General features: G+C 37.6%; 2 protein-coding genes and 1 non-coding gene across 3 annotated transcripts; 1 reads left to right on the top strand and 2 right to left on the bottom strand.

Moving 5' to 3' along the window:
• Positions 1-31,830: 31,830 nt before the first annotated feature.
• Positions 31,831-31,936, bottom strand: LOC122013136. The gene has a single exon (XR_006120476.1). It is a non-coding gene; the product is annotated as a small nucleolar RNA R71 (small nucleolar RNA).
• A 19,033-nt stretch (positions 31,937-50,969) lies between these two features.
• On the bottom strand, positions 50,970-60,597 carry LOC122011074 (glycerol-3-phosphate acyltransferase 1-like). Its single transcript, XM_042567510.1, has 5 exons — positions 60,238-60,597; positions 59,480-60,161; positions 52,199-52,286; positions 51,294-51,354; positions 50,970-51,224 (listed from the first exon to the last, which is right to left on the bottom strand). The coding sequence occupies exons 1-5, from the start codon at positions 60,595-60,597 to the stop codon at positions 50,970-50,972; spliced, it is 1,446 nt and encodes a 481-aa protein (XP_042423444.1).
• Positions 60,598-60,788: 191 nt separating this feature from the next.
• LOC122011073 (pyruvate dehydrogenase (acetyl-transferring) kinase, mitochondrial-like) lies at positions 60,789-62,014 on the top strand. Its single transcript, XM_042567509.1, has 2 exons — positions 60,789-60,954; positions 61,745-62,014. Exons 1-2 carry the CDS (start codon positions 60,832-60,834, stop codon positions 62,012-62,014), a joined length of 393 nt encoding a protein of 130 aa, XP_042423443.1. The 5' UTR covers positions 60,789-60,831.
• Positions 62,015-72,089: the final 10,075 nt, after the last annotated feature.

The raw sequence follows: 72,089 nt of genomic DNA, 5'->3' as shown, positions 1-72,089 counted from the left end.
GTGCTTTGAGTGTAGGGAGCATGGGCACTACAAGAGTAAGTGTCCCAAATTGGCCAAGAAGAAGGGCCAAGTGGTACCCAAGGGCAAGGAGAAGCCCAAGGAGATTGGTCCCACAAAACGCAAGAGCAAGGAGCACATTGTGTGCTTCTCATGCAATCAAAATGGGCATTACCGAAGTCAATGCCCTAAAGGGAAGAAGCCAATCAAAGTCAGAGGAGGAAGCACAAGTCAAGGGGGAGCTTTTAAGAGCAAACCCAAGGTAACCTTTAATAGTGCAATTCCTCTTAGTCATGATAAAATGCATGTTCAAAATAATCCTTATCATTTTAATGTAAATTATCATGAAAGTAGAAAGCATGATAGCGCTAAGGGAAAATACATTCCTCCTCATGCTAGAACTACCACACCTAAGGTTAGGAAGGTAGATAACAATTTAGGCAATAACACCAAGGACTTTAGATATATACCTAAGAATAGAAATGCTCAAGAATTTAAGGAAAAACCAAAACCTAGAGATTTATGGAGTGAAAATCAAGGCTTGAGGACAAGACTTGATAATTTAGAAAGGACTCTAGTAAGAATGAAAAACATGCTTAGGGGTCAAAATGAGCATCACCTAGGAAAAGCTAGACAAGAGCCATCCAATGGCTATAGAGGTTTGGGATACAAACCTAAAGTTAAGAAGGATGTGACTTCTTTTCATAGGGTTCCATATAGTCAAGGACACTAGGGAAGGAATTCCTAAAGGTTCTTTTGGCAAGACCAATGTGACTAGGACTTCTAAGAAGTCTAACAAAGTCACAAAGAAGGTCACAAGGGAGGTCATCCCTAAAGTTGATCTAGTAAAGGTGACTAATGCTCCAAAAAGGCCAAATAAAATCACAAAGAAGGTTACAAGGGAAGTTATCCCTAGGAGTGACCTAGTAGAAGTGACCAAGGCCTCTAAGAAGCCTAGAAAGGTCCTTAAGAAGGTATCTAGGAAAGTTATCCCTAGTGAGTACTTAGAGCATCCAAGGAGCACCAATAGGTTTTGGGTTCTTAGGAGCATATTCTCTACACCCTAAATGGGTTTAGAGAGTGTCAACTCCAATTGGAAGGGTAGTTAACCCAATCTTGTTAAAGTTGACACTTGAGAGCATTTTCAAGGTTATTGTTAACCTTTGAAAATGAAAAGAATTATGGGGTTACTCTTTGAAAGAGTAATATATATGCCAAAACTTGAAGAGTTGAACTTAATCTAAATTGGCACACTTAAGAAAAGTATAAGAAAAATCAAGTTAGAATTTTGATACTTTCTTAAGGAATTAAAAGAAAACTCATGCTTTAATCAAATGTGATTAAGCCTTGAAGAGCAAAAAGGTGCCAAGTTTTGAGGATTTGAAATTAGGTTAACATTGTCACACTTAAAGAAAAATCATAAGAGATACTAAGTTGAGATTTTAGTGTTCTCTTAATGAGCTAAGGGACAATTTAAACCTTAATAAAATTAATTACTCCTTGGAAGAGTAAGTTGTGCCAAAATTTGAGGAATCACACTTAATGTAAGTTGGTACACTTGGAAAAAGGATACGAAATGGCTAGTTGAGATCTTAGTATGTTCTTAAGGAACTAAGAGCAAATCTAAATCTTAAGTCTCAACGTTTAATCCTTAAGAGGAGTAATTTGTGTCAAACAAAAATTTGAGAATTGAATTTTTAATCTCAATTGACACAAATAGAAAAGGGTAAAAGAAATGTCAAGTTGGGTTTTGGCATTTCTTCAAGAAATGGACAATTTAGGATTAAATTTTAAGGTTTAGCATAGGATTAAGGATGCTTAGATAGCCTATCTAGGCATATTTTATTTATGCTAAAATGTCATGTTTGATTGCCTATCATATGTCATGACATCATGTGTTGCATTCATTTTTATTATGAAAAACATAAAAATACCATGTTATGTCATACATACATCATGTAGCTATAGTTTATTTTTCTTTTGAAAATTGCTTATTTTGATGTATGCCACATAACATCATGCATTATTTTAATTTCCTTACTAATTAAGGACAAAAGATATTTATTAAGAATGGTAAATATCCCAACAAGTGGGATTATACCAAGTGACATCCTAGGTGGATGATCATAAGTCTCCTAATGCCTAGATAGTTATGCATGATCCCTTAATTTAGGGCAAAACCAAACATACATCTCACAAAGAACCATAAGGTGACTTGTATGTATTTTAGTACACATTAGATACAAGTGAGATGTTAGGATGGTGAACAAAACTCAAGATGTTGATTTAGTGCATCTTGTTGAGTTTTAGGTTCATCAAAACACATAGTTATGTGTTTTCCAATCATTGGGAAAGGTAATGTACAAGTCATGTGCATTGAGCCCAAAGAACATGGTTGGATATTGGTTTTGAAAATGATTTTAAAATGCTTTTGGAAAACCTTGGTGAAGACTATCTTTTGATAGTAATCATCATTGGAAAGTTAGACACGAATTAGGAGAAAACATCGAAGTTTTCTGGACTTTTCAAGTTTGTGTCAATCTTTGAAAATATGTAGTATTTTCATAGAAAACTTTTTTCCTTGATAGAGTATACCCTAAAGAGTATCTACATGAATTTTCATGATTTTTGTAATTTTTTAGAATTTTGGGGAGTTTCTGAATTTCGCTGAAATTGAATTTCAGGAAATCAGAAACCCAATCGATCAGCCAATCGATTGGGATGGTTTCGATCGATCAGTCAATCAATTGGGAAGTCCATTCCCGTGAACAGAAGGTCAGTGAATCAATAAGCCGATCGATTGATCCAGGATGGATCGATCAGTCGATCGATTCAGAGGGAATCTCTGTAAGCAGTAGCTTGCGGAATCGATCAATGGATCGATTGAAGTGATTTCAATCGATTGAGTCCCAACTTCAATCGATTGGGAAGTCTGATTTTGGCTGGAAAAGCCTGATTTCTGCACTTCAAATCACTTCGAGTCCCAATAATGATTCTTAACCCTTTGGAATACATTTGTATACATTTAGGGGGAGTTTTTCTTGATGAAAATAAGTATGGATTGGTTAAGATAAATCAAGGTGAAGTTTAGGATGGGGTTAGTTTCAATTTTGAATTTTGGAACCTCAAGACTTCAAGTTTTGGTTTTCAAGGGTCATTAACTATTCCTAACCCTTTGGAATACACTTGTATACATTTAGGGGGAGCTTTCATGGTGAAAGCAAGTATGGATTGGTTAAGGAAGACTTAGGTGAAGTTTAGGTTGGTGTTTAGTTTCATTATTGAATTTTGAACTTCTAAACTTCAAGTTTTGGTTTTCATAATTATTTAGAAACTCCAAGTCATTATTGGTGCAATGACAGAAGTTTGACCATGTTTTTAGGGGGAGTTACTCCTTGATTGCATGAAAATTTACTTTCAAGGACCTTGGAAGGGGGTTAAACCTTCGTGATGGATAATACTCAGGGTCGAGTATTGGGAACAATGGAAGATTGGTTATCTTCATTGCTAGGATGATAAATGCTCTTGGATGAGCATTGTGGAGTAGGTTACTGCTCAAGGGGGAGCATTAGATTAATAAAGGGGATCGGACCTTCATTGGTAAAGCAAAAAATGCTCTTGGATAAGCATTGAGAAGACGATCACTGCTTAAGGGGGAGCATTGAATACAATGAATGTGAGTTTCATTGGGAAGTTGATGCATGCTCTAGGATGAGTATTGTGAAGTGAAGTAGAGCTCAAGGGGGAACTTTGGCGGCAATGAAGAATATGATATTTTCATTGTGGGGTTGTTAATAACATATGAGGTTGTAAACAACGTAGAGTTAACTCTTATGGAGAAGAGTTTGTTTTCAGTTTTTGATGTGTGACAAAGGGGGAGAAGGGAAGGTTAAGTTAGATCTTCATCCCAAGAAGGGGGAGTTTGCCCTCTAGGAAAGGGAGAGAATGAAGGAAACCTTCATGCAAGCCTTGGTATAAAGAAGAGGTTAAGGCTATAGGATTTAGCCTTGGTATAAAAAAGAGGTTAAGGCTATGGGATTTAGTTTTGTGATAAAGAAGAGGTTAAGACTATGGAATTTAGACTTGGTATAAAGAAGAGGTTAAGGCTATGAGATTTAGCCTTGTGATAAAGAAGAGGTTAAGGCTATGAGATTTAGCCTTGGTATGAAGAAGAGGTTAAGGCTATGAGATTTAGCCTAACTTAGAGGTATTGCCAAACATCAAAAAGGGGGAGATTGTTGGGGCAATTTTCCTAGGTCAAGTTTGACCAGTTTGACCAATTTGACTAAGCTTGAGTTGAGTCAAGCTTGAGTCGAGATTTGAGTTTTGATGTTTGACAATATAAGGAGATTGCTGGATCAATCATCCGGTTATGGAGATGGTCAAAGGGTTGACCAGGTTGATTATGGAGATGGTCAAAAGGTTGACCAAGTTGATGAGAATACAAGTCAAGTAGGTCAAGGTTGACAGGAGACTTAATTGGGAAAGTCCTAATTGGATGTTAGGTATTTGGAAAGTCCTAGTGAGGAGCTAGGCAGGAGAAAGTCCTGGTGAGGAGCCAGGCAGCTGAAAAGTCCAAGTGTGATTTTGGCAAAAGAGAAAGTCATGGTAAGGAGCAAGGCAGTTGGAAAGTCTAAGTGTGATCTTGGCAAAGGAGAAAGTCCTGGTGAGGAGCCAGAAGGAGAAAGTCTTGGTGTGATCTTGGCAAAGGAGAAAGTCCTGGTGAGGAGCCAGGCAATTGAAAAGTCCAAGTGTGATCTTGGCAAAGGGTGTAAGTCCAAGCATGTGGTCTTGGCAAGGTAAGTCCAAGTGTGACTTGACGAGGAGAACTCAACAACTAGGATGAAGCCGAAGGAAACTCCTGAAGGAAAGGCGTGAAGGATGGGGAGATATACGAGAGACGCAAGGCTGATGGAGGAGGCTAGAAAGCTGGTTCGAGGTTGGTCGGGTGTGGCCAAATGCTAGTCATGGAGACCCAACAGGTCATGGTTGACCAGGAGTTGGGTTGGAGAGTTTGGACTTGAGTTTGAGTCAAGTCCAGGCTAGTCAATCGATCGGGTGATCTATTGAACTAGGGTCCAATCGATCAGTTGATCGATTGGGGTGTGCTGCGATTGTGGGAAGGCCCAATCGATCGGTCGATCGATTGGGATGTGAAATCATGAGCACAGAAACTTTCTCAATCGATCGAGCGATCGATTGGGAGCTGTCGATCGATCGGTCGATTAATTAGGCAGCAGAAGCTCTCGCGCAGACGTGAAAGCACAGAAAGGTGCTGAATCGATCGGGCGATCGATTCAGGCAGTCCCAATCGATCAGTCGATTGATTGGGAAGTGACCGTTGCGCAGGATGCAAGTGATGGACGGCTGTGATGGAGCGGTGCTGACGTGGCAATCGATTGGGGATGAGTTGGATCGATTGGGAGCATTGTTTAATGCATGAGCGAAGCGTTTTCTCTGCAGATCTTTGCGATTTCTTCATGTGATTTTCTGCGATCTTCACTAGTGATTTCCTCCGTGTTTCTTGCCAATTCTTGAGGGTTCTTCGAGTGCATCTCCAAGATTCAAGAGGCAAGAAGAGTGTGTTTTCACTTGTATTTTTGTATTTCTCTTCTTGTGTGAGTTGTATTTGTGTGTTTGGGTTTGTATAAGGCTTCTCCGCCTCCGGCTGCGATCGAGAAGGAGTATTTCATAGTGGAGGAGTGAGTCGGTGTGTGGATCCTTGGATTAGTCACCTCTTATTGAGGTGGATACCAAGTAAATCCTACTTGTTAGCATTGTATAGTTTGTCTTCAAGTTGTATTCCACTACAAATCATCAAGATGAAGCAAATGACGCAAGCACACGACTGTAACACCCACTAAGCTTTTAAGATAAATATGAGAAGGAAAGCAAAAACCAATTTTGCTACCTCTTCCCCCTTAACATAAAAGGGAGCATGTAAAGAGAAGATTTTATTTTTCTCTCATTTCTCTCATTCTCTCCTCTCCACCACCGAGAGCCTCAGCCCCCTCTCCTCCATTTTCGGCCCCCAAAACAAGGTTCCTCCTAGGATACAAGGAAGGCTACCAAGGGAAATCAAAGGAGGAGAACAAGAAGAAGAGACCCTTTCTTCCATCACCACACTTTAGAACCACAAGCGAAAAGGAAGTAAGTATCCCCTCACCTGTGGTACAAGTGGTTTTAATGTGTTTTTGGATTTTATGAGGATTTTAAAACCTAGAAACAAAGTTGTGAAAATTCGGCCAAAGAAAGGACTTGTTGATCCTAGGAATGTTTAATATAAGCCTTGATTCATGATAATTTTTCTATGCTTTGTAAGAAGGTTTTCTCTCATATTTTTATATATATGTGATGCTGGATTAGAGATGTACCTAACCCTAGAGTTTCGGCCAAAAAGGTTTTATAAGGGCTAGGGAATTTATTTGTTTACCTAACTTGCACAAAACCCTCTAAATAAATGGTTAAGGATCCATTATTGTTTTCATACTTGAAGGTTACTTGGAACCAAAAGTACCCCACTCACAAGTTTCGGCCAAGGAAGGGTTTAGGGTTAGGAAGACTTTGAATTTAAACTCACCATGTTTATATGATAGAATATAGAGTTTCTTAAAGAGTTGCATGCTTGTATGTTGATAGAAACTCATGAACATCACTTTTAATGTTTCGGCCATGGTAAGGTGGATGGTTTAGAATAGCTTAAACAGATTTTTAACATGCTCAAAACCTCCATGACAATAAGATATGAAAGTTGTTTGATGCTCCCATGCTTAATTAGAGTATAGGAAAATTGGTTGCATGATATATGATAATTATGACCACAAGGGTCCTAGCTTGTTTGTGAACCAAACTTATATGTATAGTTCCTTTGATGTTTTTGCCATAAAACTTGTTTAGGTTTTCCATACTTTAGGCCACCTAAAACCTAGTTTAAAGACTTGGAAGGTTTCGGCCAAACATATGCTATGAGATAAACAAAGGAAAAACCTAGGAAACCTAAGACACAATTTAAATGTATGCTTATAGTGCTTGACTTTTATACATGTTATGAAATGTGTTATGACTTTCTATGCTTTTATGCCATTTGAACAAATTCCATGCTTGATGAGGTTCGGCCATGTAGGGTTTAAAGACCTATAAACCTTAAAATTTAGACCTCATGTGTTAAAGATGCTTCTTATGAAATTGAGATAACATGTTGATTGTGTTCACATGCTTATATATTTAACTATGATTCAAATGGACACCTTAAAGTCTCGGCCATGAAGGGATACATGCCTTAGAAACCCTAGAACTTACATTGAACATGCTCATGTCACTCTCCATGGAATATGAAATGTAGAAAGCTAAAAAGTCACATGCTATATGTTGTTAGTGACCTAAATTGATGCTAAGGGAAGTTTCGGCCATGACCACTTGTATGATGCCATTTATAAATTTATACATGATGTTAGAGTAAGTTCACATGCTTGTATGCTTGCTTGAAAACCTAAATGAGTACTTGTAAGTTTCGGCCATGACATAATTTTAAGAGCTTAAAGGATTTAGGAACTAACTCAATTGTGCTTACCATATTCCTTGAAACAAATGCTATAAATATGGTTAAGGTTTCCATGCTTTATGTCATTTAGAACCTTGTTTCACACTTGTTAAGGTTCGGCCAAATGAGGTTTAAGGACTTGGAGAACTTAGAGTCCAAGTAAATCTTGTTTATAATACTTCCTATGAAAATGATATGTGGATGAATTAGGTTCTACATGCTTGGATGTTGTTTAAAACCTGAATTGGCACCTAAGAGGGTTTCGGCCAAGATAAGAACCCAAAGGATTAGGAAGCTTAGTACCCAAATTAATCATGTTGCATTGTTCCTTATGATTGGATGAGCACATGATACACTTTTATGTTTAGACATGTATGCTTGTGAGCTATACAAGATGAGAATTTCTACGATATGTTATGAGTTCAAAATATGCATGCTTTATGTTATGATATGTGGGTAAATTTTACATGCTTTGATGATATGATATGAGTTGAAAATATGCATGCTTATGTTATGATATGTGGTTAAATTATGCATGCTTTGATGCTATGTTTAGTGCTTAAAATATGCATGCTTTCATGATATGCTATGTGGTTAAATTATGCATGCTTGGTGATATGCTTTATGCTTAAGATATGCATGTTTTTATGATGTATGCCTAAGTGATGCATACTTTTATGGTATGATGTATGCCTAAGTGATGCATACCTTTATGACATGATGTATGCCTAAGTGATGTATACCTTTATGATATGATGTATGCCTAAGTGATGCATACTTTTATGGTATGATGTATGCCTAAGTGATGCATACTTTTATGATAGGATGTGTGCCTAAGTTATGCATGCTTTTATGATGTATGATATGTATAAGTATGACATGTACTTTACTTTATATGGCTTGTATCAAGGGTGGGCTCCATAAGCGCCCCGGGGTCGATGGAATAAGACTCGGGCCTCGTTAGGGATGGGCTCCTAAGTGCCCCTAGGTCGATGGAGTAAGACTCGGGCCTAGTATGTTGCCTTGTAGGGTTCAAGACTTGCTACCTTGGACTTACATTGGTTACGCGCAATATGTAAGTGGTACATAGCCGGGATCCCCTTTAAGTTGAGATTATATTCAAGTATATATGTAAGAAGAAATGGTTTTAAAGATCATGAGACATACACATGTTTTACGGATACATGTTTTTTTCAAAATCATATTGCATATACCTTATGATGATTTATGATATGCCATGGTTAGATATGATTATGTTATGTTCCATGATATGTCCATGTGTAGGATATGCCATGACTCCTTATGACGATATGCCATGATTAGATACGATTATGTTATGCTTCATGCTATGCTTTACGCTATGATATGCCATGACTAGTTATGATTTCTTCATGTTGCATGATATGCTTAAAAGAGTATGTTACATTATGTCATGACTAGTTGAAATGATGCCATGTTGAGACATTCTTTGATTATACTATGATTTTCAGTTTTAGTGAGTAGGAAAGAAACTTACTGAGCCATGAGTGCTCACAGCTTACTGTCCTTGTACCACAGATAAAGGAAAAAGCTGGATGAGCTAGAGGAGCAGCAGGAGAGGCAAGGATATGTGTGTGGCAGTGGCTAGGCAACCAAATAAGAACCTGCTTTAAAAAAAAAACTTTTAAAGAACTATGCTTTGGTATCATGAATTGTAGTACCGTATGTGTGACTTGATGTTATGTTTCTACAAATTTTGATATCATGTTATTAAGGCCATGGTAGTGTAGTTCGGATTTGATGAAAGGGAAAACAAAAGAAAAGTTTTTATTAAACTAAGAGAATTATTTTAAGTCTTCCGCTGTTTTAAAAAAAAAGAGAAAAATTTGTACATAGAGTATCGTAGCCCCGTCCCTTAGGGTTAGCAGGGAGGGCGGGCGTTACAGGTTGGTATCAGAGCCAGGTTTTTGCCAGCTCACTACACACACATCAAGCCTCCGACCTGCCGCTCCAAGTAAGAATGTTTATGCTTAATTTTCTTGTTATATGCTTATGCTTAGTTTCATGTTATATGACTTATGCTTTATTTTTCTTCCTTGTTATATTGCCTATGCTTTATTTTCTTTGCTATGTTGCTTATGCTTTATTTCCTTATGTTATATTGTTTGTCACTCTATTCTTTATTTTTCCTTATGTTGCTTATGCTTTAGTTTCATGTTTTGCATGCTTATGTTTGATGCTTTATTCTATGCTTTTAGTTATAATTTAGATTAGGATTACATATTAGTAGGTTAGGAATAATACTAGAACAAATAGATAGAAACAAAACAGTACGTTAGATTGGCTAAAAACGATAACCACTTATACTAGTCTATTTGTCATTATTTAGATAAACATGGTTAGGACACGCAATGGCCGAACCGAGGGGACAGTGACTCCACCAGACCTGACACAGGTAGTCACAGACCTCCAGCGTCAGATCACAGAATAGCAGCAGCTGATCACTACCTTAATGGGTCAGCAAGGCAACCCAGTTACCCCACCGGCAAATCAGAATACACTACCGGTTATACCTACAGTCGCGCCAGTGCCCCCGGCAGCCCCTACTCCGATGGTCCGACAAGAGGCCTATCTGATTTAGTGGCAAAGACTTAAGCCGAAAGCCTTCTCGGGAAACTGCGAACCATGGGATGCGTAAGCCTGGCTCAAGACCGTGGAGAGCATAATGGAACTACTGGACTGGCCTGAACACGAGAAGGTCAAATACGCGTCGTTCTGCCTTACCGGAGATGTCCGGATGTGGTGGGACCGAGTAAAGGCGAAAAGAAAAATAAACCAGATGCAATGGACGGATTTTGAGACAGAGTTCTTAGAAGAATTCTTCCATATGCAAGTGACCAACAAGCACTATGACGAGTTCACTGAGTTCCGGCAAGGTGATCTGTCAGTTAACGAAGCCGTCAAGAAGTTTAACCGCCTAGCACGTCTGTGCCCAGAACTGACCAGTACTGAAAAAGAAAGGGTCCGGTTAATGTTAAAGATGCTCCGACCCGAGATAGCTCTGAACGTAGCCGGCGGAGTTAATAGACCACAGACTGCAGAGGAGCTAGTCAGCAGTGCCCTGATTACCGAGCACTACCAGAAAGCAATGAACGAGGGCAAGAACCAAGCACTGACCGGACGACAAAAATCACACAATACCAGAACCGGCTGGAAAGGAAACTCAGGTGGAAAGAGGAAACAGTGGAACAACACAAAAGGTGGTCCGACCAATAAGCAAACCAAGTACCCTCAGTGTGCCACATGTGGAAAGATGCATTCTGGAGTATGTCTCCTAAGCACCAGAAAGTGCTACAACTGCGGAAAGGAAGGACATTTGGCAAGAAATTGCCCTACTCAGTCTCAGGCACTACCTCCGCAGAACAACCAGAATAGGAGTACCCCTGCACAGCTTCACCAGATGCATACTGCCATAGAAGGGACTTCAATCAGCCAAGGAAGATTGGAGGCCCCTCCCACTATGACCAATGCCAGAGTCTACTCTCTCGCTCAGGATGACGTGGCGAACGCCTCTGCCATCATCTCAGGTCAGCTACCTAATTTCAATCAATATGCTAAAGTTTTACTTAATGCTGGAAACGAACCAATATGGGAATCCATCGAGGAACCGAGACGTGTTTCGTATCCTTGGGTCGAAACTATGTCCGGGCGACTTTCTACCCTCACCATAACACCGACGTTATTTGAGAGTATACTGGAAAAGCAAACCAGTGACCAAAACCTCCAGAGAATCAAACAAGAGACTTTGGAAGGAAGAATGACGGGTTCCAGATCGCGGACAACGGATATTATACCTCGTGGATCGGTTATGCATTCCAGGAGGACCCAAAGTTACTGAAGGAAAATCTGGAAGAAGCTCATATAACACCCTATGTAATACACCGGGCTCCACTAAGATGTACCAGGGACCGAAAAGAAATTTTGGTGGTCCGGTATGAAAGAGAAGTGGCTCGGATGTCGTACTTGCGACCGCCAAAGGGTAAAAGTGAACACCGAGAGGCGGATTACTCTGACTGTCAAATTCCGAATGGAAATGGGAAGAAATCTCTATGGATTTCATTTCGGGTCTTCCCAGGACGACAAACGGATATGACGCTATATGGGTAATTGTAGACAGATTGACGAAGTCCACACACTTTTTGGCGATCAAAATGACTTATTCAACTGAACAACTAGCTCAGTTATATGTTAAGGAAATCATTCGGCTACATGGTATTCCTAAGACCATTATTTCTGATAGAGACGGTCGTTTTGTTTCACACTTTTGGGAGTGGGTTCAGAAGACCCTCGGCACGAAGTTGTTATTTAGTACAGCTTTCCACCCTCAGACCGATGGGCAAACTGAAAGAGTGAACCAAATATTAGAAGATATGTTAAGAGCTTGTGCCCTGGACTTCAAGGGAAGCTGGTGCCGATATTTATACCTGGCAGAATTCGCCTACAATAATAGTTACCAAACTACTATTAGAATGACACCTTACGAAGCTCTGTATGGGAGGAAGTGTAGATCCCCTATATGCTGGTATGAAAGTGGTGAAAAGAAGGAAATGGGGCTCCGAACGGAACTTATTGATGACACCACCCGAGCTATACAGAAGATCCGCCAATGAAAAGAAACTGCTCAGAGTCGGCAGAAGAATGGCGCAGGCCGCTAGAATTCAACATCGGAGATTTGGTATTCCTTAAGGTATCCCCCATGAAAGGGATAATGAGATTCGGAAAGAGGAGCAAGTTAAGCCCACGATACGTAGGACCGTACCGGATTTTAGAAAGAGTGGGCCAAGTCGCATACAGACTAGAACTACCTCCAGACATGGCAGCTATTCACAATGTGTTCCATGTATCGATGCTCAAGAAGTGTACTCTCAGCACAGATCAAGTAATTGAGCCACAGTCGGTACAGGTTCAAGAGAACCTAAGTTACGAAAGTAGACCTATTCAGATCTTGGACCGAGAAGTCAAGAGGTTAAGGAACAAAGAAATACCCTTAGTAAAGGTTCTATGGCGGAATCAACGATTTGAAGAAGCCACCTGGGAACGCAAGGACGATATGAAACAAAAGTACCCGGAGCTATTTTAAAGTTCGAGGATGAAATTTTTATGAGGTACGGGGTACTGTAACACCCACTAAGCTTTTAAGATAAATATGAGAATGATGAATTTGTCTTAGAAAAATATTAGTAGAATGTTGAACCAAAAAGAAATAAAAAGAAATTAAAATAGGGAGTGGTCAAGGATTGAACCTTGAACCTCTCATGATGTAAATGATAGGATTAATGGGTAATAACCAGTTGGGATAGGAATGATATATTGATAGCAAAGGAGGGAAACTCATGATAAGGATGAGAGTAAAAGCTAGCCAAAAGAAAGCAAGAAAAGAGCAAGAGAAAGGCAACTTGCCTTCCTTCTTTTCTCTCCCTCTTCCTCTCCCTTTGCCGTGACTTAAAGAGGACAATTAAGGGGATTCATTCCCCCTTGTTTCATCATGAATAATGAGAACAAATAAATAAATAAAATAAAATAAAATAAAAAAAGGGGCTAAGGGAGAAGGAAAGCAAAAACCAATTTTGCTACCTCTTCCCCCTTAACATAAAAGGGAGCATGTAAAGAGAAGATTTTATTTTTCTCTCATTTCTCTCATTCTCTCCTCTCCACCACCGAGAGCCTCAGCCCCCTCTCCTCCATTTTCGGCCCCCAAAACAAGGTTCCTCCTAGGATACAAGGAAGGCTACCAAGGGAAATCAAAGGAGGAGAACAAGAAGAAGAGACCCTTTCTTCCATCACCACACTTTAGAACCACAAGCGAAAAGGAAGTAAGTATCCCCTCACCTGTGGTACAAGTGGTTTTAATGTGTTTTTGGATTTTATGAGGATTTTAAAACCTAGAAACAAAGTTGTGAAAATTCGGCCAAAGAAAGGACTTGTTGATCCTAGGAATGTTTAATATAAGCCTTGATTCATGATAATTTTTCTATGCTTTGTAAGAAGGTTTTCTCTCATATTTTTATATATATGTGATGCTGGATTAGAGATGTACCTAACCCTAGAGTTTCGGCCAAAAAGGTTTTATAAGGGCTAGGGAATTTATTTGTTTACCTAACTTGCACAAAACCCTCTAAATAAATGGTTAAGGATCCATTATTGTTTTCATACTTGAAGGTTACTTGGAACCAAAAGTACCCCACTCACAAGTTTCGGCCAAGGAAGGGTTTAGGGTTAGGAAGACTTTGAATTTAAACTCACCATGTTTATATGATAGAATATAGAGTTTCTTAAAGAGTTGCATGCTTGTATGTTGATAGAAACTCATGAACATCACTTTTAATGTTTCGGCCATGGTAAGGTGGATGGTTTAGAATAGCTTAAACAGATTTTTTTAACATGCTCAAAACCTCCATGACAATAAGATATGAAAGTTGTTTGATGCTCCCATGCTTAATTAGAGTATAGGAAAATTGGTTGCATGATATATGATAATTATGACCACAAGGGTCCTAGCTTGTTTGTGAACCAAACTTATATGTATAGTTCCTTTGATGTTTTTGCCATAAAACTTGTTTAGGTTTTCCATACTTTAGGCCACCTAAAACCTAGTTTAAAGACTTGGAAGGTTTCGGCCAAACATATGCTATGAAATAAAGAAAGGAAAAACCTAGGAAACCTAAGACACAATTTAAATGTATGCTTATAGTGCTTGACTTTTATACATGTTATGAAATGTGTTATGAATTTCTATGCTTTTATACCATTTGAACAAATTCCATGCTTGATGAGGTTCGGCCATGTAGGGTTTAAAGACCTAGAAACCTTAAAATTTAGACCTCATGTGTTAAAGATGCTTCTTATGAAATTGAGATAACATGTTGATTGTGTTCACATGCTTATATATTTAACTATGATTCAAATGGACACCTTAAAGTCTCGGCCATGAAGGGATACATGCCTTAGAAACCCTAGAACTTACATTGAACATGCTCATGTCACTCTCCATGGAATATGAAATGTAGAAAGCTAAAAATTCACATGCTATATGTTGTTAGTGACCTAAATTGATGCTAAGGGAAGTTTCGGCCATGACCACTTGTATGATGCCATTTATAAATTTATACATGATGTTAGAGTAAGTTCACATGCTTGTATGCTTGCTTGAAAACCTAAATGAGTACTTGTAAGTTTCGGCCATGACATAATTTTAAGGGCTTAAAGGATTTAGGAACTAACTCAATTGTGCTTACCATATTCCTTGAAACAAATGCTATAAATATGGTTAAGGTTTCCATGCTTTATGTCATTTAGAACCTTGTTTCACACTTGTTAAGGTTCGGCCAAATGAGGTTTAAGGACTTGGAGAACTTAGAGTCCAAGTAAATCTTGTTTATAATACTTCCTATGAAAATGATATGTGGATGAATTAGGTTCTACATGCTTGGATGTTGTTTAAAACCTGAATTGGCACCTAAGAGGGTTTCGGCCAAGATAAGAACCCAAAGGATTAGGAAGCTTAGTACCCAAATTAATCATGTTACATTGTTCCTTATGATTGGATGAGCACATGATACACTTTTATGCTTAGACATGTATGCTTGTGAGCTATACAAGATGAGAATTTCTACGATATGTTATGAGTTCAAAATATGCATGCTTTATGTTATGATATGTGGGTAAATTTTACATGCTTTGATGATATGATATGAGCTGAAAATATGCATGCTTATGTTATGATATGTGGTTAAATTATGCATGCTTTGATGCTATTTTAGTGCTTAAAATATGCATGCTTTCATGATATGCTATGTGGTTAAATTATGCATGCTTGGTGATATGCTTTATGCTTAAGATATGCATGTTTTTATGATCTATGCCTAAGTGATGCATATTGTTATGATATGATGTATGCCTAAGTGATGCATACTTTTATGGTATGATGTATGCCTAAGTGATGCATACCTTTATGACATGATGTATGCCTAAGTGATGCATACCTTTATGATATGATGTATGCCTAAGTGATGCATACTTTTATGACATGATGTATGCCTAAGTGATGGATACTTTTATGATAGGATGTGTGCCTAAGTGATGCATGCTTTTATGATGTATGATATGTATAAGTATGACATGTACTTTATTTTATATGGCTTGTACCAAGGGTGGGCTCCATAAGCGCCCCGGGGTCGATGGAATAAGACTCAGGCCTCGTTAGGGATGGGCTCCTAAGTGCCCCTATGTCGATGGAGTAAGACTCGGGCCTAGTATGTTACCTTGTAGGGTTCAAGACTTGCTACCTTGGACCTACATAGGTTGCGCGCAATATGTAAGTGGTACATAGCCGGGATCCCCTTTAAGTTGAGATTATGTTCAAGTATATATGTAAGAAGAAATGGTTTTAACGATCATGAGACATACACATGTTTTTCGGATACATGTTTTTTTCAAAATCATATTGCATATACCTTATGATGATTTATGATATGCCATGGTTAGATATGATTATGTTATGTTCCATGATATGTCCATGTGTAGGATATGCCATGACTCCTTATGACGATATGCCATGATTAGATACGATTATGTTATGCTTCATGCTATGCTTTACGCTATGATATGCCATGACTAGTTATGATTTCTTCATGTTGCATGATATGCTTAAAAGAGTATGTTACATTATGTCATGACTAGTTGAAATGATGCCATGTTGAGACATTCTTTGATTATACTATGATTTTCAGTTTTAGTGAGTAGGAAAGAAACTTACTGAGCCATGAGTGCTCACAGCTTACTGTCCTTGTACCACAGATAATGGAAAAGCTGGATGAGCTAGAGGAGTAGCAGGAGAGGCAAGGAGATGTGTGTGGCAGTGGCTAGGCAACCAAATAAGAACTTGCTTTAAAAAAAAAATACTTTTAAAGAACTATGCTTTGGTATCATGAATTGTAGTACCGTATGTGTGACTTGATGTTATGTTTCTACAAATTTTGATATCATGTTATTAATGCCATGGTAGTGTAGTTCGGATTTGATGAAAGGGAAAACAAAAGAAAAGTTTTTATTAAACTAAGAGAATTATTTTAAGTCTTCCGCTGTTTTAAAAAAAAGAGAAAAATTTGTACATAGAGTATCGTAGCCCCATCCCTTAGGGTTAGCAGGGAGGGCGGGCGTTACAACGACGAACCGCTATTCACCCCCCCTATAGCGGGCACAAAGGTCCCAAAGTGTATATATGTAGTATAACATGTATGTGTGAGCAAACCTGGCAAACCTAGCCAACATATATCCGTAATAATGGGGCGTTGGAGAATGTCTAGTGTTAGATTATGTTGTGTAATGGAAGGTATACGACAACCCTCCCTTAGAAGGTTCTATTGCGTGTATATGTTATGGTAGTGAAATATTCTCTAACAAGTAGTTGTTTTTCTTTGATAGGCTATTACGATTCTCTGGTATTGTTGTGTAACGACCCGACCCTTTGGCCTCTTAGGCGGCCCTTGTGACGGCCCAACTAGCGGCCCTTATGTCGTCGGCCCATTTGGCGACCTCTCATGTCATCGACCGACGACCCTTGGCTGTGACGTTACTCACTAGGACTTTCCACCCCTGGTAGTGGATTTTTGCCTCCCCCAGGATTCGAACTCTAAACCTCCAGGTTTAAGTACTAGAGTTTATGAATCCTGGTAACCAAGTGAGATGAGCATCTCACTTGGTTACCAGGATTCATAAACTCTAGTACTTAAGCCTGGAGGTTTAGAGTTCGAATCTTAGGGGAGGCAAAAATCCACTGACCAGGGGTGGAAAGTCCTAGTGAGTAACGGCACGGCCAAGGGTCGTCGGTCGACGACATGAGAGGTCGCCAAATGGGCCGACGACATAAGGGCCGACGGTCGACGACCCGAGGGTCGCCAAATGGGCCAAGAGGGTCGGGTCGTTACAATAAAATGACGCCTTTTTATTGTAACGACTCGGCCCTCTTGGCCCATTTGGCGGCCCATTTGGCGACCCTCGGGTCGTCGACCGTCGGCCCTTATGTCGTCGGCCCATTTGGCGACCTCTAATGTCGTCGACCGACGACCCTTGGCCGTGCCGTTACTCACTAGGACTTTCCATCCCTGGCAGTGGATTTTTGCCTCCCCTAGGATTCGAACTCTAAACCTCCAGCTTAAGTATTAGAGTTTATAAATCCTGGTAACCAAGTGAGATCATCTCACTTGGTTACCAGGATTCATAAACTCTAATACTTAAGCCTGGAGTTTTAGAGTTCGAATCCTGGGGGAGGCAAAAATCCACCACGGCCAAGGGTCGTCGGTCGACGACATTAGAGGTCGCCAAATGGGCCGACGACATAAGGGCCGACGGTCGACGACCCGAGGGTCGCCAAATGGGCCGCCAAATGGGCCAAGAGGGATGGGTCGTTACATGTTGTCCCCTGGAGGAATTCCAACCAGCCCTGTACCCAACCGGCTATATGCTGGGAGATTTGCACATGAGACATGGGGAGCTAGGCCCCGAAGGTCTGATCGTCGTTGGGGCCGACCGGCTGTATGCTAGGTGACTTTCATATGAGAAGTGGGGAGTTTTGCTCCGATGATCTGATCATTGCTAGGGTTGACCGGTTGTTTGCTGGGTGCCTTGACCCTGAGAAGTGGGGGCTCCAAAGGTCCAATTGGCATTGAGGCCGATCGATTATTGTTAGATTTTAAGGGATGTTCTAAGGTAATCACCTTATGATTTTATTATTTATTTGATAAATATAAATTTTCTATTTGAGTACATATTATATATTTGAATTGTCTTAAACTCATTTACTGAATATCCACAATACAATTCACAGCATAAAAGAATTTATGATTGGATTATAACTTGTGATTATCTCTACATATGCAATTATGAACGTATTAGAATTTCCCTATTCGTCAAATTGATGCATTAGAACATCATCAATTCTGTAAAACCAACACAGATTATACTCCTTAGTTCGACCAAACAACTATTTCTCACGAGTTGGAAAACTTTGGATGTCGAGAGTTAAACGTAGATGTTAGTTATGACAACTAGTGTAGGATCGAAAAGAATTTAGATGTGTCCACAATAGTATGATATTGTCCACTTTGAGCCTAAAGCCTCATGGTTTTGCTCTCGGGCTCTACCCAAAAGGCCTTATTCCAATGGAGATATCTTTTCTCTTATAAACCCATGGTCTTTCCCATGTGTTTTTTAATGTAGGACTATGTTTGCAACCTTACAACTCCAACAATCCCCCCACAAACAAAGGACCACAGGCTTCCCACATCCGGTCCTCAACCCACCAGGTATTCCTGCCCCTCGGTCCACCCGACCTGCTAGGACTTCCTGCCTGGTGTTTGGTTCTTTTGATCCGAACATAGAAGCCCCCATTTTCTTTGTTTGAGGTCAATATTGTACTCACATGGCTCAACCAGACCATAGCTCTTGTGCACAGTCGGCAGTTAAACATTCTGGCAGTCTGGGCTCTGATACCAATTGTAGGATCGAAAAGAATTTAGATATCTCCACAATGGTATGATATTGTCCACTTTGGGCCTAAGCCTTCATGATTTTTCTCTTAGGCTAGACAAAAGGCCTCATTCCAATGGAGATATCTTTTCTCTTATAAACCCATGGTTTTTTCCATGTGTTTTTAATGTGGGACTATGTTTGCAACCTTGTAACTCTAACAACTAGTTCATTGGAGTGACTTGCTGTAAGGCTACATATAATGCTCTACATATATGGATATGTTTGTGAAGTTCTTACTGTAACTCGAGTACAAGTTTCCTTTGATTTGAGGGTATACAAGTCATCTTAGTCATAGAGACTTATACTTTGACATCTTAATCAAACATCCCTTGGAGGTGTGGATCGGAGATGATTGGATACAAGTCAAAGTGTCCGAAGGTATTTGGATAGCCCAGAGAGGATTCACTGCTCATTGCGAGGAGACGTATACCCTATAACCACTCGTTAGGATTATTACTCAATGTATTTGGCCAAAGCATCACATGTTAAGAGTATGCAACTCTTGTATACATGTACGAGTAATTTGAATTCACAGAATGAGGAAGTATTACTTAGGCTAGGTGTGACGTAGTCAGCCTATACAGACACATAGACCATGTTCTGAACTAGGTGGGTATAAGACGAGTGAAAGGAAAAAGGTACGACTAACTGTAGTTGTTGAAGGGTTCATAATTAGTTCTGAGATCAACTATAATTTTTCAGTTAATTACGGATTATAATGTATTACTAGGTCTCACTCAAGATTATTCCATAATTAAGTAGTTAATTATGGACAACTAAGATAAATCAAGAATCTATTGGGTTAGACACACTAAATGATTTTCAGATTAAGAGATAAATATTTGGTTGGATCATACATAAAACAAATATGAAAATATTTATCGGAATAGACGTGGATGAGCCACATCTCTTATGAAAGAGTTGGACCCTATTTGGTATAGTCATGAACCAATTTGGTTTAGCCATAAACCAACTTGATTTAGTTGTGAACCAAACCAAGGGATTAATGAGCCAATTTTTAGTTAAGGTATAATGGGTTGAACTTGAGCTTTCTAATATAACTCATTAAAGATGACTATATATTGATATGGTTAAGAGAGAATTAATACATAATTTATTATTGGCTTGATTATGTTTTGGAAAACTAAACCCACCTCTCCCTCTCTCTTGTCGTCGACCACAACAAGAGCGTCTCCTCTTGTTGCCATGAGCCACCCAAAGGAAGAAGATCTTTCTTTTGCTTCTTCTTCCTCTTTTTGATCATTCTCCTTTGCTCATGGCTAATACCTTCCGAAGGTGAAGCTTGTTCTCTTGGAGTTGTCTTGAAGTGCTTGGCATGGATACGAATAGAGGTAAAGTTTGAAAACATTGTAAAAGGTTGATGCCCTTATCGTTATAGGTTATCTATAAGGTATAACTAGAATATTTGTTATCTAAGTGATTGTATCTTGTAAACGTGTGGTGTATATGATATAATAAATTAGTTTATTTATTGTTAAGTCTTCCGTTGTGCATGTTTATGAAATGTGTTTTTAGCGAACACGACATCGGGCATATTCCTACAGTTGTATGCTGGGAGACTTTCATATGAGAAGTGGAGAGTTGAGTCCCAAAGGTCTGACTAGTGCTAGGGCCAACCAACTGTATAATGGGTACCTTGATCCTGAGAAGTGAGGACTTGAGCCCAGAAGGTCCAACTAGCATTGGGGGTCGACCGACTGTATGTTGGGTGCCTTAATCCTGAGAAGTGGGGAGCTCAACCCCATAAGTCTGACCGACTCTAGGGCCGACTAGCTGTATGCACCCTGACTTTGACTGCCACCTCATCTTGATTTTGACTACCACCTCACCTTGACTTTGAATGTTATGTTATCTTGACTATCAACCCCACATTACTTTTTGGGGGCACTCACAACACGCTGTATCACAAGCCTCCCTTTAAAGTCTAGTTGAAGGAGGTTCATGACCAACTGATTGGACCTGAGTCTTATTACTGTTGGATCATTCGAACAACTGTTGAATTCACTCATCATCCCTTGTTGTTACAATCAACCTTATCTTCCTAAAAAAAAAACTTGTCAAACATTTGAAATGCAAGATAAGGTGATGGTGATGCATGTAAGGGCATATCGGCAAAATGATTTGGTTGTTTTTGTCCATCATAAATATCGTTTCATGGGCAAGCACCACGTGTCCCACCAATTCCTCATTCTCCAATGTAACATCTGATGCACGCCTTTTCATATGAACCAACGGTCCTCTGATCTAATGGTCACAACTAATCGAGTTGTTTTAATTGGACGGCTAGGCTTTAAAAATCCTAAGCATCTTAGATCATAATCCATTCATGCCTTGTCTTCTTCGACTTTCTTCTCCAACGATTTCTCTTGACTATGCTCCCTTTCTCACGAACTTCGTTAGTGACTACTTTTTTCGATCTTCTTTCATTTCTTCTTTACCCATCCATGACCTAAGAAACCTTTACCCCTAGTACACCTCTGTTCATTCTAATTTCGACAATTGTGACCTTGAAAGAATTTGTCTATCCCTGGAAATCCCTAAAAACTTGCGTATTCTCATCCCTGGTCCACAAGATCATCCCCATTGTCCTCCCTAGGCTATGTCACCTTCTTTAAGGGTCATCTTTAGGCTGGTTTGTGATTCCCTATCCCTTCCTTTCTATTTTAAATAAGTGAATACTTCCATATTCCACTCCATCAACTTGCTCCCAATGCCTTCCAATTGATGTATGGAATGACAATCCTATTCTGTCTGTATAGCATCCCCTTGACCCCTCATACCTTTCATTATTTTTGTTGTCCTAAAAATTTAGAGCCTTGGGTTTTTTTTTTGTTTCAATGTTGTCCCAAGCTTGTTTTCTTCAAGAAACTACCTTCATCTAATAAGGGATAGAAATCTCATTTCTTCTTTATCCAAGTGCCTGACCCTATGTCATTCCCGACCAGTTGGCAAGCGGATCTTTCTCCTCTCCCTGAGTTAGGAGACTATCATCATGATCCTTCCTTTGTTTCTGCTTCAGAGAAGCTGGTTAGCTTGTAGTTCAATATCCCTCAGTTGTTGTAGGAGGGCCTCCTTTATAGGTTCAGACTGAGTCTAGTCCGAGCCATGCCTCCTTTATTTTGTACAGTGGACGTCATATTCAAGGTGTTAGCTTCTAAGGCTCTACGAGTGGAAGAGACTGATGTGCGTTAGCTTCTTGATATATATTTTACGCTTTTGCACTCCTATTATTATTTTAGCATATTTATTCTTTTGGTTTGGAGATAAGATATAATGCATTTTGTGATGATATGAACACTTTTGGAGTGGAAATGGAGCGGAAATGTGCTAAGGAGGAGCATGTGAAGAAAATAGCAGAGTAGGGTTGTGCTTCTTGGCACGACCGTGCCACTTCGGCCAAACGTAACCAGAAGTGGTATCCCCTGGGTCAAGTTGACCAGGTTGACTAAGCTTGAGTTGGCTCAAGCTTGAGTCTTGATGTTTGAGTTTCGATGTTTGACAATATGTGGAGATTGCAGAAGCAATCGTTCGATTGGGGAGTTTGTTGGTGTAATTCCCCTTTGGTCAAGGGATGACCAATTTGATATAAACGAGAGTCAAGTAGGTTAAGGTTGACCGGATACTTGACTGGTAAAGTCCTAAATGGAGGTTAGGTAAAGGCAAGTCCCGGTGATTGAAGCCAAGAAATTGGAAATCCTAGTGAGTGAATCAGGTGAAAGACCTAATGATTGAAGCTAGGCAGTTGAGAAATCCTGATGAGTGAAGCCAGGTGAAACACCTAGTGAGTGAAGTAGGTGAAAGTCCTGGTGAGTGAAGTTAGGTAGTGGGAAAAACCTAGTGAGTGAAGCTAGATGAAAGTCCTAGTGAGTGAAGTTAGGCAGATGGAAAATCTTGGTGAGTGAAGCCAGGTGAATGACCTAGTGAGTGAAGCTAGGCAGGTGAAAGCCCTGGTGAGTGAAGCTAGGTAGATGGAAAGTCCTGGTGAGTGAAGTCAAGTAGATGAAAATCCCTAGTAAGTGAAGGTAGGTAGATGGAAAGACCTAGTGAGTGAAGCTAGGCACGTGGAAATCTAGGTGGGTAAAGGTTGACTGGACACTTGGTGTTGGGAAGTCCAAGTAGGTCATAGGAGTGACTGGATACTTGGCACAAGAAAATCTAGATAGGTCAAGAGTGGTCGGACATTTGGTGGAAGGAAGTCCAAGTGGGCGATGGAGGAATGAACACTTGGAATGAGATGATAAGTCCAAGTGGGTCAAGGTTGACCAAACACTTGGCAGGAGGAGAAAAGGTCAAGTAGGTCAAAGGATTGACTGAACACTTGGTGAAGAAGTCCCAGCAGGTCAAGGTTGACCGGATGCTAGGTACGAGGAGTTCCAATAGGTCACGGTTGACCGGGTGTTGGATTTGGGGACCCTTGAGCTTGAGTTAAGCAAGTCAAGGGCAGCGGTCAATCGATCAGCAGATCAATTGGACCAAAGCCCAATCGATCAGCTGATCGATTAGGAGAATGCTGCTATAAACAACAACCCAATCGATCAATCGATCGATTGCGGGTGTTTATCGCGCAAACAGAAGTCTCCCCAATTGATCAGCTGATCGATTGGGCACCACCAATCGATCAGCCAATCAATTGGGGGTTGGAAATCACGTGTGACGCGAGAAAGCTGAATCGATCAGCTGATCGATTCAAGCTTTTCCAGTGAAGAGCACAGAGGCGCTCTGAATCGATCAGCCAATCGATTCAAGTCTACCCAATTGATTGGACAATCGATTGGGATACGACCGTTGCATAGGATGCAAGTTTTGGATGACCGAGATCGCTAGGATCTGACATGGTAATCGATTGAGAGGAGCTCCAATCGATTGGAAGCCCTAGAAGTGCAGATATAAAGGTGATGAAGCATTCAAACGTTGTAACCCTTCTTCTGAAGCTCACGCGATTTTCTTCGACACTCACCGCCAGTTCTTGGAAGATCTTAGGGACAAGTGTTGTTGCACTTCCAAGGTTCAAGAGGTGTTCTTCAACAACAAGGTCAAGCAAGGAGAGGTTTCTCTTTTGTATTCTTGTATTTTCATCTTGCATGTGTTGTATCTTGTTATGTGAGTCTTGTATGAGGTTTCTCCACCTCCGCCAGTAGTTACCGAGAAGGAGTATTTTTCATAGTAGAGAGCGTGTGTCTTGTGTGGATCCTTGGATTAGTCACCTCTTCTTGAGGTGAATACCAAGTAAATCCTTTATGTTAGCATTGTGAGAGTTGCTTGAATGTTTTCTGCTACAATAGCATCATCAAAGCAAGCAACCGAAGCGCGACGAGCTATTCACCCCCCCCCCCCCCCTCCTAGCTACAAATTGACCCTAACAAGTGGTATCAGAGAGAGGTCGCTCTTCATCAGAATCATCGCCGGAAAGGGCAACAAGCTAGAGGGAGAAGAAGTTGAAGTAAGATCATCAAAGTCAAAGACTTCAAAAGAGCTCAACTTCAAATAGAGTTCCAAGATGGACTTGGGTATGACACAAGGGTGCCTCCACCATTCACAATGATAAGCTTCTATTCTTGGAAACCAAGAATCAAAAATGTATTCACGATGGAGATAGAGCAATGATTTTCTCTCATGGAAGGCTTTGAAGCTCTAAAGAATTCGAAGGGCAAAATTCTAAAGAAAATCAAATGGAGCAAGGAGCAAATTCAAAGGTGCGAGACAAATGACAAGGTAACCAAATTATTGGTTAGTCTATTGCCAAGCACAATCATTTGCAAAATTGGAGAATACAAAGATGCAAATGAATTATGGAGCAAATCGGCCAAACTTCATGAAGAACCCTCCACTGCACCAAACAAAGAGAAATCCAAACAGGGCGACTCATTGGAGAAAGACCAAGAGGAAGAGGACTCTGAAGTTGTGAGATGCTCAACTTTTGAAGAAGTCCAAGAAGTTTCATCCTCAACGAATTACAATGGAAAGGGTAAAGAGGGAGCATACTCTTTGTTTAATGGGCAAGAGGATGAAGATGAAGAGGCATCCACCTCTAGGATTGAGTGGGAGCGTCATTCAATGGCACCGGAGTAATAAGAGGCTTCCACCTCTGGGTCAAATGAAGGAGAAGAAGATGGTACCACCTCCACAAGTCAAGAAAAATCATATCAATCGATTACCATCCCTACAAGCAAAGGTATAACAATTTCAATTGTTAATAATAAAAATCATATCATTTGCTTTGAGTGTAGGGAACATGGGCACTATAAGAGTAAGTGCCCCAAATTAGTGGCACCTAAGGGCAAGGAGAAGCCCAAAGAGACTGCCCCAGTGACAAAGAAGAGAAAAGAGTGCATAGTGTACTTTTTGTGCAATCAAAGAGGACATTACCGAAGTCAATGTCCGAAGGGGAAGAAACCGGTCAAAGTCAAGGGAGGAAGCTCAAGTCAAGGGGGAGCTCTCAAGAGCAAACTCAAGGTATCATTTATTGAACCTATCCCTTTAAGTAATGATAAAAAGCATGCTAGGAATAGTTTATATCATTTTAATGTTATTTATCATAAAAATAGAAGGCATGATAAAATTAAAGAAAAAATGTAGCTTATCATGCTAAAACCACTCAATCTAAGGCTAGAAAGATAGATAACAAATTAGACAATAACTCTAAGGATTTTAGATATAGGCCTAAAAATAAAAATTCTCATAGGAATCAGGAAAAATCAATATCTAAGAATTTAAGGTTGAAAAACCAAACATTGAGGTCAAGACTTGATAAATTAGAAAAGATCCTAAAGAAAATGGAAAATATTTTTAAGGGTCAAAATGAGCAAAACCTAGGTTTAGATAAACAAGAGTCATCCTATGGTCATAGAGGTTTGTGATACAAACCTAAGGCTAAGAAAGATGTGGCTTCATACCATAGGGTTCCATATAGCTATGGAACCAACCCTAGGTCCAGTAGTCAAGTCAAAAATACAATGGAAGTTATCCCTAGGAATATTTTTGGAAAGAATAATATGACTAAGACTTCTAAGAAGTCAAAGAAAGTCACCAAGAAGGTCACAAGGGAAGCTATCCCTAAAGAAAGTGACCAAGGCTTCTAAGAAGCCTAGAAAGGCTATTAGGAAGGTATCTAAGGAAGTTATCTCTAGTAAGTACCTAGAGCATCCAAGGAGCACAAATAGGTTTTAGGTTCCTAGGAGCATATTTTCTACACCCTAGATGGGTTTAGAGAGTATCAACTCCAAATAGGTAGGGTCGTTAACCTAACCTTGATAAAGTTGACACTTGGAGGCATTTTCAAGATTTTTGTTGACCTTTGAAAATGAAGAGGATAAATGGTTACTCTTTGGAAGAGTAAAAGGTGCCAAAATTTGAGGAATTGGACTTAATTTTAATTGGCACAACTAAGGAAAGGCAAAAGAAATGCCAAGTTGGGTTTTGACATTTTCTTGAGAAACTATGGGCAATCTAGGATTAGATTTTAATTTAGCAAGGATTAAAGATACTTAGATAGGTTATCTAGGTATATTTTATTTATGCTAATTTGCCATGATTATTTGTCCATCATATGTCATGACATCATATTTTGTATTCATGTTTATTATGAAAAATAAACAAAGATATCATGTCATGTCATACATACATCATGTAACTATAGTATGTTTTCTTTTAAAAATTATTCCTCTTTGATGTATGCCATAACTCATCATGCATTATTTTAATTTCCTTGTAATTAAGGACAATGCCATTCATTAACAAGTGACATCCTAGGTAGATGTTCATAAATTAAAATGCCTAGATAAATATGCATGAGCCGTAGTTTAGGGTAAAACCAAAATTTACATCTCACAAAGACTATAAGGTGACTTGTGTATATGTTTTAGTATACATTAAATACTAGTGAGATGTTAGGATGATGAACAAGACTCAAGATGTTGATTTAGTGCATCTATTTAAGTTTTGATTTCATCAAAATACATAGTTATGTGTACTCCAATCATTGGGAAAGCTACTGTACAAGTCATGTGCATTAAGTCCAAAGAATATAGTTAGAAATTGATTTTAAAAATCATTTAAAATGTATTTTGGAAAACTTTGGTGAAGAGTATCTTTTGATAGTAATCATAATTGAAAAGTTAAACACAAACTTGGAAGAAACATTGAAGTTTTTTCAATTTTACAAGTTTGTGTCAATTTTTTAAAATAGGAAGTATTTTCTTAGAAAATTATTTTTTCTTGATAGTATATATCATAAATAATGTCTACAAGAAGTTTCATGATTTTTAGAATTTTGTAGAATTTTTAGGATATTTTTGAATTTTGGCTGAAATTCACTTTCAAGAAATCAAACTTTCAATAGATCACCTGATCGATTGGAGTGTCTCAATCGATCAAGCGATCGATTAAGAGGAGTTTCCCATGAGTAGAATCTCACTGAATTGATCAGTCGATCGATTAACTCAAGCCTGGATCAATCAGTGGATCGATTCAAGCACTTTATCTATGAACAGAAGCTCACGTAATCGATCAGATGATCGATTGAAATGGTGCCAATCGATTGAGTCCCAACCCAATCGATTGAAAAGACTGATTTTGGTTGGAAAAGTCTGATTTCAACACTTTAAGCCACTTTTAGTCCCTTTAACCACTCCTAAACCCCTTGGAATATATTTATATACATTTAAGGGTAGTTTACATGATGAAAACAAAGAGAATTGGTCAAGGAACACTAGATAAATCTCAAAACTTCATGTTTTTGAGTTTTCTAAAGGTTTAGGGATTCCAAGTCATTGTTGGTGCAATGACAGAAGTTTGGAGCATGTCTTTAAGGGGAGTTACTTTTTAAGGACATGAAAATTAATTTTTTTTCAAACACCTTGGAAGGTGGTTAACCTTCTTTAGAGTAAATGCTCAAGGTTGAGCATTGAAAAATAATGGAGAGTGGATATCTTCGTTGTTAAGTTGTGAATTCTCAAGGATGAGCATTATGAAGTGGATTAATGCTCAAGCGGTGAGCATTGGCTACAATGAAGGATATGAGACCTTCATTGTTGGAATGATGAATGCTCTAGGATGAGCATTGTGAAGAGGTTTAATGCTCAAGGGTGAGCATTGGATACAATGAAGGATATGAGACCTTCATTGTGGTATTGTGAATAATATGGTAGGTTGTGAACAATGTTGAGTAACTCTTCAGGGGGAGAGTTTTTGATGTGTGCCAATAGGGATAAAATGTAAGGTTTAAGTTAGGCATTCATTACCCCTCTAAGAGATTTTGGGGGAGAATGTAGGGTGTAAATTATGTCTTCATTATCTAAAGGGAGAGTTTACCCTCTAGGAAAGGGAGAGAATGAAGGAAACGCTCAAAAGTTGAGGCTATGGGATTAACCTAACTTAAAGGTATTGTCAAATATCAAAAAAGGGGAGATTGTTAGTGCAATATCCCCTAGTCCAGGTTGATTAGGTTGACTAAGCTTAAGTTGACTCAAGTTTAAGTCTTGATGTTTGGATTTCACAATACGTGGAGATCGTAGATGCAATCATCCGATTAGAGAGTTTGTTGGTGCAATTCCCCTCTAGTCAAGGGATGACTAGTTTGATGTAAAGAACAGTCAAGTAGGTTAAGGTTGACCAGATACTTGACTGGTAAATTCCTAACTAGAGGTTAGGCAAAGGCAAGTCCTGGTGAGTGAAGCCAGACAGTTGGAAATCCTGTTGAGTGAAGCCAGGTGAAAGACCTAGTGAGTGAAACTAGGCAGTTGGGAAATCCTGGTGAGTGAAGCCAGGTGAAAGACCTAGTGAGTGAAGCTAGGTAGGTGAAAGTCCCCGATGAGTGAAGCCAGACAATGAAAAAATCCTAGTGAGTAAATCTAGGTGAAAGTCCTAGTGAGTGAAACTAGGCAGATGAAAAATCCTGGTGAGTGAAGCCAGGTGAATGACCTAGTGAGTGAAGTTAGGCAGGTGAAAGTCCTGGTGAGTGAAGCCAGGCAGATGGAATGTCCTGATGAGTGAAGCCAGGCAGATGGAAAGCCCTAGTGAGTGAAGTGATATGCGTAATCTATGTTTATTGCACACTTTTATGCATGTTTTGACACACATCTACTTATATTTCATTAGCATAATCTATGTTTATTGCACCCTATTTCATGATAATATCATACTTCCATTATATTATGTTCAGAGATCTGCTCTTTGCATACTTTGATTGACAGGACGCATATTGGAGCGAAAATGAAGTAAAAACGCACACGGGAGCAACTCCAAAAGAAATCAAGCTTGGGTCGTGTAGGCCACACGTCCGTGTGGCCAACCTGAAGTGAATCATATCACGACCGTGTGACCCACATGGCCATGCAAATCTCCCCGTGGCCAGGCAGCACACGACCGTGTCAAATGGCACGACCGTGCCAACAATCCAGAGGCAAAGAAGGTCACGACCGTGTGAATCCACACGATCGTGTGACTTTGGTAGAGAAGAAGAAGGCCACGGCTGTGTGAGCCACATGACCGTGTGAGCCTCACGACCGTGTGACTCAACCCGAGAGGAATCCGGATGAGGCCGTGCCACGCTAAAATAGGACTGTGCTGAATTCTGGGCAGATTGCAGACCAATCATAAAATGATTATAACCTTACGCTCGGTTGGAGTTTTGGTATGTTTTTATACTGAAATGTATCTAACTTCAAGATCTACAACTTTGATTCAGATCTAACAGAGAGATAGCATTGTCTACCCATGCTAAATGGCATGGCCGTGCCTCCCAACCGTGTGTTCATCTGGACCATAACTTTCGGATCGGTTAGAGACAAGGCTCATTCTAAATATTAGATTGTAGATAATTTCAATAGCTACAACTTTGGTTCAAGGTGAATCATGAGAAAACCTGGTTTAATCAGTGAAAACCCCAGTTTACTGGACCCCTATAATCCTAGTTTTCCTGGGTAGTTTTGAGGAGGTATAAAAGGGTCAATAACCTCATTCTTTGACTCATCTTTGGTTTGGGACTTCGCCCCTCTCCTTGGGGGAGGGTTCTCCCCTTAGGGAGAAACCCTAGAGCTTCATTCTCCTTCATCCACAATGATCCATCCTCCTCCGGAGCAAGGGAGCGCTTTTAAGGATTCTACATTTCAAAGATAAGCATTCTCTTTTCTCTATCCCCATGTATTGAGTTGTAGATTGCTTTACTTATCATTTTTTGGTTGTAATTCCCTTGTAATGGAGTATATCTCTAGATCTAGGATGTAGGAAGTAGTTGTGATGTATAAACTATGTATTTGGATATTTTCCTATGCTGTGAAGTGTTTATATCATCATCTATGAGTGTTGTGCCTTGTATGTATTTGATGAAATGTATGTGAGGTCAATCCATGTAAATACAGGGTTTAGATCACCAGGTAGAGGAAGAGTCATGGATTATAAGACCATAGGACCTTATGACAGAAGGTATCCCTTACTTTCTATGGCATTTCCTTGAAACAGGGATCAATTCTTGTTAGGAAGATTAAATAGAGTTTAGAGGGTTCTCCCAAATTAATGATTAGGAAGTGATCTGTATAATTTAGGAACATGGACCGTGGGCCCTTGTTTGAGATGGATGTTCCCTATAATTAGACTTCCTAAATTACCTCTTCTACTTAATTGCATTAATCTACCGTTAGGAAGTGATCTGTGTAATTTAGGAACGTGGACCGTGGGCCCTGGTGACAGAAGGATGTTCCTTATAATCGAACTTCCTAAATTACCTCTTCTACTTAATGGCGTTAGAACTTGGGTTAACTCTTCTGTGCGATCTTCACAGGATTGTACCGGACTCTAGTTAGAACTCCTACACGAGTGTAAGCATGGAGTTAGGGAGATGAACAATGCATAGGGGCATTAACTAGCATCACAACGAAACCCAAATCCTAGTATCTATTCCCCCTTCATTCACTTACGCTCTTTACTCTCTCTCCTCTTTTCTCTTTCTCGCTAATGTTTATGAACCATTTTAGATTGTCTAGATAATTCGTTGTGCGAAGTTAACTAGTGCTTAATCAACAGTCCCTATGGGATCGATAATCTTTTGTATTACTGACGACATAACCGTGCACTTGCGATGACGTAACAAGTTTTTGGCACCGTTGCCGGGGACGGTTTTCGATTAATATTAGTTGATTAGCATATGAGTTACTTTAAACATTTTTCTTTCTTCTTTTGTCTTTTCTTTCTTATTTTCATTATGCACTTTCTTTCTTGAAATTTAAATTCTGCATTTTCTTTCTTGTTTTTCATATAACATTTTATTTCTTATCTTTAATTCTTCATTTTTGTGTTCTTTCTCATAATTTTCTTTAGATATCCATGAGCACTACCATGTCAAGCAGGCCTTTGAGAGAATTTTCTGCACCTATTTCCGTAAGAGTTTTATCTCCGATTGTGCAACCTCATATTGAAGCAAAGAGTTCCCAACTAGACCCAGAGTTAATTACCATGATACAAGGTCACAAATTTGGAGGAGAAATATCAGAAAACCCATATTTCCACCTTGAAGAATTCCTGAGGCTTTGTGATATGGTAAACTGTGAGGGTGTCTCAGTGGATGTAGTTCGATTGATGGTATTTTCTTTTAGTATCAAAGATATGGCAAAGACTTGGTTTAATTTTCTCCATCCTCAAAGCATCATAAGTTGGAAACAATTAGAGCAGCAATTTATGAATTATTTTTTTTTCTCTAAGCAGAACAGTGTATATGAGGAATTGCATCACAAATTTTACTCAAGCAGATGGAGAATCACTATTTGAAGCATAAGATAGATTCAAGAGTCTACAAAGACAGTGCCCTCATCATGGTTTGAGAAAATGGCTTACCCTACACATATTCTATAGGGGAATTTCTTTCTTAGATAAGTGTTTGTTGGATTCATCAACTGGAGGTTCTTTTATGAACAAGAGTGTGGACGAAGCATATACATTAATTGATCATGTGACATTATATCTCCAAGAATGGTCAGATAAAAGTTGGATGGAATCTCCCTCAAAAATTCAAGAAGTGCAAGCCATAAATACAAGAGAGTCTATCAGACACAATGTTTTTCAACCATCCAAGTGTTTTGAAAATCTTCAGTCATAGAATGTGAGGTATAAACAGTTGGAGGCAAGGATTGATAGTATAGTTTCAAAATGGTTCAAACATGATCCCCCTCCTACACAGATACGATCTAGTGAAAATGATAATGATATTAAGTTGAGAAGTAGCAAGAATCATGAAGAACTTCTGAAAAAGGACTTGTACATAATTGAGGAGGAGAACAATAGAAGACCTCAAGAACTCAGTTCCATTACTCCAGGAAGTTCCCAAAGGCCACAACTACCTTTCCCTCAACGTTGATCATACCAATACTAGATAAACAAGTTGGACCTCCTCTGCAAGCTCAAAGAGAATATGGGAAAAAGGAAGTTCAATCTTTCCCAAGACCTTCACTACGGGTTCCTTTTCCATAAAGGCTAGTGAGGGTCAACGAAAACAAAGACTTTAAAAAATTCTTTGATTCTAATATGGTTGAGTACAGATTTTGGGATGTATATAAAGATGAAGACTCTTTAGATGAGGATTGTGATGATAATGTAGTAGATAATAAGTTTTCAGATCTACCTTCTGACTTTACAGAGGATTATAGTGAAATTAAATTTTCAAATGATGAATGTAATGAGGTAGATCAACTTAAAAATGCAAATGAAGTCAGTGATCCTCCTGTAGTAGATTCTCCCGCTGAAGATATAGATGTTGGTTTATTTTTTGATGTTTGTGTTGATGATGATGTTATAAAAGGAAGTGTAGGGAGTTGTGTTGTGGAAGCAGCATCTCAAGAATCACCTCCTTTATCCACACAACCATTAGACACTATGAGAATTGCAAGGATTGAACATGTTGTGGATCAATGTGTTGGGACTTATGCAGACTCTCAAGAATCACCAACTTAAGTTGCACTTCCACCTGAGCCAGAGCCAGAACCAGTACTTAATTCTAAAAAAGACACATTAACTTGTATGAAACTTTCAGGTATTTCTCAGCAAAGCAAGGTTAGTATTTCTTGTGATCTTTTGAAAAACATTATTGACTTTGTTGGATGCGATTCAATTTTTATTATTCATTCAGCTTATCTTGATATGGTTATGGTTCTATCTTATCTAACATGCTTATGGGAGATTTGTTTTTCTTTTGGGTGTGCAGGTTTTCATGAGGTCTATAATTGGAAGCTCAATCTGAACTGTCTCCAACCACCAAAAAGGACTCTTAAGGAGACAAAGATGAAGAGAGCGGTGATACACTACATTGTCCTTATAATGACATCTCTCTTCATAATAACATGGGCCATTAGAAGAAAAGTCCGGAAGTTTCTCATTTCAATGAGCCTAATAAGGGGTCGAGCTAATGACCTTAAACAAGCGCTTCTTGGGAAGTAACCCAAGTTTAATCTTGATTTCATTTTAGTTTTAGTTTCTTTCTAGTTTCTTTACTTCGTTCATAATAACTCTAATCCCTCTACTTAATTTTTCTTGTCTATTTATTTTTGTAGAATTCAAAGTTGTGGAGAAATGTGAGCATCAGATAGAGGAGTATCTTTTAGAACATCGATGTCTCAACAACTTGGAGCTCACCACTTGGTAGCTTCTCTAAAATTCATAAATTTCCTCCACATTACATTTCTAGTTTTCATCGGGATGATGAAAAGTTTAAGTCTGGGGGGATGTTTGGGTTTAGTTTAGTTTAGTGTTTGTCATACTTCTTAGTTTTTGTTTATTTCATTTTGCATAATAAAATTTTGTTAGTTGCATCACTCATCACATCATGATTATTTGTTCCTTAATGCAAAATGCTAACACGTTTCATCTAAATATTTATGTTATGTGATTTGGTATGCTAGTATATCTATTGATCTATGTTTTCCTATCCATAGTAGCATGAAGCGAGCATTGTTATTACTAGAAGAATTTGAATGTTGGTATAGTTTTAGGATCTCTTCACATTATGCTTGACTTTGATGGTAGATATTTTTAAAAATAGTCATGATTTATAGAACCGGACTAGTACTCTTGTTTCTATGGTGACCTCTCAACTACATTTTGGTTACTGGATAAACTCAGATCATGTAAACTCATTTGGAAAAATCAATCCCCAAAAAAAATGAAGGTTTGTTCAAGTTTGATACTTTGCAAACATTCAAAGAAAGAAGAAAAAAATAAGGGATAGAAAAATAGTTATCATGAGTAGAAACTAGCAATTCACCCCTTTGAGACCGAGTCAGGTTACTGGAGAAATGAATGCTATGTTTCTCTTGATACTGAGTATTCCTTTGAAACCTTGTGTAGACGATGCATAACATTTTTGTGGCGGATAAACCTTGTGTGTGCCAGGTAAGTGCCTATCGCCGGAAGTATGAGGAACACGGTCAAATGAAAATTTTACTAGCCTTAGAGATTGACACTTGAGTAAGTTAAGCTACTTATTACATTGAGCACGGAGAACTTCTACTTAGGCCACACTCAGATAATTTTTGTATCATGCTCATTAATGAAACTATATGATAGGTTTATATTGATTCATTAGGGATTGTTACATGCCATCTATGCACATAAATCTAGATTGCGGGTTTTGCTTGAGGACAAGCAAAGGTTTAAGTCTGGGGGTGTGATGTGCATATATTATATACACTTTTATGAATGTTTTGACGCACATCTACTTGTATTTCATTAGCATACTCTATGTTTATTGCACCCTATTTTATGATAATGTCATTCTTCCATTATATTATGTTCGGAGATATGCTCTTTGCATATTTTGATTGATAGGACGCATATTAAAGTGAAAATGGAGTAAAAATGTACACGGGAGGAACTCCAGAGGAAATCAACACTACAAAAAATATAGTTTTCTGGACAAATTTTGGGATGAATTTATAAAAAAAAAATTCGTTGTAAAATTTTTTGGGATGAATTCTGGGACAAAAAAAATTTCATTCCAAACTTCTTGTTGCCAACTTTTGGAATGAATATTTTTTTGTTTCAAACATGGCAACAAATTTGGGGACGAAATTTGCGACGAATAATATTTTCATCCCCATATTCGTCGCTAAATTTACAACAAAAACTCTATTCGTCACAATATTGTATAGAATTTTAGAATGAGTATTTGTTTTGTTGCAAACTTAGCAACTGATGTGAGCCCAGAAGAGGCATTGAAGGGAATTGGGGACCCATGACGAGATCCAAGACTAAGAGAATGAAGCAAGCTTTGGAAGGCTTAATAATGGGGCTCAAGGAAAAGGAGGATTAATGCACAATGGAGGCAACAACTAAATGGATCACATTCCTTCAATTTGAAAGTGAAATTGGACCAACATGAGGACCATTTTAGTATGTATTTTTGGGGGGGATTTTTCTAAAGTGACTTTTGATGTCGTTTGTGGGGTTTTAATGCATTTTTGAGAGTTCCTAAACTAGTATAATAAATACCATGCATGCATGGTTCCATTAAGCTAGTATTAGGGATTAGTGGTTGCATTAGTGCATAATAAATACCATACATGTAAGCATGATATTTATTGCATAATTAATGCATAGTGGATCTTAAGGGATGTTAAATAAGAGAACTCTTGTATGGAAAATCAAGTAAGTTTGAATGAAAATTTTAGTTTCTCTTTAGTGAGAGCTTCCATTTAGTTCTTAGGCAAAGAACTAATTCCGATCTTATCAAGGCAACTTGTGGCGATCAAACCCCATGACTTATCACTCACCTTCTCATCTTGCTTGAGTGTGGCGTCAATACCCTTCCCCAAGCTGAATTTCAAGGCGATCCATTTACAAGGTTCCTTATCATTTGGGATGAGATTTGGCTAATTATTTTTGCCAAGTTTGTCCCTAATTTGACGACAAAATTTGGCAATGAATTAGATTTTCGTTGCCAAATTCGTCGATAATTTTCATCAAATCTTTGCAACAGATATTATTCTTGTTGCAAAATTTGTGATGAATTTGGCAACGAAAATACTAATTTAATTTGCAACAAATAAACTTTCATCCCATATTTCGTCCCAGATTCTAGGATGAATCTGTGGATTCGTCCTAGAGTCTGTGACGAAATTTGGAATGAAAATGATTTTGTCGCGAAATTATCGATGTACAATATTTACGATAAAATGGCGATAAATTATTTTTGTTGCCAAATTCATCCCTAATCAAAAACAAAATTCCAGAAACAATTTATTTCTATAATTTAATCAATACATACATATATAACAAATTCAAATAACCCATTATATACATTCAACACATCCTAATTAACATTATCACATCCTAAAGTGAGAATGCATTTTTGAGACTTTTGATGTCCTTTGTGGGTTTTTAATGCATTTTTTAGAGTTCCTAAACTAGTATAATAAATACCATGCATGCACGGTTGCATTAAGCTAGTATTAGGGATTAGTGGTTGCATTAGTGGATAATAAATACCAAGCATGTAAGCATGATATTTATTGCATAATTAGTGCATAGCGGATCCTAAGGGATGTTAAATAGGAGAACTCTTGTATGGGAAATCAAGTAAGTTTGAATGAAAATTTTAGTTTCTCTTTGGTGAGAGCTTCCTTTTAGTTCTTAGGCAAAGAACTAATTCCGATCTTATCAAGGCAACTTGTGGCGATCAAACCCCATGACTTATCACTCACCTTCTCATCTTGCTTGAGTGTGGCGTCAATACCCTTCCCCAAGCTAAATTTCAAGGCGATCCATTTATAAGGTTCCTTATCTGCAACGAATTTGGGGATGAATTCGGTGACGAATTATTTTTTGTTGCCAAGTTTGTCCCTAATTTGACGACAAAATTTGGCAACGAATTAGATTTTCGTTGCCAAATTCGTCGATAATTTTCATCAAACCTTTGCAACAGATATTATTCTTGTTGCAAAATTTGTGATGAATTTGGCAACGAAAATACTAATTTAATTTGCAACAAATAAACTTTCATCCCATATTTCGTCCCAGATTCTGGGATGAATCTATGGATTCGTCCTAGAATCTGTGACGAAATTTGGAATGAAAATGATTTTGTTGCGAAATTATCGATGTACAATATTTACGATAAAATGACGATAAATTATTTTTGTTGCCAAATTCATCCCTAAATCAAAAATAAAATTCCAGAAACAATTTATTTCTACAATTTAATCAATACATACATATACAACAAATTCAAATAACACATTATATACATTCAACACATCCTAATTAACATTATCACATCCTAAAGTGAGAATGCATTTTTGAGACTTTTGATGTCCTTTGTGGGTTTTTAATGTATTTTTTAGAGTTCCTAAACTAGTATAATAAATACCATACATGCATGGTTGCATTAAGCTAGTAATAGAGATTAGTGGTTGCATTAGTGGATAATAAATACCATGCATGTAAGCATGATATTTATTGCATAATTAGTGCATAGTGGATCTTAAGGGATGTTAAATAGGAGAACTCTTGTATGGAAAATCAAGTTTGAATGAAAATTTTAGTTTCTCTTTGGTGAGAGCTTCCTTTTAGTTCTTAGGCAAAGAACTAATTCCGATCTTATCAAGGCAACTTGTGGCGATCAAACCCCATGACTTATCACTCACCTTCTCATCTTGCTTGAGTGTGGCGTCAATACCCTTCCCCAAGCTGAATTTCAAGGCGATCCATTTACAAGGTTCTTTATCTGCAATGAATTTGGGGATGAATTCGGTGACGAATTATTTTTTGTTGCCAAGTTTGTCCCTAATTTGACGACAAAATTTGGCAATGAATTAGATTTTTGTTGCCAAATTCGTCGATCATTTTCATCAAACCTTTGCAACAGATATTATTCTTATTGCCAAATTTGTGATGAATTTGGCAACGAAAATACTAATTTAATTTGCAACAAATAAATTTTCATCCCATATTTCGTCTTAGATTCTGGGATGAATGTGTGGATTCGTCCTAGAATCTGTGACGAAATTTGGAATGAAAATGATTTTGTCACGAAATTATCGATGTACAATATTTACGATAAAATGGAAATAAATTATTTTTGTTGCCAAATTCATCCCTAAATCAAAAACAAAATTTCAGAAACAATTTATTTCTACAATTTAATCAATACATACATATACAACAAATTCAAATAACACATTATATACATTCAACACATCCTAATTAACATGATCACATCCTATTTCACATACATCTATTAATAATTTAAATCAAATCATAATTCAACAAATTCAAAGGTCTCAACAAGTTATACAAGATCTTTCTTCTTCAAGCTACTCCAAAATATTATACAAGTTCCACACTCCAAAAGTTATACAAGTCTAACAATCCAAGAAGTTAAACAAGGATTTAAATTAAAAAAAGAACTAAGATACAACTCATCTTGTCCGCAAAAGCTTTCTTCCCCATCAAATATTCTTTTCCTGCATAAAAATAAACAAATAAACCAGATCATTTGTAACCAAAAAGATAACTACTTAAATTCTAACAATCTCATAATTAGTTTGCTTGCATGGGAGTGTGGCACCACAAACTTGGTTTGAGGCTTGGTGCTTGAGGATGTTGTATAAATTGTATTGTAGGCATAGAAATAGATCCAGCTAGTAGCCTAGTATTTGAAGATGTCAAACACACGTAGAAGATGTAGAGGGTGATAACAGTATTAATGGGAATTATATTGAGTAGTGAAACAAAAGGTAAATAACCGAACTATAGCTTCAATGTACTTAGATTGGTTGCAATAATGTCCCTATTTATGTAGGCCCTATTTATGTAGACAGATTCGTTGCAATAATGGTAAGAACTCACTCTACAGAGTAGTAATTTAAGATGCTAAAGTGACAACCTATGATGATAAATAAACTAAAACCAAGGGAAACAAATAGAATCGAGCAAAAAATGTAGGGGCATAATTTACTTAACATTCATAAGTTTACCAATATCATGTACTCCCTTTTATATTGGAAGAAGAAAGTATGGTAATATTTATAACAACCCATAATTAAACAATAAGATAACTTTGCAATGAGAAAATAAAGATTCCTGTACAATTAATACCAAAATGGCTCATAATTATTTAATCAAAAAAATAATGAGAGTATTAATCAGGATTTTATAGCAACGGTAAATTAAATGATAAGAAGCACCTTAAAACTAGTATGAACCATCCATTTCATAGCAATGGTAAATTAAATTATAAGAAGTACCTTGAAGCTAACTACAAGTATCCTAAATATGATACAACATATTTTACCAAATCAAATTGTTATGATACAACCTATTTCACCATATCAAATAATAGCTATAAATATCCTCTTTCCATCTGACATGGAGAGCATGAGTTGCATTCTTAAAATTCCTATCATATGAAAATGTCTCAAATGAAGAAAACACAAACTAGTCAAGATCAATTAGTTGATACTAGTTTTTTAGTACTCATGGTTACTTGGTTGTTAGGCAAACTCTAATCATAATTCAGAATTTGAACTAATAATGCAGTAGTAGAAAATTTCAACAAATTTATAAAATGAATGATACCCTTATTTAACTTTTCAAATGCAACGATAAAAAAATAAATAAATAAAATTAAAAGTATAACATGCTCAACTAAGGGTGTGTTACTTAATATTTATTTTTTTTCTCCGACATATATTTCGCCTCACCAACCCTTTTAAAAAAAAATTAATAATATTAATTAAAATAAAAATTAGAAAAGTTAGCAAGCCATGGATTAATATTTAAAACACTAATTATGAGACAAATAATCATCATACATAATTAAAATAATGAACAACCATCACCACCATCATTGTTATCATCGCCGCCATCATCATCATCATCATGCAGAGGAATCTGACTTAGAGCGGAGCTCAACTGAAGGTGTCGCATGATAAAATCTTGTTGTCGGTGCAACTCTCTCATATCTTGCTCCATTTGCGCCCTTTCTAGGTCTCTTTGTGCCTTTCTAGGTCTCTTTGCGATAATATTTCCTTTAGATTGATAACCTCTTCAGTCAAGTTATTTTCTTGGGTCGAAAGTGCTGGTGAGGAGGAAGATGTTCCAACTATTCTTTGGGTTCTGCTTAAGGAACACATCCCTAATATCCTTCCCCCTTTTGGTCCTCCACTGGCCTCCAACCATAAACTCAAATTATTGCCAACCGAGTCCTCAAACCCCTGACTATCGACATCACCAGCTTGTGAGCATGTTTGGGCCAGCTCGAGTTCATCATATTTTTTCTATTTTTTAAAACACATAAGATTTTGATTAGATATAATAAAAACACATATAATATTAAGAGAGTGAGGTACTTAACTACTAAAATCTAAATCATATATTAAGATCAAATAAATAATAATTCCAACCTTTATTGCTTTTACTCTCGCCCCACTCCAAGTCTTATCTTTTTTCCTAAAAGTGCGGGTGAAAGTATCAATGAAAGAGGGCACCTTCCCTATATCCTTGGTCTGAAAAAATATGATAACAAATAATGAAATAATTTAATATAGATAAAAAATTATTATAAGAGTTAAAAAATTACCAATCTCCGTCTATGCTCATCTATGTTAATGGAGCCTCCCGCATATATAGTAGATGAGTCACCAGAATTGTGAGATTGATTCATTCGATTCAGGTTACTCCTTTGCTACTCTCCTTTGTGTAAGACCGATAGGTTCGATAGAGGGGGGGGTGAATATCGATTCGAAAATATAGAGTATTAGCGCAGCGGAAAAGTAAAGTAGACACAGTTGTTTTTTACTTCGTTCGGAGCCTGTGACGACTCCTACTCGAAGGCCCGTGGTCCTTGACCACTTTCGTTGGGCAATCACTAGCAATTCGATAATAATTACAAAATGAATACAGGAAATGCTTAATGAAACAAAGTAATACCGACAAGAAAATTAACCAAAAACGAAGAAGCACTTTGTCGGAGCTTTGTTAGCGTCGCAGGAACGTAGAGCAGCGGGACCAGCAGTCGAAAGTTCTCAGTCGATGATTGATTCTGAAGCTTCTGCCTGAGGCTTCTTTTATATGCTGTCCCGGGCGCCTGGATCCCTTCCGGGCGCCTGGAATGTGACGTAGCTGCACAAACCATGATGCTCCACGTGGCGACGACTCGGCTGGATGAAATTTGCCTTCCGGGCGCCCGGATCCCCTCCGGGCGCCCGGACCCCTCTTCTCCGGAAAGTCCTTCTCCTGCAAGAAAAGGTTAGTCCGAGGCAAATGTACCCTGCAGCAAAAGAATGTTAGCACAGTTTTATAGATGAGAAAAAGTATGACTTAGATTCCGTCTTTCCGAGACCGGAATCTAGTCACGATCTCGACTTAGATATCCGAAATGGATCTAAGCCGGATCGACGCCTAATGTCCCCATCCCGGGAACGCGTCCTCACAGTCACTCCCCTCCAGTGACTTACCTCACTTACCTGCCAGACGTCCGGTCAGCCCGTCGACCCGTCTAGACTTCTCGCCAAGCGTCCGGTCAGCCCGTCGACCCGCTTGGACTTCTCGCCAGCTATCCGGTCAGCCCGTCGACCTAGCTGGACTTCTCGCCAGCTATCCGGTCAGCCCGTCGACCTAGCTGGACTTCTCGCCAAGCGTCCGGTCAGCCCGTCGACCCGCTTGGACTTCTCGCCAGCTATCCGGTCAGCCCGTCGACCTAGCTGGACTTTTCCTGCACACTTGATAAAAGTCTCAGACAACACCAAACCTAACTTAACCTGATTTGTCATTCATCAAAACCTGAGTTAGACCGTTAGTGCTAACCGCACCAACAATCTCCCCCTTTTTGATGGAATGACAACCTGGTTAAGTTAGTGAAAAAAATATGCAAGGTTTAAGTTAGTTTTTAAGTGCAAGAATCAAGCATGATTTTTAAGGTTTAAGTTAGTTTTTAAGTTTGCATTAAGTTGCTCTAACTTAACCAACCTAACCCTCCCCCTTTGGCATACATCAAAAACCGAGGGTAAACAAACATAGTGAGAATTACTGAAAACAATAAGACTTTGAAAAATAACTTAGTTTTTAAATCCAAGAAGAGATCAGATTAACTTTGAAATGCTACTTAAACATAAGTTTTCAAAACCGAAATTCCAAAACTAAGTTTGAAAGGTCTATTTTTCAAAACTAATTGAAATTTATTTTTCAACACTAGGTGTTTAAGATTCAATTTTCAAAATCAAGGAAACTAATATTGAGAAAGCTCAATTTATCTTTCAAATTAAGTAAGATTAAGTTTAAATCTTTACTTTTAGTTTTCAAGGGTGTATTAAAATATGTTTTTCAAAATCAAAATTTTCAAAGTTTAAAAAATATTAGATTCAAAATCATGGTTTAAAATACTTGAAAGGTTAAACAAATTTTGTGAGTTTAAAATTTTCACAATTTTAAACAGATTATTAAACTTTGATTTTCAAAATTAAGGTTAAAACTTAATTTGTAAAACTAAATAGTTATATTTCTCCCCCTGAATTTGATACCTATCTTCAACCAGCTGTCTAACCAATTAGGTACTAACTAACTATCAGAAGACAGTAGTTTTCACTAGGTTAGTCAGATTAAGTTAATTGTAATCAGTCAGTGTTTGACTTGACTGATGAACTTTTAATCTGATTAATATTTGATTTGTATTTAACGTCCAGACTTATACTGATGCACTGAAATAAGCATCTTAAGTCCAGACAGATGGCCTATGCATCTCACCCCTTTCTATGTTTGTCAAACACAAGCAAGGTAATCCTAGGGTGTTGGTGAGATGCTCAAGAACTCAACCTATGGGTACATGCTTTCTAAGGATGTAAACCTAGTTTAAGGCCAAAACTATTTTTGAAAGTCTAAAAAATGGAGATTTTGAAAGCACACGAGTTTAGCCTATAAGTTGATAAAATCATTTTTTGAAAGGATTTTTGAAATTTCCTAGTCTATTGAGCACATCCCTAATTGTCGTCGTAAGTTGCTAAATTCACTTTCAGGGAGTGGTTTTGTAAAAATGTCAGCTAAATTTGATTTAGACTCAATGTACTTGAGTTCAATATCACCTTTAGTAACATGATCCCTGATGAAGTGATGCCTAACTTCAATATGTTTGGTTCTTGAATGATGCACAGGATTCTTGGTTAAGTTAATCGAACTTATATTATCAATTAATACTTTTACATTTGTGATATTTAAGTTGAAATCTTTTAGAGTATGCATCATCCATAATATTTGTGCAACACACTCGCCTATAGCTATGTATTCTGACTCAGTTGTAGATAGTGCAACACAGTGTTACTTTCTACTAAACTAGCTGACAAGGGATGGACCAAGTAGTTGGCATCCACCACTTGTGCTTTTGCGGTCTAATTTGCATCCAGCATAATCTGAATCAGAATATCCTATTAATTCAAAGTTGTTGGTCCTAGGATACCAAATACCTACATTTGTGGTTCCCTTTAGGTATCTAAAGATTCTTTTGACTTAAGTCAAATGAGATTCTTTAGCACAGGTTTGGTATCGAGCACACATACTAACCGCAAATAAAATGTCAGGTCTGCTTGCAGTTAAGTAAAGTAGACTACCTATCGCGCTCCGATAATGTTTTAAGTCTACTGATTTTCCATTAGGATCCTCATCTAGGATTGTGTTTACGGCCATAGGTGTTTTTATTTCTTTAGTATTTTCCATTCCAAATTTTCTAAGTAAGTCCTTAGTATATTTTTGTTGATAAATATAATTTCCTTCATTTGTTTGTTTGACTTGTAACCCTAGAAAATAAGTTAATTTTCCTACCAGACTCATTTCGAATTCGTGTTCCATTAGGTTTGTAAATTCGTCTAAAAATTCTGAATTGGTTGAACCAAAGATGATATCATCTACATAAATTTGAGCTATAAAAATATCTTCTTTTATTGATTTCACAAATAGTGTTGGGTCAATTTGACCTTGATTGAACCCTTTAGAAGTTAAGTAAGAGGTTAGTCTTTCATACCATGCCCTAGGTGCCTGTTTAAGTCCGTATAATGCCTTTTTTAATTTGTAGACATAATCAGGGTGTTCTAGGCTTTCATAACCTGGCGGCTGACCTACATATACTTCTTCTTTTATCAATCCATTAAGAAAGGCAGACTTGACATCCATTTGGTATAGTTTGAATCCTTTATTGGTTGCATAGCTTAGTAACATTCTAATGGACTCTAGTCTAGCTACCGGGGCATAAGTTTCATCGTAGTCAAGACCTTCAACTTGACTGAACCCTTTGGCAACTAACCTGGCCTTATTCCTAGTAATTTCTCCAGTTTCACTTAATTTGTTTCGAAATACCCATTTGGTTTCTATTATTTTCTTATCGGTAGGTGGAGGTACTAGGTCCCAAACTTCATTGCGCTCAAATTGAGCTAATTCTTCTTGCATAGCTATGATCCAGTCTGGGTCAAGTAGAGATTCAGCTACAGTTTTGGGTTCAATATTTGAGATTAACGAGATTTGACTTAGGTTTCTGAAAGATGACCTAGTTTGAACCCTCAGGTCTGGGTCACCAATTATTTGATTGGTAGGATGGTTTGGGTTGACTCTTATGGTTCTAGGCGGTTGACTTTCTTGTAGTTGTTCTTCTTCTTCATGAATTTGGGTTTGGTTTGTTCCCTCGGAATTGATATGTTCGTGAACAGAGTCAACTGGTTGTAGTTGGGCTTGTTCTAGGTTTTGATTGGATTCTTTGAATTTTACATTGGTGGTTTCTTCAATTCTTAAAGTGACTTTATTATAAATTCTGTAGCCCCTGCTATTTAGAGAGTAACCTAGAAAAATTCCATTTTCTATTTTGGAAGTGAATTTGCCTAAGTGTTCTCTAGTATTTAGGATGAAGGCTGGGCAACCAAATACCCTAAAGTATTTTATATTAGGTCGCTTGTTGTAAAATATTTCAAAAAATGTTTTATTGTGGTTTTTGTTTAGTGTTATTCGGTTTTGTACATAGCATGCTGTGCTCACAGCTTCTGCCCAAAAATATTTAGGTAAGTTGTATTCATTTAGCATAGTTCTAGATGCTTCAAGTAAGGTTCTATTTTTTCTTTCTACAATTCCATTTTGTTGAGGAGTTTTAGGGCAAGAAAATTCATGATGGTAGCCATTTTCAAGGCAAAATTTATCAAAATTATGATTTTTGAATTCTCCTCCATTATCACTTCTGATTCTTTTAATTTTTATGCCTTTTTCATTTTCAATTTGTTTGCAGAAATTCGTAAAAATTTCAAAGGTTTCATCTTTATGTTTTAAGAATTTGACCCAAGTGAACCTAGAATAGTCGTCTATTATAACTAAACAGTACAGACTTCCATTTATTGATTTGACCCCGTGGGAGTCAAATAAATCTAAGTGTAAAAGCTCTAGGACTGAGTTGGTTTGGGATTCATTAATTGGTTTGTGGGTAGATTTTGTTTGTTTGCCTTGTTGACAAGCATTACATATTGTTGAATCTAAGTTAGGTAATTTCGGTAAGCCTCTAACTAGACCGTTTAATTTACTTATGTTTCTGAAATGGGTGTGTGACATTCTTCTGTGCCATAACCAGGTTTCTTCTTTTTGTGTTAAATAACACTTGACTGAAGAAGTGGTTAAGTTGATGGCATAGATATTGTCTTTCCTAAAGCCTTTTAGGCTTATAGTTGGATTATCTAGATGTTTGATTAAACATTCTGTGGATAGAAATTTTACCTTATACCTAGTGTCACACAATTGACTTATACTCAGAAGATTGTATTTAAAATTTTCAACAAGTAGAACATTTGAAATTATGAAATCTATGTTTAATTCAATATTACCTATACCAATTACCTTGAGTTTACCGTTGTTACCAAAGGCAACTGTTCCTAGGCTTTTGTAGGTTAATTGAGTGAACTTGGTGTGATCTCCAGTCATATGTTTGGAGCAACCACTGTCCAAAATCCACTTAGTTTCCTACAACAAGTAGGATTTATGTTAGTTTATCAAATTTTTTAATCAATCATTACTTAAGTTAAGTTAAAATTTTTGAAAATGATTTTTAAGTTTAAAATTAAAATTAATTTTTGAAATTAAAATTGAGATTTTTGAAATTAAGTTTAAAATTAAAATTTTTGAAATTAAGTTTAAAATTAAAAATTTTGAAATTAATTTTTAAGTTTAAAATTAAAATTTTTGAAATTAAGTTTAAAATTAAAATTTTGCAATTAATTTTTAAGTTTAAGAATTTTGAAAATAATTTTTAAGTTTTAAAATTAAAATTAATTTTTAAGTTTAAGAATTTTGAAAATAATTTTTAAGTTTTAAAATTAAAATTTTTGAAATTAATTTTTAAGTTTAAAAATTTTGAAAATAATTTTTAAGTTTTAAAATTAAAATTTTTGAAATTAATTTTTAAGTTTAAAATTTTGAAAATAATTTTTAAGTTTTAAAGTTAAAATTTTTGAAATTAATTTTTAAGTTTAAAATTTTGAAAATAATTTTTAAGTTTTAAAATTAAAATTTTTGAAATTAATTTTTAAGTTTAAAATTTTGAAAATAATTTTTAAGTTTAAAATTTTGAAAATAATTTTTAAGTTTAAGAATTTTGAAAATAATTTTTAAGTTTAAGAATTTGAAAATAATTTTTAAGTTTTAAAATTAAAATTTTTAAGTTTAAGAATTTTGAAAATAATTTTTAAGTTTTAAAATTAAAATTTTTGAAATTAATTTTTAAGTTTAAGAATTTTGAAAATAATTTTTAAGTTTTAAAATTAAAATTTTTGAAATTAATTTTTAAGTTTAAGAATTTGGAAAATAATTTTTAAGTTTTAAAATTAAAATTTTTGAAATTAATTTTTAAGTTTAAGAACTAAAATAAGCCTAATTCATCTCACCCGATCTATATTATCAATCAGGGAATCTTATGATTTTGTGAGATGAAATTGGTTTGATTACAGACTTTTGGTTTAACTTGTGTTAGATTCAGATTTAGTTTTGGTTTCCACAAATAGGCATTCTTCGGATAAACTTCTAAGCTTGGTGAGTCACAGGGACATCATTAGAAGTAACCAACCTTTCGAAGTTTTCCGAATAGTCCTATCCACAGAACTTAGTACTAAATCTTGGTCTAACTGGTTAGGATTCGTTTAAGGGTAGCTTCGGTCAGTTCCACTTGGCCAAATGTACCAGATCGAAGCCATATCTTTCTAGACATGCGATGCCCAAGCTTCCCTAACGTACTATCATCCAAAAACTTCACCAGTACCATGAGTCAAGTTAACCTCGGTCTCTTTTTAACTAATCCTAATTAGTTTGTTTTGGGTTACCCTGTCGGGTATGTTAGTTTTGGAGGTGCCAGCTATTCTGGAGCCTCCCCCTGAATTATTGGCCATTAATTTAGATTTTGGGTTTGTGTCGATTCTTTTTATAGTTATAATCAACTTGGTGATAGTCTAAATTTTGTTGAGTTTTGAATTTTGATTTTAAGTTAAATTTATTTTTTAGTTTTTGATCTGATTTATTCAAGTTTATATAATGTATTTTATCTTTAGGTATATAGAATTGATTAAGTCCTACTTGCGTGGTTAAGCACGCTTTCGGGACCCAAGCTTGTTTAGTTGCTTTGTGTTGGGTTAATAATGATTTAAAGGTTTTGTTTGATTTTGACTTATATCCAAGCCCGGTTTTATTATAGCATGCCTTTTGGTTATTTAGAATTAAATCTAAATTTTTAGATCTTGTTGTGAATTTTTCCAACAATTCTTTTAACTTATTAATTTCACTTTTTAATGATAAATTCTCCTCCTCAAGTGTTCGGTCTTGAGTTGAATTCGAATTTTTTAATTGTTCCTCGAGGTTTTGATTTTCCTCAAGAAGCGATTTATTTTCATTTTCCAAATTAACTAATTTTTTATTTAAACACGAGATAATTCTAAAGAATTTATGATTTAAGTTTCGGTATACCTCTTCGGAACCTTCGGAAACGAGTGCGGACTCGTGGCTCGATTCGGGTTCGGACCCGTCTTCCGATTCCTCTGATTCGTCTTCCGTTTCAGCTTCGCGAGCCATCAGCGCGAGGTGACTTTGGTGCTTTTGCCTTTCTCCCTCCGATTCGTCTGAGGAGGAATCGTCCCATGTTGCTTTGAGGGCTTTCTTCTTTGTTGACTTTGTTTTGTCAAGTTTCAATCTTGGGCATTCGTTCTTGTAGTGCCCCTTTTTGTTACATCCAAAACATGTGACATTTCTTGAGTCGGCTGGCGAACTGATCTTCTGAAGATCCTGTTTGCTGAAGTTTCTCTTTTTCCTGGTGAACATTTTCCTTACCAGGTTCACCAGGTGTTCTTCGTCTTCAGAGTCTTGATCGGAGTCTTCTTCAGATTCGGGTTTGTTTTTCTTTTCTTTAGAGGAACCTGCAATTAAAGCTACACCTTTCTCGACCCCGGCGTTAGTTTGCTCATGAAGTTCTAATTCACAAAAGAGTTCATCCAATTTTAATTTAGATAAATTTTTTGAAATTTTGTAGGCATCTACAATTGATGCCCACAAATTATTTCGTGGAAAAGCATTTAACGCGTACCTTATTAAGTCTCGGTTCTCCATTTGGTGTCCTATCGCGTGGAGACCGTTGAGGATATCTTTGATCCTCGCGTGGAGCTGACTTGCCGTTTCTCCTTCCTGCATTTTTATATTAAAAATTTTATTTAACAGCAAATCTCTTTTTGTTACCTTCGCGTCGCTTGTTCCTTCGTGCAGCTCGATCAGTTTATCCCAGAGCTCCTTAGCGTTTTCATGCGGTCCGACCCGGTTCAGTTCTTCTCGTGTTAGTCCGCAGTGTAGAGTGTTGATGGCTTTGTTTTCAATTGATGCCTTTTTCTTTAAATCATTTGTCCATTCTTCAGGGTCTATTATTTTCCCGGAGTTGTCTACTGGAATTTTATAAGCCTTTGTGACGCTCATCCATTGGTCGTAGTCTGTCTTCATGTAGACCTCCATTCTTCTCTTCCAGTACGAAAAATCATCCCCGTTGAATAGGGGAGGACGAACTGTGCTGAAGCCTTCTTGTTGAGACATCTTATCCTGCACACACTAAATTAACTAGAAAAAATTCCAAGACTTCGTCTTGGATTAGTAGTGTGCGAAAAAAATAGAAACTCTAAGTGTAACGAAAAAAATCTTCCAAAACGATAATAATATCAGTTTGGAGTTAGAAAATATTTCACCCCCTGTCTGATTGGTGGTTGCACCAAATCAGAGCGGTACCTGCTCTGATACCACTTGTAAGACCGATAGGTTCGATAAAGGGGGGGGTGAATATCGATTCGAAAATATAGAGTATTAGCGCAGCGGAAAAGTAAAGTAGACACAGTTATTTTTTGCTTCGTTCGGAGCCTGTGACGACTCCTACTCGAAGGCCCGTGGTCCTTGACCACTTTCGTTGGGCAATCACTAGCAATTCGATAATAATTACAAAATGAATACAGGAAATGCTTAATGAAACAAAGTAATACCGACAAGAAAATTAACCAAAAACGAAGAAGCACTTTGTCGGAGCTTTGTTAGCGTCGCAGGAACGTAGAGCAGCGGGACCAGCAGTCGAAAGTTCTCAGTCGATGATTGATTCTGAAGCTTCTGCCTGAGGCTTCTTTTATATGCTGTCCCTGGCGCCTGGATCCCTTCCGGGCGCCTGGAATGTGACGTAGCTGCACAAACCATGATGCTCCACGTGGCGACGACTCGGCTGGATGAAATTTGCCTTCCGGGCGCCCGGATCCCTTCCGGGCGCCCGGACCTCCGGGCGCCCGGATCCCCTCCGGGCGCCCGGACCCCTCTTCTCCGGAAAGTCCTTCTCCTGCAAGAAAAGGTTAGTCCGAGGCAAATGTACCCTGCAGCAAAAGAATGTTAGCACAGTTTTATAGATGAGAAAAAGTATGACTTAGATTCCGTCTTTCCGAGACCGGAATCTAGTCACGATCTCGACTTAGATATCCGAAATGGATCTAAGTCGGATCGACGCCTAATGTCCCCTTCCCGGGAACGCGTCCTCACAGTCACTCCCCTCCAGTGACTTACCTCACTTACCTGCCAGACGTCCGGTCAGCCCGTCGACCCGTCTGGACTTCTCGCCAAGCGTCCGGTCAGCCCGTCGACCCGCTTGGACTTCTCGCCAGCTATCCGGTCAGCCCGTCGACCTAGCTGGACTTCTCGCCAGCTATCCGGTCAGCCCGTCGACCTAGCTGGACTTCTCGCCAAGCGTCCGGTCAGCCCGTCGACCCGCTTGGACTTCTCGCCAGCTATCCGGTCAGCCCGTCGACCTAGCTGGACTTTTCCTGCACACTTGATAAAAGTCTCAGACAACACCAAACCTAACTTAACCTGATTTGTCATTCATCAAAACCTGAGTTAGACCGTTAGTGCTAACCGCACCAACACTTTGTTGTCCAAAAGTTAGAGATCCTCTCCCAATTTTCTTCGGTGATGAAGTTTGTTTTTTTTCCTGATTCTTGGCGTGACTTAATACATGTTTGATGTGATTGCCACATTTCTTTTTAAATATTCTGAGGATCTCTATTTCATCATTCGGGTCCCAATTATTTAGCCGCTAAAATAGAGAAAAATAATTTATTATATATTCACTTTAAATTTGAATTAAACTCAAGAAAATATACCTTGAACTCGCTCCACCATAGTTGTTTTGTGGCCGGTGGAGTGCTTGAATATGCCATCGATTCTCCTCCCCAATGGTTATTCACGATTCTATTAATTTTGTGAACAACTTATACAAGATTTTCAAATCTGCATTAAATTACAAACAAATGATGTTAAATAATTAAGATAGATAAAATCATAAAATATTTTATAGTACTTACGAATCTCCAATGGGAACTAAAAAAGCTCTATCATTCCTAAACTCAGCAAATGAGTTTCTTGCAGAGTAAGGAAGATCTGTGGGGACTGGGAACTGCACGGGCAATGGTACTAGCAGCAGCGAATTTGAAACCAGTGGAGAAGGTACATGAGATGATCCTACCTGATCAGGGGGTGGCACAGGTACACTGGCAGGTGATGAATCTGTCTGATCCTGTAATCTCCGTCTATATCCATCACGTTGAAATATATGCTGAAAATTCCAATATAGGATAAAGTAAATTGCAAATTTGATGCATAAAAACCAACATTAAAAACTTACCATTTTTATGTAAAGCTTATAGAATAAGAGGGAAAAAATATGAGATATCACCTCTAATGACCTGTAGTAACAAATACAATGTATTAACAGATAAAATAAATAAAATTATAAATGAGATAGTATATAAAAAACTCAGTGAGCTATAAGTTTAGTAAATTTGCATATTAAAGATAAATGTGCTTGTAAAAAAACTAGTGCCACAAATGTAAAAAAAATGGCAAATTCCTTTAAATAAGCTAACAAAACTTACCCATCATCAAAAATCAAAGTCCTCATTGTCATTATCCTCCTCCTCATCATCATCAATTTCACTTGTATTCACGTTTATAACTACACCGCTGGGATCTCGAAAAGTTGGAATAATATATTCCTCAGTCTGAAAGGTGTTTGCAACTTCCTCTTGTTGATATGCAATGTTTTCCCAATGTGCCTCATTTTTTTTTCCTGCTTTGGTTTTACAAACAACCCACCAATCAATCTTATCACGTTTCAAACTAGGATACGAAGAATAGAATACTTGAATTACTTGTTGTGCCAACACAAATGGTTCATATCTCTTATAAAATCTCTTATGATTTATTTCAACCAAATTATAATGTGGATGCACCTTCTATAATTTCATCCAACAAACCATAAAAATCATTGCTTGCACCTCCTTCATTGGATGACGATACGCACATCCCACTATTCATGGTATTCTTTTCCATTCCATATTCTTGAGTATGAAAATTATATCCATTTATGAAATATGCTGGCCAAGTGCGTACGAATGATTTTGGACCCCATGATAGATGGATTAGCCATTCTTACTCAAGGTGAGCTTGATTACCATGAGCCTAAGGTCAAAATACCAATTGTTAAAAGTATGCATATGTATCAACCAAATATATAGTTTGTTTACTTACATATGATTTGAACCATGAAGCAAATTCTTCTTCGCAAAATCGATCAAACTCTTGTGTCGACAATTCAGAATATAAGTTATGAAATATCCTACTCATAAAAACATATTATTACACAAAAAATTTACAACATTAAAAAAATAAAATAAAAATATATACTTACTCATAATATGACGATACTTCTGGATAATTTAGTAAAATATAGGTCTGGGTTGCTCGCTATTCTTTACTAGTTAAGTATCTTTGTTTACCTGATCCACTTGGTCGACCAAGTTAGTTAAAAATTGAAAATGAGTTGACATTTGGATCAATAGGACCTTCATCATTTCTGCCCGCTCTTCGCCTTTTGCTATGAACATGAGGTTTAAAATAATATGATGCAAAAGTTGTTACTTCCTCCACAATGTATGCAACAATAGAGGCTTCAACTTGTGCTTTATTTTTCACTTTTTTCTTCAAATGTTATAAGAATATGTTGGTAATATAACAAATTATATTAAATATTAATATATAATCCAGGATTAGTAATTTTTTTTGCATTTCAAAGAGTCAAAGTATAGAAAAAAGAAATTCTACCTTTCAAATGGATACATCCACTGAAAATGGACAGGTCCTCCAACTTTGGCCTCATATGGCAAGTGAACCAAAAAATGTTCCATGGAATAAAAAAAAAAGGGGTGGAAATATCCTTTTCGAATTGCACAAAATGATTGGAATGTCTTTCTCGAAATTCTCCATGTGTGTACGTCTCAAAACTATTGAGTAAATATCATGTAGGAAAATACTTAAATCCATAATCGCTCCCTATACAAATTATGGTAAGAGTTCCTTAAAAGCAATATGAATAAGTCTTTGCATTATTATATGACAATCATGACTTTTTATACCAATTAACATGCATTCTTTCACATCGACACATCTTCCAAGATTAGAGACATACCCATCTAGAAATTTCAAAGATTTCAACCATTCACATAGGACACGTCGCTGATCCTTATTTAATGTATGAACTGCCTTTGGCTTTGATCCCCTGCTATTTTCATCGACATCAAGAGTGAGGCTTTTACAAATGAGTCGCATATCCTTTGTTACATTAAGATTGTCTTTCATTTTTCCATTGATATCCATCACTATATTTATCAGATTATCCATTTTGACTCATTTTTTAAATGGGGCTGGTATGTGTGTGGCCCAGTTTTCTGTGCCACAACTTAGTTTCCTCCTGTTGTGTCAGGAGACACTTTAGTGAGGAAGTTGGTAGATCAATTGTATAAATATTTTGTTTCCTAATTCCCTTAAGTGAAATTTGAGGATTTTTAATATTTTTAATTAAACATTTAGATTTTGAAAATGTGACTAAGTACCTAAAGTCACATAATTGACTAATGCTAAGTAAGTTAAAAATTTTTTTATCAAGTATCAGAACTTTTCGAATAATAAAATCGGAACTCAGTTAGATATTATCTATTTCGATTACCTTAAGTTTTCCGTCGTTGTCGAATGCAACTGACGCTAAGTTCTTTTGTTGTAGCTTAGTGAATTTTAATCTGTCTCCAGTCATGTGTCTGGAGTATCCATTGATACAAATCTTTATGTTCCTACACATAAAGTATTTGATTTGGTTCAATTTGACGGATTAAAAGATAGTTTGATTGAAATTAGCTCCTTACTACTCCATCTCACCCAGTTTAGATTGTCAAACATGTTATTCCTATGGGTGACTGTGAGATGGTTTTGTGTTTAATTGAATTTATTAAGTAAAGTTATGAATTGATTAGACATAATAAATCAATTTTATTAAATTATATTTATTAAATTAGATAAGATTAAATTTATTAAATTAGATTAGATTAAATTATTAATTAATATTTTATTAACTAAGATTTATTAAATAATTAAGATTTTATTAAATTAGATTTATTAAATAATTAAGATTTTATTAAATTAGATTTATTAAATGATTAATTAAGATTTTATTAAATTAGATTTATTAAATGATTAATTAAGATTTTATTAACTTAGATTTATTAAATAATTAAGATTTTATTAAATTAGATTTTTTAAATAATTAAGATTTATAGATTTGTTAATTAAGATTTAATAAATGATTTATTAAAATTAGATTTATTAAATGATTAATTAATTCTAAATTTTACCTAAGTCCATCTCACCCTTTTCTAAATTATCAATCAGAGAACCTTATAGGTTTTTGTGAGATGTTAATTTTATCTTTGATTTTGGTTATCATCTAAAGATTAATTTACATTTGAATTAGACTCAGGTTTATAATCAGTCAATTAAATATTCATTTCAAAGATTGACTTCCAGGTTGTGGCGAGGTACTAGATCTTCTTGGGTATGAGATCATCCACCACTTCCAGACAAAGCCTTTCAAAGAAATTGGATATTTAATTTCCTTTTTAAAACCCCTAGGTCTAACTAATCAAGTGTAAATCACGCCTAGGTCCTTATCTAGCCTAGTCTAAGCATGTAAGCAGTAAAACAAGCATCAAACAAATTTATCGATAATGATGGTCTTTCTATTGGCTCCCCCTAGATCATAGCCTCGATAGGATTTATCAAGGTAATGGATAGTCCAGGAGGAACCCATATGATCCTGTCTAAGTGCTTGCGAGATGAAGTGATGGGCGACGATGAGCGATGACGAATAATGACCATGATGCCGACGAACAGGGAAGGATCCAAGAAAACCACAGCAGACCTCACAAGAGCTTAAATGTAAAAAGATGGACCTGAGAAAACCAGAGTGGATCTACGAAGAATACCTCACAAAAATGAACTCTGACGAAGTGCCTCCGTGGATCGGTGAAGACTCAGCAATCCAATGGATGGTCCTCTTCCTGCGCACAATGAGACCAACGAACAAAGTGTTAGTGACCTAAGACCGGGGTGGAAATCCCTGGCTAGGCCTTCCGACGCTCCAGTTAGTCTCTCGCGAGAAGAAAGGAAAACAATCTGGAAGAAGATGAAAATTAGGGTTTGATTCTGATGCAATGCATATGTTTGCATACCTTGCCAGTGGTGTCACACCCCCAGAGGAGTCCCTGCTAGACAAAAATCCGGCAACATCTCCCCCGTATCGGTGACAATTTGAAGCATACATACAAACAAAATACATCAGCCACATACGACTAGAATATATACACAACCACGCAGTTAAATAATCAGCCCACTCGGCTGGAACAAGAATAAACACAACCACGCAGTTATATATATACATTAAACAACCCACTCGGCTGTACCAAAAACTAACACAGCAAAAAAACGATAACGAAAAGCCCATATAAAACAAATTAACACACTACTAGTCGGCGAGGCTTTATATAGCAACCACAACAACACAAATACAACAACAACACCAAATACACAAATGCCAAATACAAGTAAAACATAAAACGAACCCAAAGCGGTCTCCGGATGTGACGTAGGGCCCGGCAGACAGGATACTCCAAGCGACACACCAAACATCTAACTGCTACCTGAAAACATAAAGGTATAAATGTGGTGGTGAGTATATATAGGTAACTCAGCCGGTAATAGAGAAAACAATGCATGGTCCATAAATAAACATGGAGATCAAAGGTATACAGTCTCAATAGGGAAATAGAGAACATGATCATACTATCATAATCAATGCATCTAAACATATCTGATGGAATAACTAGACATAATCATAACTGACATACAAACTGCACAAACCACTACTGACATAATGATAAATACATACCCAATCTAAAATCAAGACATGGTATAATGATCAGTAAACTCATCGGATCTGCAATAGACCTACTCGTGACACCTGTGCAATATAAATATGACTACATATACATGTAAAATAAATGACATGTATGCAACATGGCATCCATATGCAACAATCGTATCTCAAACAAGTGCAACACATCACAATCACATGCAACTAGTATCTACTAGGCATATATGCAAATATAACTCCACAGATGCACCGTGCATCATATGCAAATGTGCATGCATGCTCCATGGTCACCCCGCCACCTCTCTAGACACCACGACCCCTGTATGGCCGAGAGGCTTGGGTCTGTGACGACTATACTACCCTCCATCCCACTATAGAGTGGTCGAGGCGGATAGTCTGCTAGTAGTTATCTAACTACATAGCATCAGGGTCCCTAACTGCTCACAACGCGGGATCTCACAAACCTCGTCACCGGGTGGCACGACAGGATGAGCGGCAACTGCTCCAGCTACCACTACCCATGAGTGACCGAGTGTGCGGCGCTAAACCAAAACGACTGACGATTCTCTCACACAAGGGAGACAATGGTCGACAGCATAAAATGAATGATGAACATGATATATATAATCATGATACAGACACCGTCATCATCAATACAACCTCCAAATCCACATAAGTACCCCACAACATGAATATAATCGTCATAATACCTCACACATATCCCACCAAACATATGTACACAACTACACATGTATAATCAACCAAAAATCTCCAATAATCCCACCAAACACGTACACAGAACATAAGTACAATCAACATGTATCCTCCAGTATAAACACACCAGACACGTGTGTAACACCCCTAGGGTCTCTAGCAAATTTTATATATATTTTACATGATTAGAAAGGGCTTTATGTGGGTTTTTTTTTTTTTTAAAAAAGAGAAATAGAACCAAAAAGAGGCATGACCAAGGTTTTAACCTTGAACCTCTTAGCAAGTGACAAGTATTATGTGATATGTGATAACCGGTAGCCCCAGCAGGGGAGTGCTGTTAGAAAGAAAGGGGGAATTGTAGTTAAGAGGAAGGGACACCTTTCTCCTCTTTAGAATGAAAAGTTTGGTTTCTCTTATTTCACTAAGCATAAATGAGAAAGTGATTAAGTGAGGAAACAAGAGGATAGCAAGTTGTTTTCTTCCTCCTCTTTTCATTTAGAGTAAGAAAGAATAAGAGGCAAGGGAATGCAAACTTTGCTTTCTCCTCTCTCCTTCCTCCTCCTTCTTCCTCCACCGAACCTAGTTCTTCCCCTTCTTCTTCTTCTTCTTCTTTTTCGGAAACCAGCCTAGGGTTCATCCTTAGGAAGACTTCACAAGGAGGAGTCCTCAAGGCCTAAGTCTTCATACAAACAAAATATACAAGGGGGAGTCCGAGAAGTGAAGGATCTTCCTTGTTATTTTTCTCTCCACAAGGGTATTCTTTTGTGATAGACCAAGCGAGAGGAAGTATCTCCTCACCTGCAGTACAAGTAGCTTTCGAGGTTTTCATGTTTTAAAGTTGCTAAAAACCTAGAACCATGCCCCTAGGGTTTCAGCCAAGAAGGAATAAAATGGATTTGAGAAAGTTTTAAAACCCAAACTATGCTTGCTTATGATTCCTTATGGTATGTGATCCACTATATTATGCTAGTTAAGGTTTTCATGTTTTAAAGTTTCTAAAAACCTAGAACCATGCCCTTAGGGTTTCGGCCAAGAAGGATTGAGAAAGTTTTAAAACATAAACTATGCTTGCTTATGATACCTTATGGTATGTGATCCACTATATGATGTTAGTTAAGGTTTTCATGTTTTAAAGTTGCTAAAAACTAAGAACCATGCTCTTAGGGTTTTGGCCAAGAAAGAATAAAAAGGACTTGAGAAAGTTTTAAAACCTAAACTATGCTTGCTTATGATTCCTTATGGCATGTGATCCACTATATGATGTTAGTTAAGGTTTTCATGTTTTAAAGTTGCTAAAAACCTAGAACCATGCTCTTAGGGTTTCGGCCAAGAAGGAATAAAAAGGACTTGAGAAAGTTTTAAAACCTAAATTATGCTTGCTTATGATTCCTTATGGTATGTGATCCACTATATGATGTTAGTTAAGGTTTTCATGTTTTAAAGTTGCTAAAAACCTAGAACCATGCTCTTAGGGTTTCGGCCAAGAAGGAATAAAAAGGATTGAGAAAGTTTTAAAACATAAAATATGCTTGCTTATGATTCCTTATGGTATGTGATCCACTATATGATGTTAGTTAAGGTTTTCATGTTTTAAAGTTGATAAAAACCTAGAACCATGCTCTTAGGGTTTCGGCCAAGAAGGAATAAAAAGGACTTGAGAAAGTTTTAAAACCTAAACTATGCTTGCTTATGATTCCTTATGGTATGTGATCCACTATATGATGTTAGTTAAGGTTTTCATGTTTTAAAGTTGCTTAAAATTTAAGATCATGTCCATGCAAGTTTCGGCGAAGATGTGAATTAGGATTTGTGGGAAGTTCAAAACCCTAACTACGCATGATAATGACTCTCTATGTTATGCTATGTTATATGTGAACTTTATGTCACCATGTTATGCTTATGAAAAGATTATGTATGATGAAATGCATAAGAGATGCTTCCCTTTAAGTTGGGGCTAAGAGCACTCTTCATGATATGACAAGAACATGATATGCTTCATGATATGACAAGAACATGTTATGTTTCATGATATGACAAGAATATGATATGCTATTTTACTTTTGTATTGGCTTGTACCGGACCCTAAGAATGGTCCATGGGATGGGCTCCTAAGTTGCCCCTAGGTCGATGGTCAAGGAAACGGGCCTAGTTCCTAGTAGGTTCGAGATTAGTTACCTCAGATTTATTTAGGATGCGCGCAATTCATGTATGTGGTACAATGTCGGGCCCTCATGTTGAGATTTATGTTTAAGTACCTATATGATATATGTTTTCAAAAGAACATCTTGCATATACTTATTTCATGCTATATGAATTTTGGATATATATGTTTTCAAAAGAACATCTTGCATATACTTATTTCATGCTATATCACTACAACAAAATCGCTCATAGACATCAGGTGAACAACAACGGTTTTAGGCTAAAACCGATGTCTTTGAGTATTTTACATCGGTTTTTCTAAAAACCGGTGTCTATGAGCGCAGATTTTAGCTCATAGACATCGGTTTTTTAGGCGATGTCTATGAGCGCCCTTTTTTTGGTTAATAGACACCGATTTTAACATCGGTTTTTAAAATCCGATGTTAATGAACCCAAATAATATTTTAATTTTTCCCCACAAGCCAAAATCTGCACACTGTGAATTCCCTCCAAACCTAAATCTTTATCCCGCCCTTCCTCCGCACGACATCTCTCTCGCGATAACCTAAACCTCCGACCATCCGACCATCTCTCTCAGCCTAAACCTAAACCTCCGACCATCTCTCTCAACCTCATCTCCCTCTTCCCCCCTTCCTAGATCCTCTCCCGATCAGGATCAAGACACGACGAACTTGCTTCTCCGTCCAACCACACCGCATCTCCTCCAACTCCTCCATTTGGTTGAGAAGAGGAGGCCTTGGTAGCGTACAGCATTCCCACCCGCGCGTCCAGAGCCACCGGTACCACCTCCTCCGCCACCTCCGCGAACAGCGGGCTGAACCGCAGCAGGTACGGCTCCCGGCACGTCGTCCCCTCCGGGCACACCGCCAGGCCCCCCTCCACCGCCAGCAGCCGCCGCATCGTCGCCGCGTCTCGTCCCCTGTCCCGGGTCAGCCGCACAGTCCGCATCGGCGCCAACGCCTCCGACACCCGGCTCAGGCTGTACGTCACGGCCGGCACCGTCCTCTCCAGCGCCGAGCACAGCATCACCGGGTCCAACAGCGTCCGGTGCGTGCACACGTACACCACCCCCTTCTTCTCCCCGTTCGCTTTCCCATCTCCGGCCCTCCGGAATCGGATTCCGGTGACGGCGGCGATGAAGATGGATATTTTATAAGGGAAAACGATCCCCATCGCGATCCTGAACACGGCCAAAGGGATTGCCACGGGTATCCACATGAAGAACGCCATCATCTCGCATGGCGTCGGGAGAAAAGCCAGTCTTCCGTCATGGAACACAAGTGGCTTCGGGTACTTGTTTCTCGGCATTTTGCTGCTCTCACTCCTTGATTCCTCCTCTCTCACGACATAAATTTCCTGAAAAATAAAACAATCACTTTTAACTCATATCTTTGATCGACTAACGTGGAATCGAAAGAAATGCAGGTCCAACCTTGGCCGAGAGTTGGTGGTGGTGGACATTGGAGAGGTTCACAATGGCCGCACCGGCCTTGACCATGTCCCTGAGAGCTCTCTGTTTGTCAGGCCAAGAGATGACCCCCGTGAAGTAGCAGCCCTTCACCACCTGCAGCTCCGCCCCCACCACCTCCCCCACCTCTAAGTACTCCTTCAAGAATCCCTCCACCATGAGCCTCGGCAAGGTGGTGAGCACAACAGCTCGCCTCCCTTTCAGCACCTCGCATGCATGCAGATGGAGGTTCTCCAAGAAAATTTTCGGCAGCACAGTCCTAGCGATCAGCCTCAGGTCCCCCGTCCTCAGCCCGCAGAAGGTCACGAAGGCCATGATCCTCATCCCAAACTCGTGCTTCCCCAAGAGACACAAGGCAGGGGAGAGCGCGAGGAGGAGGAATTAGTATAACCAATCCTCTCGTTTCAGAGTAATATGATTATAACTTTCTTTTTGTTTGAGGTTCACATCCTTACTGTATAAATAATTTTTTGATGATATTGTATATTTATGACTTATCTGATTATTTCTTTCAACTTGCTACTGTGGACCAGGTATGTTCCTTCTCATTTGCACCTTATGGTCTTTGAGTTGGTAAAAAACTCTCTGCGTGCGGTTCAAGAATGTTTTATGAATTCTGATAAGAATGCCCCTCCTGTTAGAATTATTGTCGCTGATGGGATTGAAGATGTTACAATAAAGGTACGATACCAATAAATACTTAATCTTCAATTACTGTTATTCTGCTTGGTAAGCAAGATTGCAATACTTCAAGAATAAGAAAGGATTAGTTAAAAATTCATGCTGTCTTGGCAAGTTGCAGAATTTGAATTTAACACAGAATACTAGGTACTCTAGAAAATAGAAACTAGATGTAGTGAAGATGAAAAATATGAATTTAAATTATATTTTCTTTGGGAATTCTTGACAGTTACTGATGTCTTGCAGGCATTTTTTATTTCTTGAAAAGTGTTGATACTGCAGAACCACCAGATGTAGATTTGCAAGACAGAGAACAATTATACATTGAAGAACATAATTGGACTAACTCCTCACTCTTTAAAGTGGTTAATCAGATTTATCAGAAAACTATTACAAATGAAAGTTAGGGAAATTCTCAAATATTTCATGAATTTGGGGCTCATTGCTACTGGTTATTTTTAAACCAGACAATGATTATGTGAAATCCAAGAGTCTTCCACTTTGTCTATATCTGACTATATGCATACAAGAATACGTCAGAGCCTGTTGAAAATCTTTTACTGCCAACATGTATATCAGCATCTGCTGTTGATACAAGTATAACACCCGGATAAATGCAAAAATTTTCTAATTTTTGTAATTTATCTTCTTCTTAATATCATTAAATTATATCTTATGGCATTTCTCTGTTTGTTAATACTCATGGTTCGAGGAATTTCTTGTTACATATCAATCATCTAGTTTTTCTAGCTTTGGAATACTGATCTTGATATGCTATCAATTATTTCAGATATCAGATGAAGGGGGTGGCATACCAAGAAGTGGTCTTCCAAAGATTTTCACATATCTCTATAGCACTGCTAAAAATCCACTCGAGGAAAACGATGAAGGAAGCTCAGATGGAGTAATTATGGCTGGTTATGGTTATGGGCTTCCAATTAGTCGTCTCTATGCTCGCTATTTTGGTGGTGATTTACAAATTATCTCTATGGAAGGATATGGTAAATCCAATTCTTTCTTTATGCAATACTTAATCTCAAGTTCAATTTGTCCTGCTTGAATTCCAATATTGGCTGATTCATTGCCTATTATGTTGCCAATACTTATTCGTGATTTACAAACTCGTGCTTGCTATGATTTTTTGATACAAACCGGATGCTATGCTTTTGTTACAATGATTTTTTTTATACAAACCGAATGCTATGCTTTTGTTACAAACCATATACTAGTTGGAGACTAAATGATTGCCTAAGAAGAAAGGAAATAAAGATTAGGAGATGCAGTGAGTAGAGTGGCTGGATAAGCTATCTTAAATGGTAACCTTAGGATTAAAGGATTGATACTCGAATTTAACCTAACCTATTAAGATAAATGGGTAATCAATACTAATCCTTATTTTGATTGTTTAAATGTTGGGCTCCTATTTCATAGCAAAAGGTTCATTTTGTGACTCTAAACTAAGTTTTTTTTTTTTTTATTGTTTAAGTGTATTTTCTGAATTTTGAGAACCAATTTTTTTTTGTACATCTACCATCAAGTATGACCCTACTTAACCAGATATACACTTTTAGACCCCCATCTTCATGCACATGGCTAACTGTAAACCGCGAGGTCTTCTGACTTTGTGTTTTTCAGTTCAGGGTCTACTAGTTTACTTATCTCTTGTGGGTTTTGAAGATACTTTGTGGCCTGTATAACATAGAAGAACAATGAGCCGTGGATATATAGCATGAATCTACTAATATGAATCACAAACTGTTGGATCAAGAAGGATATATCTTGAGACTAGCGAACCCAAAGGGCAAACAATGTTATGTCTTTTCCAACTAATGATTCTCCAAAGGGAAGGTAATGTTGAAAGAAACTTGTGATTTGCAGCGAGGCTATGGTTTCCTCAGTTGGGATGTGATAAGGTAGCTAAATAGAGGTAATACAACCTTTAACTTGCCCTGACTATTGTATGAACTGATTAGAGGGCTTGTTGTGAATTAAGCTTCTAAACTACATGGAACAAATGATTATCGGAAGTTTGTAGGAAATAAGAAAAAATTTGGGTTTATGCCCTCAGTATCTGTTACAAGAAGCTGATGCTGTTTTTGAGTATCAAATATTTTCAAATATGCATCTTACCCAATTTATCAGACACCCTCTTTCCTTGCAATATGGAGGTCTTCCACTGATTATTTCCAGTAAAACTACTCCAAAAGCAAAGATGTTAGCTTGAATTTCCATTTCTTGTTGCTCTCGAGGAACATTATATTCTGGAAGAGAGACTCTGCTGAAGTAACCAACACTTTTCTTAGATTCTGAGAAAATAATTTTCCAGCTCTCAAAATCAACCAACTGCAAAAGAAATGTAAGAGGGTTTTATAATCTTAATCCATTCCGCTAATACAAAGATGTGAAAAAACAGAAACCAAGTGAGTAGCAAAAATCACTGAAGGAATTATCTGGGAAAGATGAAAGCCACAAAAAAAGGGCACAGTTGCCTTTTTATTCACTGCATATCAACCCACCTTGTGTTTGCCTGCTTCATTGATTGCGTGGTGATGGTGAATTTTATAGCTTTTGCTCCTTATTGTATTATGTCTATTAGCCATGTGTATACAAAGGGCACAGTTGCATTCTTGCTTATGAGATTTGGAAGATGGCATCAGAGGTAGTACAATAAATAGTATATCTCTTCATTTGCTTGTTAACTATGAACATTTTCTTTGTTCTTCTATGCTTCCTTCACTGTTATATTCGTTATCTTCCACAGCAGCCTTTAAAAACTCAGTATTCTATTTTATTTGATACATGCACACATTTGTTTTAGTTATTTGACATATGGTGGATTTATGTGTTTTTACAGTTTACAAATCTCAAGTACTCCAGAGTTGAAATTGATGAAGTGTGGTTCGAGTGGGTTGAATGCATGCTAGATTACATTTGAGACAGTTGTACATTGATGTGTTAACAGAATGTTATACTTTGATTTTGATATCTATTAGCTAGCTTTTGATGTAAAAAGAATATTTGGGTATTTTATGGATATTGTTGTAAGAAGATTATTTATATAATTTGTGAATATTTATGTATTTTATGGATATTATTGAATGATGAATATTTGTACAATTTGTGAATATTTGTGTATTTTTTTTTGTTATTGTCGGTTTTAAAATCAAATATGTGCTGTTAAAAAATATACATATTACATCGGTTTTCCACCGATGTAAAACTGGTGTTATAAAGTAATATTACATCGGTCATTTACCGCTGCCAAAACTGGTGTTATTAACATACAATATTACATCGGTTTTACACCGTTGATGAAACGGTGTCGTTAAGTGATACTACACCGGTTAATTGATGTGCGTAGATTATATACTCCTTTATGCATGTTTTTACGCACATTTACATACTTTGAGCATGCTTGATCTATGCATTTTTATACTCCCAGCTTTCCTTTTAGCATATTTACTCTTTTGGTTCGGAGATCTGCTTTTTGTGCATTTTCTGTACACAGGAGTCGATTTGGTGAAGAATCTACATCTTTGGGCATGCATTGGAGGAAACGAAGGGAGAAAGCACCGGGCCGTGTACCTCACACGGCCATGCACTGGGATGGAGCTCGGGCCGTGTGGGAGGAAGATGACATGGCCGTGTGGACCTCGCACGGCCGTGTCAAGATTTGAAGCCAACCAGAGCAGAAGCCTTACATGGCCGTGTGGATCTACACGGCCGTGTGAGACTTCCAGAGACCAAGCAGGCTGTGGCCGTGTGCACCACACGGCCGTGTAGCATTTCCAGAGAGCAGAAGGGTTCTGGCCGTGTGGAGTCACACAACCGTGCAGGTTTGGCAGAGAGGGAACTGGACATGGCCGTGTGAATCTCACACGACCGTGTCACGGGGCCGTGTGGCGCCCGATTCCCTCCTCTATTTAAACCCTTCTTCATGAATTGAAAGGGGATCTCTCCCCCTTTGGGAGAAAGCAAGATTTGGTGGTTTCCTCCCATTCTTGGGAGGATTTCTGGGCGATTCTAAGGGAGATCTCGACGATTTCGACTCCGGAGCGAGTATTGGATCCGAAGACAAGGCTTCTTCGTAGATAAGTTTTCTCTTTCCCCCTTTTTCTTGGTTTCTTGGATTGGGGGATTCAAGGAATGCTTGTAATCTCTATTTCTTCGGGTTTTCTTCCTCGATTCATGGAGTAGATCTTGTATTCTAGGATTAAGGGAGTATTTGTATGATGGATTGATGTAATCTCTTATGGATTTGCCATTTTCTTGTTTCAATGACATTATCTTGCTTGTATCAATTAGATCTTGAATGATTGATGGTGATTTGTGCTTAATTCTCATTCTTGATTGATTGTTTGGATTTCTTATGGACTTTGTAAAGATAAACTCTCACTCGATCATCCGAGGGATCCACGTGACAGGTGCAAGCCCGTGTAAGGACGTTTGAGAGATAATCTTGAAGAGGAAATAGGGATATTCAAGAGAGTAGGATGGATTTTATGATTAGCTTCTTGTATCTTGATAGATTAATGAGTCGTGGGCTTCTACGTTGATATCCGAGGAAGGCATAGTAATAGGTGCACTTTTGTGTAAGGACAACATAGGTTCATGTCTAATTAATCCTATTTAGATACATTTCTCAGTCCTTAGCCGGTTGTCTATTGCAAGAGGGAACCGACAACTTTCTACATGTTTGGCAATTGAGGGATAAGAATTGGTGAACCATTTACATTCAAGAAATCTTACAAAGAAACCGAAACTTCTAGAATCTTCCTTTATCATTACCCAAAACTCTAAACTCTTGTTTGTTGATCTTTAATATTAGATTTGTTTACCTTTACTTTGCTTTTGAAACGATTGGATAGTTGTTTAGCTAATTCGCATTGAGTCATTTCTAGTGCTTATTCCAGTCCCTGTGGATACTATAATCTTTTATATTACTTGCGACATTTCCGTACACTTGCGGAGAGTAACAAGTTTTTGGCGCCGTTGCCGGGGAACTGCGCTATAACATTAGGAATTATCAATTGAGTTAGACTAAACATAACATTTGTTTTCCTTTCATATTGCATAGTTGTAACTAATCATTAGATTTCTGTTTTTTTTTTTTACTTTCTTGTATGACTTTCTCTTCTTGTTAATTTTTTTGTGCAAACTCAATTCTGCATTTTTTATTCTTTTATTTTCCTTTTTGTGTCGAATTGTTATCTGCAATCTTGTTCTTGTGTATGCGAAGATCTAACTTTGCAGGGGAATTCTTTCCTTTTGACCCTGAGATTGATAGAACTTTCCATAAAAGAAGAATTCTGCAAAGGCAAATCGAAGAACAAGAATATCTAAACATGGTGTGCAAGTCACTAGGAGATTATGGAGCTCCGAAGTCTGCAAAACAAATGGGAGCAATTGTTTACCCTAACATACAAGCAAGAAATTTTATACTGAAACCATCTTTTGTTTCCATGGTTCAGAAAACTCAGTTTGGAGGATTAGAGATTGAAAATCCTTATTCCCATTTGATGGAGTTTTATAGATATTGTTGTACTTTGAAATATGAAGAAGTTTCATCTGATATTATTCAGCTGCTTGCTTTTCCTTTTAGTCTGAAGGGTGCTGCAAAAAGATGGTACAACTCTCTAAAGTCTCAAAGTATCAGAACATGGGATGAGTTAGAGCAAAAATTCCTTGACCAATATTTCCCTCCAAGGAAAACTACTTATTTGAGAAGTCAAATTTTAAATTTTAAGCAATTGGATGGAGAAAAATTGTACCAAGCCTGGGAAAGATATTCTTCTCTTCTGCAGTTATGTCCACATCATGGAATTGAGAAATGGTTAATTATGCATTTGTTTTATGTTGGGCTTTCTTTCTCAAATAAGAATCAACTGGATTTAGCATCTGGAGGATCATTTTTGAAAAAAAGTCTAGAAGAAACTTTTGAGATAGTTGGCAGAATCACGCAAAATTCCAATGATTGGGCAGAGCAAGATAGTTCATTCTTGACAATGGATATCATTGGAGGAAAGGATGATGTTGAAAAAGGGCTTATCTTGAATCAAAGTGATTTCCAAACATTATTTCCTTGGTGTTGTGCATCATTATCAAAAACATTTGGTGAAAAAGCATTTTCAACAGAAACGGGGGTATGTCTTGGTGATCATAAGGAGGAAGATCTGTCTTTAGACAATGAAGAGTTGTTAGAAGAAAGCTTGGCTGAGGAGGAGACTATGTTGATAGAACAAGAGCCAGTTTTTCCAGAGATAGTACCACTTCAACTTGAACTTAAACCATTACCCCCAAATCTTAAGTATGAATTTCTTGGGCCGAATTCTACTTATCCAGTTATAATTAGTGCTCAGTTAAATGAGTTTGAAACAAAGAGACTGTTGGATGAGTTAAGGTTGCATAGAAAGGCCATTGGATATACAATAGAAGATATAAAAGGGATTAGTCCATCTCTCTGTATGCATAGAATTTTACTTGAAGAGGGGTACAAGAACTCAATTGAGCATCAAAGGAGACTAAATCCAAATTTAAAAGAGGTAGTAAAGAAGGAAGTGATTAAACTACTTGATGCGGGGATTATTTATCCAATTTCAGATAGTGCATGGGTGAGTCCAGTCCACGTGGTTCCAAAAAAAGGAGGAATGACTGTTATCAAGAATGAAGAAGATAAGCTAATTTCAACACGAACAGTGACGGGGTGGCGAATGTGCATTGATTATCGGAAGTTGAATAAAGAAACAAGGAAGGATAATTTCCCTTTACCATTTATTGATGAAATGCTTGAAAGATTGGCTAAACATTCTTATTTTTGTTACTTGGACGGATATTCTGATTTTTTTCAAATTCCAATTCATCCTCAAGACCAGGAGAAGACTACTTTTACTTGCCCTTATGGTACCTTTGCCTATCGTCGGATGCCATTTGGGCTTTGTAATGCTCCAGCCACTTTTCAGAGGTGCATGATGGCAGTTTTTTCAGATTTAATAGAGAAAATTATGGAGGTTTTCATGGATGACTTCTCAGTTTATGGGAATGACTTTGATTCTTGTTTGTCAAATCTTTCTACTGTTCTAAAAAGGTGTGAAGATACAAACCTAGTGTTGAATTGGGAAAAATGTCATTTTATGGTTAAGGAAGGGATAGTTTTGGGGCATAAAATTTCAGAGCGTGGTATTGAGGTAGATCCAGCAAAAGTGGAAGTAATAGACAAATTACTCCCACCCATCAATATAAAAGGAGTTAGGAGTTTTTTAGGACATGCTGGCTTCTATAGACGCTTTATTAAGGACTTTTCAAAGATTTCCAAGCCATTAACTAATCTGTTGATTAAAGATGTTGAGTTTTGTTTTGATAGCGAATGTATTGAAGCCTTCAATAAAATTAAGAGTGCTCTTACAACAGCTCCAGTCATTCAAGCACCTGATTGGGATCTTCCTTTTGAAATAATGTGTGATGCTAGTGATTTTGCTGTAGGAGCAGTTTTGGGACAGCGAAGAAATAAGATTTTGCATGCGATCCATTATGCAAGTAAAACACTTGATGCAGCCCAAGTAAACTATTCTACTACGGAAAAAGAATTATTGGCAGTGGTATTTGCTATTGATAAATTTAGATCTTATCTAGTGGGATCAAGAGTAATAGTATATACTGATCATGCAGCTATCCGGTATCTACTTGGAAAGAAGGACGCTAAACCTAGATTAATCAGGTGGATTTTACTTTTGCAAGAGTTCAACCTTGAGATTAGGGATAAGAAAGGAGCTGAAAATGTAGTAGCGGATCATTTGTCTAGAATATCTCAAAAGTCAGAAAATGAGGTGGATGTTGATTTGCCTATTGATGACATATTCCCGGATGAACACTTACTAGCCTTATCAAGTGTGAAAACTCCTTGGTATGCAGATTTTGTGAATTTCCTTGCTAGTGGAGTGTTACCTCCGGATTTTTCTCATCAACAAAGGAAAAAGTTTTTTTCAGAAGTTAAGAATTATGTTTGGGATGAACCTCTCCTGTACAAGAAATGCAATGATGTGATTTATCGAAGATGTATACCTGAAGAAGAGGTTAGAGATATCTTGTTTCATTGTCATTCTTCGTCCTATGGAGGACATCTGGGTAGTTCAAAAACGATTACGAAGATTCTTCAAGCAGGATTTTATTGGCCAACTTTATTCAAGGATGCTAAGTCGTTTGTTCAATCCTGTGACCAATGTCAGAGAACTGGGAATATAACTAGAAGAAATGAAACAATGTTAAATTACATTCTTGAGGTTGAGTTATTTGATGTTTGGGGAATTGATTTCATGGGACCTTTCCCTCTTTCATATGGGAATATGTATATTCTTGTGGCAGTAGATTATGTGTCCAAATGGGTAGAAGCTGTGGCATCTCCTACGTGCGATGCGAGAACAGTTACCAAATTATTTAGGAGTATTATCTTTCCAAGATTTGGGGTGCCAAGGGCAGTCATTAGTGATGGAGGATCACATTTTATAGAGAAACAGTTTGAAAACTTACTTAGAAGATATGGAGTGAAGCATAAAGTAGCAACACCTTATCATCCTCAGACTAATGGGCAAGCTGAGATATCTAACCGAGAAATTAAGTCCATATTGGAAAAGACTGTATCTACTTCAAGGAAGGATTGGGCGTTGAAACTAGATGATGCTTTATGGGCTTATCGAACTGCTTATAAAACTCCTATAGGGATGACCCCATTTCGATTAGTTTATGGTAAGCCTTGCCATCTTCCAGTTGAACTAGAACATAAGGCTTATTGGGCAATTACAAATTTGAATATGGATTTAAAAGGAGCAGGGGAGAAAAGGAAGCTTCAGTTGAACGAACTTGATGAATTAAGGATGGATGCATATGAGCATGCTAAATCTTACAAAGAAAGGACAAAGAAATGGCACGATCAACACATTCTTCATAAAGACTTTAATGTGGGAGATTTGGTTTTGTTGTTCAATTCAAAATTAAAACTTTTTCCTGGGAAGCTTAAGTCAAGGTGGACGGGTCCATATGAGGTAAAGAAGGTTTATCCTTTTGGAGCTGTAGATATTTGGAACAAAGATTTTGGGATAATTAAGGTAAATGGTCAACGACTGAAAAAATATATTCATGGCACGAAAATAGAAGAGGTACAAAGGTTGTATTTTTTTGAACCTCGCCCTCCAGATTGAATTTTTTTTTTTAGCTAGTGTAAATTCATTTTGTTGGTTTTTACTTGTTTTTGATTTTTGTTTTCAGGTTAGGTGCAAAACAGAGTCAGGCCGTGTGCTATACACGGCCAGGCAAAGGTTGCAGAGAATGGAAGTGTTTGGGCCGTGTCATCCAGACACGGCCGTGTGGGATCTCCCAAGGAGAAAAAGGTATAGGCCATGTCATAGACACGGCCGTGCAAAGAATCCCGAGAGGGAAGATGGAGAGGCCGTGCCCCAGACACGGCCGTGCGAGGAATCTAGAGAAGGAAGAGGGGGAGGCCGTGTGGATCTACACGGCCCGTGCAAAGAATCCCGAGAGGAAAAATGGGGAGGCCGTGTGGATCTACACGGCCCGTGTAGGAGAACTATTAAAGTCTACCTCCTACCTCACACGGCCAGATCTTGGCCGTGTTCCGCACACCCCCAACTCTCCAAAACATATCTTTCTCTCCCAATTTCTTAAAAACTCCTCTCTAATCTCTCAAGATCTTTTAGATCCGATTCTCCTCCTCTCTAAGACTTGGACTTTTGTTCTCCTAACCTAAGATCTTTTGTTCTTTGAAGTTTTGTTCTTTGAAGTTCCACAACTCTAGATAATTCTTCCCCTGTCTAAACTCATCAAGATGTCCAATATTTTGAAGAGATTACGCAAAGGAGGTGGTGGATCTAGTGGAGACAAAGAGAAGGAGCCATCAAGAGACAAAGGAAAACAACCAGTGAAGGGCAAAGGCAAAAGGACTTCACGCAACGAAGGTAATGACAATGAATTCAATATTGTGTTCAGAAATGATGATCAAGTAACCAGATTTGCAATTCTTGTCAATAGAAAGATAGTGTGTACTAGATATATGGACCCAACTGTTCTTGATATGCTTGGAATTAGGGAAGATGTAGATTTGATGATTGGGTTTTTGGATTGGAGTGATATTATGTACACACATTTGCCTACATATCCTCGTCTTGTTTTGAAATTTTTAAGTTCATTGGATGTCCATTTTACTAATGAAGATGATTATTTTGGAAAAATCTCTTTTAGATTAATGAATCAAGAATTTCTATGGGCATTTAGTGACTTTAATTCTTGTTTTGGAATAACCACCGGTAGCCCTCGTAGGTTTGATCCAAGGTTTAATTGGAATCATTTTTGGAATGCAATAACTGGGTTAGATCAACCTTATGAGCCTTCAAGAGCTAAGGCCTCCCATATGCAAAACCCCATCTTTAGGTATCTACATAGAGTCATGAGTAAAACTATTTTTGGTAGGGGAGAGAGTGATGGGGTGGTTAAGAAGATAGAGCTTTATGCTTTATGGGCTATGCTTTATAAGGTTGAATTTGACTCTGGTTTTCATTTTGTTCAAACCTTATTGAGATCAGCTAGGGCATCATCGGGATCAATTGTTTTTGGTGGTTTGATTACCCGAATAGCTTGTAATTTAAATCTTGATGTTGATGGGTTGGAAATAATTCATGGTAATGACATGATTGACATTGATACATGTCTTGCTATGAAAATGATCGTTCGGGATGAGAATGGTTTCGCGTTTCCTAGGAGGAATGGTTCTCCTTTACCCCTTCCTTTTCCTGAACGAACTACTATTCGTAACCGGGCTAATTGGGTAATTTCTGAGTTAGATTTTGAGGATAACCCTTCTATACCTGGAGACACTGAGCCACATAATGAACCCTCGTCATCTGGACATACGCAGCCTTCTAGTTTTATGGAGCCTGCTAGGCATTCTTTTGCATATGGCACGGGATCTTCTAGGTTTGATTTTTCAGATTTTCGTACGTCTCTAGAATCACTTCATGAGAAGCAAGATTCCCAACGAAAAATGTTGGAGGGGCGCTTCTCTTTATCTGATGATCAGTTTAGGGAGGTACAAAATCATTTTCAGTTTACGAGGAATTTTCAAGGTCAAG

This window comes from Zingiber officinale, chromosome 8A (genome assembly GCF_018446385.1).
Source record: "Zingiber officinale cultivar Zhangliang chromosome 8A, Zo_v1.1, whole genome shotgun sequence".
In the NCBI taxonomy this organism is placed as follows: Eukaryota; Viridiplantae; Streptophyta; class Magnoliopsida; order Zingiberales; family Zingiberaceae; genus Zingiber; species Zingiber officinale.
The sequence above is the reverse complement of the archived record's forward strand: the minus strand, read 5'-3'. Positions and strand labels throughout refer to the sequence as shown.

Bases quoted from the DNA above. Each gene is read 5' to 3' on its own strand.
- LOC122011074 (XM_042567510.1), bottom strand. From the start codon at position 60,597: ATGAGGATCATGGCCTTCGTGACCTTCTGCGGGCTGAGGACGGGGGAC. The intron at 60,162-60,237 runs GTTGGACCTGCA...TTTATTTTTCAG, and splicing joins ACCACCAACTCTCGGCCAAG to GAAATTTATGTCGTGAGAGA. The intron at 52,287-59,479 runs CAAGTTCGTCGT...TTTTATGAGTAG, and splicing joins GGTGTGGTTGGACGGAGAAG to GATATTTCATAACTTATATT.
- LOC122011073 (XM_042567509.1), top strand. From the start codon at position 60,832: ATGGTCTTTGAGTTGGTAAAAAACTCTCTGCGTGCGGTTCAAGAATGT. The intron at 60,955-61,744 runs GTACGATACCAA...CAATTATTTCAG, and splicing joins TTGAAGATGTTACAATAAAG to ATATCAGATGAAGGGGGTGG.